Consider the following 72,089-nt stretch of genomic DNA (forward strand, 5'->3'; position numbering starts at 1 on the left):
TACATAAATCCACTATGAGAATGGTACTCATATCCATCGGCTATGAGAATCGATGGAAACATGTCCATGACATAGGGAATGGTGAAAGAAGTAGTAAATACTAGCAGTGCGGAGTGTGGGAAATGTTTGTGGCAATTAGATTAATGTATTTAAAATACTAAAATGCTATGGAATAATATGAAAACAGGTCCACGAAGTAGGAAGTGGTGTAGAAAGTAGTAAAGTTTAGCATCGCTGAGTGTGGGAACCATTGTGTTAGTTAGATTAATGTATCATTCTGTAATACATAAATGCTATGAGAAGGGAAGGAAACAGGCCCATGACGTAGGAAATGGTAAAGGAAGTAGTAAGGCTAGCAGTGCAGAGTGTGGGAACTATGTGGCATTTGCAATAATGTATCTGAAATCCTAAAATGCTATGGGAAAGAAGTAGTAAGAGCGAGCATTGTGGAGTTTGAGATGGATTAATGTATCTGCAATACTAAGACTGGTTTCAGAGTAAACTAACGATTTTCCCCGAGCAAAGCTCGGTCCCCAGGTACTATGAAATAAATCTTACAATTGTAAGGGAATATTTTAGTAAAAATCCAGCTAGGTAAATGGAAATTCGCTTAGTTTGCAGGTTTGCTACAGCATTGGGATTTGAAAATGGTACAGCTCCTGGTGATAGATTGTGAAACCTATATTACTATTACTCAGCATATTAGAACAATTGCTGTTTTTGTAACACATTGAAATATTCTTTGATTATACATTGGAGAAACTGGGAATATTTACCTGTTCCCTTTGTGGATTTGATCAATATCAAACCTGCCTTATGACCTTGGACCAAGGTTGGCTTTGTCATAAACCATCCTGCTTAATCAGCTGATCATAATATGGTTATTGTTGGCAAATTGTTTGTATGTATGATATGGTCTTCGTTCATTCTCATACGTGACTTCGGAGCGTACTCCTAGTGTACCATGGATTCTACATTATTGGGTATTTTATATTGTATGGTACCAGTCATACAACAATCATAATTATTATTTGCTTAGCTTTGTGTATTATTTAAACTTTTTAAAAATGTATTAGAGAACGTATTTTTGTCCTTATCTTACCCTTATTTTTATTTTACGGCAATGCAAAAACTAATAACCATTTCTAAACTAGGTTTATATTATTAAGCGCTTTGGCGAGATTGATAATTTCCTGTCTGACGGTTTACTTCCGGCAGTCAGCTGATTTAGAAACAGCTGATTTATGTTGCATTAGATCATTTGCTCTAATTACCTCATAGTCATTAGTGAAGTAAACATTAGCCGTAGTACCTGGCGAAAATGGAATTAAGTAGCTTTTTTTTGTTAGACCTTGTATATTATGAAAATCATAAATTCATAAAAAAATATTATAAATATATTTTAATGAAAATATTTTTTTAAATAATTTGTTTTTCATATAAGTATTCTACTCTTGGAGGTAAAATGATTTAAAAAAAAATCTAACCTAACACAACAGTAGTAACACTGACGTCAGTTGTTAAACTTAAGTAATAAAAACTAGGTTCGTGACACAACTACTTAACTCCTTCTCAGTCATACTTCATGTTTACTCAGTCCTTATCTTTATTGGACTAACCTGATTTTTTCACTGCCCATAAGGAACATTTCTTTCATGCACATTTTAATGTTTTGTCATTTTTTCTTGACAAATTGTAATCTCTCTAATCTCCTTTCTATACATTACACATGTTTTAATTGTTTAAATAGAAATCGATTGTTTTTTTATCTCTTGGTTGAGAAAATAATCACTTCGATGACGTCTTAAGACTTAACAATATTGTTGAAAATTGTGTTATTGTATTCAATGTTTTTAGATGGGTTAAAAAATATAACATTAAAATCATATACAGTTAGGTGTTATTTTCCAGGCATAAGGTGTCTCCAAAAGTCGTTCGCATTTCAAACCTTAACATTTGTTCCGGGGTAACCTTAGAAAAGAACAAATTTTAACCATAAAATATAAACACCAGCAAGGAAAATGTGTTGGATATTCAAACAATAATTTTAAGCTGTGTTATCGTTATTTATCAGGATTTATTGTTTAAATCCGCATAATTAAACCTTTAACAAGTTTGTAGAGTAAGTTTATAACTCATAATATGCCAAACAAATACATAATACATAAAATAAACGTTATTTCATGACAATTTAAAATGCAGGGCCTAAATCATACATTCTGAATTCGTTTGGTATATTATGAGTTTCATTGGCCTTATGACTTGACTTGTCAATGAGTTAATTGATGATTCACGAGTTTCAATTAACTTAGGTCCTGCATTTTGAATATTTCCATGAATGAACGATTTATTATATTCATTCTGAATTTGTTTGGCATATTGTGAGCTTCAAACTTACACTACCAACTTGTTAAAAATTTCATTATACTTATTCAAACAATAATGCCTGACCAAATTAAATATATTAATGATAACACAGCTTAACAATATCGGGCCAATTTCATCCAACTAATTTTATCTTGGTAGTGTTTATCTTTTAACATCAACTTATTAACATAGATCTTTATCTAAGCCTCATTGATTGTTAAACCCTGCTGTTTCACTATCTATTTTGTGTTCAGACTATTTTGAATTCGAAAAATTGCAACAATACGTGATTTATTACAGAGTAGAAGTTTGCAGGATCTGGAAAATAAACAAGGACATCCTAAACGCAAACACACTTCAAAGTTGCGATTTAGAGCCAAAGCGCTTTAGAAACGGATCATCCTTCCTTTAGGTACAAATCCTTTAAGTCTTTTGTTTATTTCAAGCTGAGTGCACTACGTTTACCATCAATAATATTAAGTCTTTCGCGGCTTACAGAAATAAACTTGCAATATATGGTCTCGTTCAAAACCTCATAAAAACGATTTTGTAGCATTTTGACACATTTTGTAGACACTTTGGTGATAAAATACTATTTCAACCCGTTTTTATATTTTTACATTTGTAAACATTAGACCGTAAATACCTTGAAGCAAGGTGGCCATATGATACACAGTCTCCGATTGCATTACATTTAAAACCTTTTATTACAAAATATCAACTTTTTATTATTTGCAACAGTGTGTTTTATTGACAAGTTTGTTTTTAAATTAAAATAAAATGTCATAGGCACAAAGAGTTTAATTAAAAATGTTTAAATGATGCATGAATATGAACAAAAACACAAAACAAAGTGTTATGCCTTAGTAACACCAATATGTTTAAAGTATGACAATAAATAACATCAGGTAGAATAATTCCTCTAGAATAAAACCTAGTTAAGCTGTCTGTCATGTTGAATCGGTCCAGTGTTTGCATTTAGAATGGAAAATTAATGTTATTGGTTAAATTAAAAAGTCTATTTACCACTAAGATTAAAAGAGGCTCTGGGATTAAAAACAAATAAAATAAATATTTTAACTTCATCATATTAGCATATTATCTAATTTAATGATTTGTAACAACGATAAATTTAATTTGGTAGCTAACTATATAAATACTAAGTTTATGTTGTTTTTTTTAAATTTTTACCACTATTTTCAATTTAGTTCGTTGAAAAGAGATTTTGTAGATTGAGCAGCTTTTGAAAACAAAGCTGGGACTGTTAGAAATAATCCTCTTAAACAATGCCAGAACCGATTGGCAATTTTAGTGATCTTTTAAAATCTACACAATCTCCGGTGTTTGAAAAAAAACTATGACTTCACTAATAAAAGCAAAGTAGTGTATGAGCTTGATATATAATATTCAAAATCTAGCTGGGCCAAAAGGTATATGACGAAATATTATGTTAAGCTTCCAATATAAAAAAAGTGCCCTAAAATCTTTCTAACAGCAAACTTTTGTTTGCATCGTTGTAAAGAACCGACAACAAACGCTTGGTATATTTTGTTTTTTTGTTATAAAAAGGTTGTAGCCTGTGAATAGAAAGGCAGTGTATGTATTTTTTGTTCTAAAAAATGTATAGGTATTTAAAACTGTCACTTTTCGTGTTTAAATAAAATCAAAATACATTTTATGTTTATTATACGTTAAAAACAACGTTAATGATGTTCTGTCGTATTATATAAATTATTTATTTATATACCCAACCCTTGGTAAACAACTTGTATGATCAAAATATGTAAAACCTTGATTTCATGAATTAGATTAATCACGTTTTGTATTCAAATATTCAAATGTATTTTAACAATTTAGTGAAATAATTACGATTCATTCACCAAAAGAATTTAACTTTTAACAAATCTCTATTTTAAGTTGGCAAGAGTGTTTAATCACTAGGTTGGCAACACTACTAATAATCCACAAGCCGAAGCAAATGATCTGTGAATGATTAACATTTAACATGTTATTGCACTATACACGCACATTATCAATGATTATGGGCTTAGGCTTTGGATGCATGTCACATATAAGTACATTATAATTGGTAGTGAAACTTAGTAGCATTTAATAATAATAATCTTATAAAAACAATTATAAAGAAACGTTTTCATTTACATTCCGTTTATTAAATTAAAACATTAATTTTGAATATCTAAACGATTTCAAGTAAAAGATATTATCATAACAAAAACCCCCGTCCCAGCAAACCTGCGGGCTTGCAAATTTTCATTTACCTGTCTGGATTTCTACAAGAGTATTCCCGTTAGAATTGTCAGATTTATTACTTATATAAATAACATAAATGTTAATGAGTACTTAGGTTTGCTGCCACATGGAAGGTAATGTGTTTTATTATTGAAACTTTGATAGATTTGTATGAAATAAACAAATTCACTCAATTCAATCAAAACGTATATATGTATAACCAAACTATAACACTTGCATTGATCTCCATCAATTTAACGTGGGAATTTTGAATTTAAAGTTTTTTCTGTAACCGTTTTGCATACAACAATGCTTCAATAAATTTAATTATTTGTTTTTAAGCTCTACAAAATTGTTAGGAAAGAATTCGCTGAACTTTATATTTTGAATGTAAAAAAGGGAAACAACCAATTTTGTTACCCCATAAAAGCCCCCCAAAACCCCCTTTCCCATAGTCTGCTCAGGCTAATTCACGATTTTTTTCACTTAATAGTTTTACGTATCAGTACAAAAGCTTTCACATTATCATTTCGTAGTTCAACATTTTATGTACGCAGTATTGGCGAATAAAAACAGACCAACTGAATTATGCCTAAATAATGTTTAATATTAAAAAATAAATAAAGTAAGCAGTATATAGAATGGCTATTACATTATTAAAAAGTTACTTAATTGCGTTTACACGACCTTAGCCTTAGTTTAACTTACAAATGCTGTATAACAAGCTTAACGATGTCATCAACAAGTTTTACTCATTTACCACCATTTTGTTGTACTTGTGTAAAATGTGTTTGTTCGGTATTCATATTTTTAGAGTATTTAGAAATTAATCATTATGTTAATTAAGTCACTGGTTAATTAATCATGCTAATGTGTATATAAATCACCACATTTATTGTAATATTATTTAGTCTCAGTAACAATTTATTGTAAATAGACTCCCGCTTTCAATATTCAAATGAGATTGCTAAGCCTGCTCGAATTTCCCGCCACAGTAAGGCCTATTTTCCTGTACTACATACCCATGAATCACCTGACGCCGTGTTTGCTTCAATCGCATTTCCTATTGGCCATCGAATTCCTAGACCCCTCTAAACCGCAATTGCATTTTTCAAAGTGTAAAGCCGGCGATCGGGGTCTGTCTGTCCACGGTCGGCGTCCATAACTCACGGTGTATTCCGTTTCTCGTATCTCGGGACATTAATTGCCCATTTTACCTCTCTTAAACGTATTTTTAGGCTATAGATTAATTATATCTGGCCTCCCTCTCCTCTATAGTACATTTAACTATATATACATTTTAATTTCCCCCTTTTGTTTGTGATTAAATTACTTAAATTGTGATCTAGTGCTTTCAGACTCTTCAAACCTCAAGACAGTGTGTGCGCGTCCGTGTATTACTTCTAGACTTTCCGTACGTTTTCACCGCGACTTCCGCGTATTAGTGAGCTCTTTGTGATTATGAACTTGGGTGCGTTGCGTTCTCCAAAATTCTACAAAACAGAAGCACTCGGTCTAAGGACTCCGCCATCCGCCATCGCTCCACCATAGACGACGCCGCTGCCATACTCTCCACCTTTGGATAATTGGACTCAAGGTACAACCTTAAAGTTTTGTGTGTTTTAATTAGACTCTAAAACTAATCTCATTTGCCCCTCACAAGACATTTTATTCCATCTCGGGACCTCAGTGCCCTTCAAATTGCAGATTCGCCATTTTCTCTAATGTAATTATTTTTCTCTTGAACTATTAATTAGTTCTGGTCCTTCGAGTTATTAATTATTTTCATTTTTACCCATTACGCCCCCAACATTTGGTCCTTCGAGCCGGATTCATTGTCTAAAGTCCTGTGGTAATTAATTTCAGCCAATTTTCATCATCAACCATATTTTTAGCGATCTGCAATTTTCAATTTTCGCCATATTGGTAAAATATCGGCTCGCGTTCGTTCCGTTCGTGGGCGTGGTTTAGCAATCTCTCTCCACTCGCGCGTCTGCGCAGGTCACAATCATGTACAATTTGCTGTTCTCTCTAGTAGTAGACAATTTTTCCCTACTTGGCTTTTTTATCCCGAAAACGGGATTTAGTTTTAGTTGCAGGATTTAGTCGCGTGCAGACGGCCGACACTAGTAGCAGACGCATATCTCAGCTGTCACTCACTGTACAGCGTTTGTTGTTGTTTACATGTTCTCATTTAAGGTGTATTGTGTAATAAGGTTAATTGATATTATTAATAACCAACTATTAGGTTATTATTAGGTATTTACTATTATTCTTTGAATCAATATTGCTCTTTTGAATATCATACTAAATAAACAATAATTTGTCATTGTTATTTAACATTGTTTATGCTTTCTGAATTTTGATTTTAAATGAAGTAAAGTTAAATTAGTTCATCTCTGTAATTTTGGTTGACAAACGTGCGATATTATATTTAAGGTAATTTTATCTTGTCAATTAACATTTTAATAAATAGTTCAAAATAACCGTTTTTACTGGTTCTTATTACTAGTGTTGTACATATAAACAAAACTGTTAGCTAGCGTATTTGTATTGTGATTCATATGTCATTGATGGTTATAATTTTATGTTCCTTTCTCATTTATTAGGGTAATAACTTACTCTTTATGTTGCAATTCTTGTTTACTAAGGATTATTCTACACTGTTTCATTAATGAGGCCTACTCTCATTAAACTTATTTAGATCCATTTATTATTTTTGTAAATAACGGTGAACTTTCATGTGACTCATTCATTTGTTCTATCATATCTCTTGTTTATTGTGCATTATTATTACCGTACTTGAATACTTTCAACTAAGCTCAATTGTTGATTTATGGTTTGAAAATCGAATTAAACCTGCCACACTCATTTAAAAATATTTTATTGCTATTTAACGTGTTGATAACTTAGTGTTTTTCACTATTTGCCTTAATTAAGCTACAAAGTAGGTGGATATATGTTTTAGATATTTATAATATTTTATCTCTATATTATTCAGCGGACAATTAATTACTACATTGTTAAGCTAATACCATTCATAGGCCTAGCTACAAGCCTTTTGTGTACCCACAACTTCCATTTTCGTGTGAATACTTTCAAGTGAACACTTCACAATGCCTCATAAAGCATCTGATTTTAAGTCCGCAATCTACACCCGTTCTACGGCGCTGATTAAATCACGTTTTGAAAAACTTAAGGCTACAGTAGATGAATTATCAACTCAAATCGACCCTCTAACACCATTACAACTTAAGAAATTATCCGCTTACGCGTTGGAAATAAAAAAGAAACGCAGTGAATTTGAAAATAACCTTCAACGTGCCTTCGTTCTGGAAGATGAAGGGATCGATGATAAGACTCTTTCCAATGATCAAGATGCTATTGAAGACATGTTCTCTCACATTCAAGCTACGATTGAAACCCTGGTTCCCTCAGAACCACCAAAAACCCCTTCCGCGTTCAGTGAATCGTTTTCTGTTTCAGAAACTCATCCAAGCTCACAAGTACGATTACCTAAACTGGACTTACAAAAATTCTCTGGCGATCCATTAACGTGGACAAGTTTTATCAATCTTTTTGACACTGCAATCCACCGTAATGCTTCATTATCCTCTGTTATGAAATTCCAGTACTTACTCTCTGTCTTAAATGGAGAGCCTCTCAATTTAATAAGGAGTTTAAATCTCACCGCTCCTAATTATCTAGTCGCCTATGAATTGTTACGTGACAGATATCACAACAATCGAAGATTGCAATCATTGCATCTTAACCAATTGTTGGACCTGCCAAACATTACGGCAACTTCACTCAAAGGTTTGCGCCAATTTGTAAACCTGTTTACGGAACACACACAAGCTCTTAAGGCATTAAATTGTGACGTTAGTGACAACAACCCCCTATTGTCCGCACTCCTTTTGCGTAAAATGGACCAGGAACTACGTAAAAAACTTGAATCGTTCCGTTCCAGTCAAACCGAAGATCCAGTTACTCATTCATTACCAGAAATTGGTGAAATAATAAAATTTCTTAACCAAGAATGTTCGCAGACAGAAGATGCTAACATACATAACATGTCATCGGCCCACAGAAGCGTTCAACCTTCACCTCACAAAACCATACCAAAAAAGGTGCATTTCCGGTCTGACGTAGGCCTAGCCATGGTAGCTACTTCGAGATCTAATGCTCCCCCCTCTCATAGCTCTCAGACTAAAAATAGTCCTGTCTATAACAAATGTTTTGTTTGTAACAAAAATGATCACAAAGTTTACACTTGTGACGTATTTCAAAATAAATCTCCTCGAGAGCGACACGCCATTGTTAAAAAACATAATCGTTGTTTTTCTTGCTTGGGTGAACATAGCTCCAAAGAATGCCGCTCTCAGTTCACTTGTCGCACATGTAAACAGCGACACCACTCTCTCTTACACCTTGGTGATAATAATCAAACATCTCAGATGTCTTTTCGACCTCAAGGTCAAAGAACTTCCCCGACCACTTCAGGTCCATCTCACACTCAGACTGGTGATGTTAATTCACAAGCCTCTATCTCCGCCACTGTCGCGGATGTAAGCAATTATTCTGCCCAAAATAACTCATGTACGACTTCGGGTAATTATACTGTATTACTCGGCACCGCCTTGGTCAAGTTGACTTCCCCTCAGGGTATCTCTCATGTGTTTCGTGCTCTACTAGATACTGGCAGTATGTGTGATCTGCTCTCAGAACGCGCTGCGAATCTCCTGAATATAAAACGCCAGTCTTCTCAACTCAAAATATCTGGTCTTTCTCAAATGGCTTCCTGTACTAAAGGGTCAACTTACTTGAATCTTGAAACTCTCTCAGGTCGAGTAATAGCCACTGACCATCAATTCCATATTCTTGATAAGATTTCCGTCGACTTACCTCGCTCCCCTATATCACCGGAAGTGCTAACAAAAATCAAGCCCTATGTTCTAGCTGATCCTACTTTTCACTTGCCTGGTGGCATTGACGTGCTTATAGGTAGTTCTCTGCTACCCCTCCTCTGGACTCATGAAAGTTACTCCCTCGGCACGCACATGCCTCATGTGATAGGTACTCATCTTGGCTTTATTCTGATGGGTAAAGCTCCCTGTGCAACTAACTCGGAACCCGTGTCAGGTTTTGCGATCTCTCTTCTCTCTGTTAGTGATAATTCACTACACTCTTCCCTGCAACGTTTTTGGCAACAGGAGGAACCCCCTCACTTCCAGGTTAAGTCACAGGAAGAGCTTCTTTGTGATGAATACTATAAAAAATCACACTCTCGTGATCAATCAGGTCGTTATGTTGTGCGACTTCCGTTCAAGACGGACCCCTCCATTCTAGGCCAATCTAGGCCCATTGCTGAAAAGCGCTTGTTGTCTATTGAGCAGAAATTTAAAGCTCAACCCCATTTTTCACACTTGTATAAGACGTTCATGTCTGAATATCAAACTCTCGGCCATATGACAAAACTAGATTTTGTTGAAGACATACACCCACACTACTTCCTACCTCATCATGGGGTACTGAAGGACTCTAGCACGACCAATTTAAGGACAGTGTTTGACGCCAGTAGCAAAACCAGTTCCGGTCACTCCTTAAACGATATTCTTTTGACAGGACGTAAATTACAAACTGACATTTGTGACGTAATTTTGAACTTCCGCTCTCATAAAATTGTGTTTTCATGTGACATTCGGCAAATGTACCGCCAAATACAAGTGCACCCTGACGATCAAAAGTTTCAACTGATTCTGTGGCGTGACGACCCTTCAAAGGAAATCTCTACGTTTCAACTTACTACCGTCACCTACGGCATGAACAGCTCCCCCTACCTTGCTATTAAAACTTTAATGCAGTTAGCGGAAGACGAAGGTGATGCCTTCCCTCAGGCTTCTCACTCTCTACGTCATCACACCTACGTGGACGACATTATCACGGGTGCTGACTCCGTTGAGGCTGCTCTTGAACTACAGGACCAACTTATCCAACTTCTACATCGTGGTGGCTTTGAACTTCGCAAGTGGGCCTCCAACTCCTCTGCTCTTCTAGAAAAATTTCCTTCGGAACATCTAGAGACTCCAAGTTTCCTGCAAGACGCTCAGCTTCCCCAGTACTCCATCCTAGGTCTCCATTGGTCTCCTGAAGAAGACTGTTTCTGTTACGCTTTCAACCCCCCGTCTGAAAAGCTGACTAAGCGCTCCGTGCTCAGCTTTATTGCCAAACTATATGACCCCTGTGGATTTTTGTCCCCATTAATCATGGTAGCAAAATGCTTCATGCAATTACTATGGACTCAAGGTCTTGATTGGGACGACCCTCTCCCTTCTGATCTCGCACATAAGTGGCATGTGTTCACTAGTAACACTAAAGACCACCTCGGTCAAATTAAGATCCCCCGAGCGTTTCCGCTCGCTCACTCCTCTGATATCGAGCTTCACGGTTTCTGTGATGCATCGGAATGCGGTTATGCCGCGGTAGTGTATTTCCGGTGTGAATCTAGTGACAAAACAGTCATTGTGAAACAAATATTGTCTAAGACTCGTGTTGCCCCGTTAAAAAAGGTAACTTTACCCCGCTTGGAATTGTGTGCAGCTCACCTCTTATCAAAACTAGTGCATTATTGTGAAAAACAATTTAACTCTCTTACTACGAATACCACTGTATTGTGGAGTGACTCATCTGTAGTTCTTACTTGGCTACAAACCCCTCCATATAGACTAAAGACCTTTGTGGCTAATCGTGTAGCCCAAGTGCAAGAAATCATTCCCAGTTATCAGTGGCGGCACATAAAAGGGACGGAAAACCCCGCTGATTGTGCCTCACGAGGAATTCTAGCCTCATCTCTCATTGACCATCCCTTATGGTGGACTGGCCCACCATGGTTACAGCTCCCTGCGGCCAACTGGCCCCCCTCATGTTTTTCGCCGTCTGAACTCACTCCCACGGACGAAATTAAAGAAACTCCTCTTAGTGTACTTAGTGCAACAGTCGCCCCTTCGGAATGGGACTTATTGTCTAAATATTCATCTTGGTTGAAACTAACCCGTGTGCTAGCTTATGTACTACGATTCATAAACTCTTCCAGGTCTAAAAACAAACTCTCTGGACACTTAAAACTCAGTGAATTAAATCTAGCGGAAGTGACAATTTTTAAACTAGTGCAAAAACTCCATTTCAGTGCGGATATTAAATTATTGAACAAAGGCTCAATATGTTCTGCACAATTACAGAAACTCACCCCCTTCCTCGACCCTAATGGTCTCATACGCGTCGGTGGCCGATTGTCACATTGTTCGCTTGCTCATGACATACGTCACCCTATTGTTCTACCCAAGTCTCATACTGTAGTGAATTTGCTTATAGACTTTTACCACCAGGTACACTTGCACTCAGGTCCGCAACTAACTCAATCACTACTCGCCCGAAAAGTGTGGATTCTATCGGCCAGGAGCGTTATCCGCTCGCGCATATTTAAGTGTCTTGTGTGCTTTAAAAATAAACCACGAAACAAAATCCCTCTAATGGGTGATTTACCTGCTCATCGGGTCAATCCTACTCGTCCATTCTCATCTACAGGCGTAGATTACGCCGGACCATTTAGTGTTCGCGTTTGCAGTCTCAAAGCTCTTAGACAGATTAAGGTCTATTTGTGTATTTTTATCTGCATGGCTACCAAAGCTATTCATATAGAGGTAGTCACCGATCTTACCACCTCAGGCTTCATTGCCGCTCTCACACGTTTTGTGTCGAGACGCGGACTCTGTTCCGATCTGTATTCTGACTGCGGAACCAACTTTGTTGGTGCAAACTCGGAATTACGCAAGGTAATTCGTGAAACCATCCTTACACCTGATTCGCAGGACAAAATTGTTCATTTCACCACCCCCAAAGGAATTAACTTCCATTTCAACCCCCCCTCTGCACCTCATCAAGGTGGCTTATGGGAAAGTGCCGTTAAAAGTGCAAAATACCATCTGAAACGGGTAATTGGTGAAACCATTTTAACTTTAACCCAATTTCAAACTTTGTCCATTCAAGTAGAGGCAATGCTAAACTCGCGCCCTCTTACAGCTCTTAGTTCAGACCCTTCCGAAATTTCTGTGCTGACCCCTGGACATTTCCTCATCGGAGCTCCATTAGTTGCCCTGCCGGAACCTCACCTGTCTGAAGTGCCCTTCAATCGTCTTCGTCAGTGGCAGCTTGTCCAGGCTTTTCACCAGCGTATCTGGAGGCGTTGGCAGCTTGAATATCTCCACTCCCTCCAGCAGCGATCCAAGTGGACCACCCCTCATGAGAATTTGAAGACCGGAGACTTGGTGCTCATTCACTCCAATTCACCTCCACTCACCTGGCCTCTTGGACGCATCGTCTCCACTCACCCTGGCGCTGATGGAACAGTTCGAGTCGTCACAGTGAAGACAGCTTCTGGGACTTTCACACGGCCTGTTCACAAGGTCTTCCCTCTGCCATGCAATGAAGACTAAGTCCAAGAAACCTACTCTATGTACATATTAGATTTAAGTGTGGTTTACGTTTGCTCTTGTGTTTTTTAATTAATTGTCTGTTGAAGCTGTAATGCTTCAAGGGGGCCGGAATGTTCGGTATTCATATTTTTAGAGTATTTAGAAATTAATCATTATGTTAATTAAGTCACTGGTTAATTAATCATGCTAATGTGTATATAAATCACCACATTTATTGTAATATTATTTAGTCTCAGTAACAATTTATTGTAAATAGACTCCCGCTTTCAATATTCAAATGAGATTGCTAAGCCTGCTCGAATTTCCCGCCACAGTAAGGCCTATTTTCCTGTACTACATACCCATGAATCACCTGACGCCGTGTTTGCTTCAATCGCATTTCCTATTGGCCATCGAATTCCTAGACCCCTCTAAACCGCAATTGCATTTTTCAAAGTGTAAAGCCGGCGATCGGGGTCTGTCTGTCCACGGTCGGCGTCCATAACTCACGGTGTATTCCGTTTCTCGTATCTCGGGACATTAATTGCCCATTTTACCTCTCTTAAACGTATTTTTAGGCTATAGATTAATTATATCTGGCCTCCCTCTCCTCTATAGTACATTTAACTATATATACATTTTAATTTCCCCCTTTTGTTTGTGATTAAATTACTTAAATTGTGATCTAGTGCTTTCAGACTCTTCAAACCTCAAGACAGTGTGTGCGCGTCCGTGTATTACTTCTAGACTTTCCGTACGTTTTCACCGCGACTTCCGCGTATTAGTGAGCTCTTTGTGATTATGAACTTGGGTGCGTTGCGTTCTCCAAAATTCTACAAAACAGAAGCACTCGGTCTAAGGACTCCGCCATCCGCCATCGCTCCACCATAGACGACGCCGCTGCCATACTCTCCACCTTTGGATAATTGGACTCAAGGTACAACCTTAAAGTTTTGTGTGTTTTAATTAGACTCTAAAACTAATCTCATTTGCCCCTCACAAGACATTTTATTCCATCTCGGGACCTCAGTGCCCTTCAAATTGCAGATTCGCCATTTTCTCTAATGTAATTATTTTTCTCTTGAACTATTAATTAGTTCTGGTCCTTCGAGTTATTAATTATTTTCATTTTTACCCATTACGCCCCCAACAGTGTTGCTAAAGAAAATATGGGGTAATAATAAGATGTAATACTTAATTTACAATCAGACTATTCTTCCATCATCAAACGACGAAGAAGCTACCTTAAAACTTCCACGAATTTGAAAGAGCCAAGTTTTAATGGAGCGTTTGCTAAAAACCTTCTACTACATTTATTTCAACGCACTGAACCACTTTCACTAAAGTAAAATCTTTCTTTAAGTTATTTTTAAACTATTTTCGTCCAGTATTTGCTTTAACTGTGCGCAGTTGGTATTTTCGTGATTGAAACATTTTAATAGGACGTAAAAAAGAAAATATCGTGCAGTTGCCTTATTTTAATTGTTTACTAAGTTTTTGTCAATACAGGTTACATTCACATTAATTTTGCCTCAATTTGTTATAAATTAAAATCAATTTTTTCATGAGAACTAGTTTTATATCATACTCAAAATTCGATTTAAAATATAAGATTAGTCTGTTGACACAAATCAATCCTCGTGTTTTTAATTACACAATTCCTATTATATAAATAATTATCATAAATTTGGTGAGTAGGTGGCTCAGTTGGTAGCGTCACGGATTTCGAGCCCAAGGCAGCGATGTCGTGGGTTCGGATCCTGGTCACTGCCGCAAACATTTTATCAGAACAGTTACTTGCTCTGCTTAATACGTTCCACGCACATATCTGTAGTCTATAAGTACGGGCAAATGCAAGGTTAAAAGAGGTCGCCAACCTCTTAAAAAAAATAAAAAAGAATAGTTTGCAAAAACAATTTCAAAATCAACCGTTTAAAGAAATATACAACTGTTTAATAAAGAATTCTGTTACATGTGGGTAGCAGAGAACATTTAATGTAGGAAAGCTGAAACGCAAAAGGTGGGAAGACAACTAAACGACTTTGAAGATTTATTTCAAATGGGAGGATTTCCATTATTTCCAATAACCCGATTTCATGCTAAATCACAGCTTTGCATGTCAGTTTATTGCCATATTGTTTGTATTGGAATTTAGAAACACTTTTCATGTACGTTTCTTTGAATCTGAATGCTTGGAACTATGGATTGATAAACCTACGTTTAACGTATTTACTTTTTAAAATTAACCCGAAAAAAGTATGTTTACACATTATGTTTAGTCATATAATGTAATTTATTAGATTGAATATGAAACATGCGTTACTTTGGAAAAAAATTCACTACAACATGGTATAAGCACATGGATAATTGATCAATTAAGAGTAAAGCCCTGAAATACTGTGATGTCCGCTAAATTGTAATTAACCATGTTTTAATTACGACCCGATGATTATTGTGGTCAGGGTAACTACTTATAATGGAACATTTTCCTACACGTTTTCCCTCCACGCCCATATAAACTCCTTTTTTGGATCGGAATCCTTCCAGATAACATATCTATACAAAAATCTCTTTACTAAATATAAATCTACCGTTAATGTAATATGTTTATTTATTCGTCCAACCAAGTGGACGATATGTATTGATTCGTGTCTCTCAAATACCAATTAATTAATAATTAATTCCTTTACACAAAATCAACCCTTTTGTATAAGATATTTGGTGGGACGTACATGTATTAAAAGTTTGTTGAGACATATCTTTATAAATTTTATTTCTCTAATTACAGAAGGTTAATATTTAACACTTTTTATTTGTGTTCTTACTGCAAATTCTCCTGTTAAATTTCAGTTTACATTATTGAAAGGTTTACTTGCAATAAACAACATTATAAAAGGTGATAATCATTCAGCGATAAAGTGCGACAACACAAATCAATTACCAAATGGCTTTAAGTAAGGACAAATACTTCTACTTTGCAAGAAAATTTGATTTATAAATTGTCACTTATATTGGGATTCTTTAATTTAAACATACTTATTTCTGTTGATTTGAAATATTTATTTTATAATTCCCCAAATAAAAGCTGTCTTAGTTAACATAAGTAGAACAAACTTCAGTATTTACATCACTTGTTTGTTGTTTCGGGCAAGTTAAATCAAAAGCAAATGCCCTTTGTGAATATATTTAGTCTGAAAGATTATTCATTCATGCATTTATATGGTGCACTACACTTATAATTTATTAGCATATTAAAATAGCTTTTAGTGTCATTTCATCAAGTATACATCACACTATATGCTATAAGATGATAAGTACGTATGAAAAACATATAAAAATATGCTGTCTAGAATCAAGTCCAGTATATATTTTAAACGTAAGAAGTAAGTAATGAGAGAGCAATTTATTTATAAAATATTACAGTTTTCTCGGAATATAAATACTGCATGGTTGAATACGTTTTTGCCCATAAGCTAGTATGGGTCATATGGCTTATAAGTTCTACTATTCCCTTATAAGATCTTAGACTTTGAAAATGTAAACCGTCTATATGTCTATTCAAAACTCTGTCTTTTCATCCTAAAATGAATTAAAATACAATAAAACTAAACTAATTAAAATAAGATAAAATGATTTTTCTTCAAACCTTAAGGCTTATAATAATTGATGGTAGTCACCATGCTTCGTTAAATGTTAAGCTTAATCGTATTTCTAAGTCCCCATGAAAGGAAGGCTAAAGGTTATAACACAGAAACAAACTGGGGTTAAAAGAAATTACCATTAGGCCCAGGTGTTACAGGAGTTCCAATTACTTTCTGGTGATATTGAGGTGCTGCCAACCTTAGGAAGTAAAAAAGCCCTACTTTTAAGCGCCAAAAAGAATAAAAAGTGCAAGTTATAGTCAATTAACAAGATGAAAAAGATGGCTAACAAATCATAAAAATGATAAAATGTATATGTTTTGTGTATACTATTTGCTTTATTTTTTTATTTATTGCATTTATTGTTTATTACGCAATTCCTACTATAAAACAACAAAGTACAAGTGAAGTAAGCAGTGAGTGTACATTGTAAGCAGATTTTGAGACATTTAATATAGAAATAACGTTGCATTTTGAATTAAAACAGACTAATTGTTGGTACCTATGCATTATTTTAACTCTCAGTTATGTCAGGGCACAAATAAAATAGAAGTGTGTATCTAGTACTAAAATAAACAACAAAATTGAAAGGCCCGAAGCATAATTTAGTTGCCCGTTTGTCTACTTAATAAACGTATGTAGGCCTTCATACCAGCTAAATTATATAATTTTGTATTTAGGAAAATCAATAATCCTTTTAGTCTTATTAAAAGTATCAGAGATGCTTCTGCAGCCACTACGAACCACTTTCGAAATCAATACGTCCGTAAGTCTAATTTGAAACGGGATTACATTTTAGCGAATTTCCGTAGTACTCATGGTAAAACCTGGACCCAGGACTGATTTACTTTTTCGTTTTGAGGTCCCTAGAGGCCAGAAACACCATCCTTTCAAATTCCAATATATGTGTGTGTCCGTAAGCACAATAACTCGAGCAAAAATGATCCGATTTTGATTAAATGTGGTATAAACTTGTAAACGAGTTCTACTTACTTATGAGAACGAGTTCGTGAACCAGCATGATCAAACTATGGGGACGGGGGCTTATGGGGGGATTTAAGGGGGTAAAAATTGGTTTTCCCATTTTTGACCCCAAAAAACATTAAATTTAAGCAATTTCTTTCCAAATCATTTTGTTGAGCTTAAAAAAAGTATATTGAAGCGTTACTATGCGCCTAAATTGGATACAGAAAATATTCCTAAAAATTGTAAATTTAAAATTCCCATGTTATTTTGTTGGAGAATAAATAAACTGTTGTAGTTTGCTTGTTTATGAACATATTTTGATAAAATTTGGGAAATGTATTTATTTTTACTAAACTATTAACATTTTACATTTAAAAAAATACTGTACTTGTTTACCCCCCTGTTGCAACAAACCTAAGTACTCGTTAAAATAATTATATTTAAATAGGGAATAAATATGATATTTTTAAGTGAGACATTTTAGTGTAAACTCAATCAGGCAAATGGAAATTCGCTTAGTCCGCAGGTTTGCTGCGGCGGGGATATTTTACAATACTTACTTATACTGTAATTAAAATGCCACTAGTTATTTATACTTGATCTTTTGCTTGGTAAAAAATGTTTAACTTAAATTATAAGTCACAGATCTTGAACCAAGTAATCATATGTTTGGCAGAAGTAATCAAAGTCTGTGTAAATACACGGTGGCATAGGGCGAGTTTCGCTGATTAATATTCACAGCTCGTTTCAAGCCGTGAATAACACGACCCGCAGTCTGAATACCGAACAGTATAAATAGAACTTTAATATAATGTTTTGATAATATTTATACTGCTATAAAATGCTATACAATGCTATGCAGTGCTATACAGTGCTGTACAATGCTATACAATACTATACAATGTTGTACAATGCTATTTAATGCTGTACAATGCTTTACAATGCTATACAATACTATACAATGTTGTACAATGTCATACAATGCTGTACAACGCAATACAAAGTTATACAATGCTGTACAATGTTATACAATGCTGTACATTGCTATACAATTCTATGCAATGCTATACAATGCTATACAATTTTATAAAATGCTGTACAATGCTATCCAATCCTATACAATACTGTACAATGCTATAAAATACTGTACAATGCTATACAATGCTATACGATGCTATGCAGTGCTATACAATGCTGTACAATGCTATACAATGCTGTAAAATGCTATACAATTGCCATCACTTTATGTTACCATCTACGATTTTCAAATGGGTTACACATAAGAGCTAAATATATTATCCATAAATAACAATAACAATATAATCATATAAATTAATATTTCTTATTTTTTCAACTTTTAAGCTTTCAAAAAGATTCTTAAAATACTTACTTACATACAAATATTAGCACTGTATTTACGATAGTAATTTTTAAACCATATGTACTATCAATAAAATACATAGGTTTACCAGTTTATATTTTTCTAAATAATATTGTACTAAACAAGGGGAAAAATTGTGTAAAACATTTTAAATACTGTACTTTCAAATAGCATTAAGAACATTTTTACGGTTTGAAAACTAAAGGTTAGTGGCAGCACTGACATATTTCTCTCTGAAAACGTTGCAACACTGCACACCTGTGGCTTCAGGCAGTTCTACCAACATAACAGCTTTTCCAGTTTATTGTTTAACATTTAGTGTCTGTTTATACAATTCTTGTATTGTATTTGGCATTAATGTTCTGTCTCAAGGAAATGTGCTGACAAAATAAAATGTATATATCCATCAAGAGCAGATCCGAATACAATAAAACTGTGAAGTAACTTTCTAATATATATATACCCTTTTTCTTACCATAATTTACAATAGAGTTATTATCATTTAGAATATTTTTTTAAGTTTCCGTTAAGTTGCTTCAATAGTCAGAGGTTGCACACACTCATACCCTCCTTATACTTAGTAATACCATTAGGATGTTACAAACGTCGCCATTTTGGATAGAGTCAACCTTTTGAGTTCAGGTTTTCGTCATAATTTTGAGCTAAGTAAGACCTTTAATTCGATTCTGTATCAACAGCACAAAATAAAACTACACTAATTTTCTTTATTTAAAATTTTCCGCTTACTCCCCATGGGCCCCCTTATGAGATAAAAAATAATTAATTGAAAATTTGATTTGTATGAGTATTAGAGGTATGCCAATGTAAACTGTTCTTTGAATAACGGTTCCATTAAACAGTTCCGGGACTTTTGAACGCTCTGTATAACATTTTGTTTTACTAAAGTAACATCTCATGTCATTTGAGTGTACTCATCAATTTACATAAAACTGATTATTTTAAAACTAAAGCATTTGTAGCATTTGTGCCACTACTTCCGTTGGGATAAAATTATAGTAAATGGAGTAACTCATTTTACGAAACGAAGAAACAAGTCAAGCAAAATAATGCTTCACACGAAATATTCCCCACACAGGAGTTATGTGGTCGATTTAACACAGCTCCTGGCCATTAGAGGGATTTTATACATTACACGGCAGGCTGACTGTATGAATATTTACTTTTTAGATACTTTACTGTTTCACAAAAGTCATGTTTATATTTACTAAGGTCAAGAATGTATCTTGTAATCAATAAAATATATTTATTCAGGACTTATTTAGGCCCAATAACACAAAATATGCTTAAGTCAATACAGTGATACGACAGACACACTATCCATTTAGGGTTCTCGATTAGGAGCACTTTTTTTATCAATTTTTTTATTTGTGCTATCCCATAAAGCTAACAAACTGTTTAGTTAGAAGAGTTCATGACTTGGTTTGAATGTTGAACCTATTTTGCAATGCTCATCTTAATACTTTCATAATATTACCATAATAACATCAAGGTCAAGTTTCGATAAATTATGTAATGTACGGACTAAATTAAGTCAGACAGTACTACTTGGTAATATAATGTTATAATTACAAACTTGAGATAAAGTATGAATTTAATTTGTATAGAAAAGATATTATAATTATTAAACTCTTAAAAAGTAAAGACTGTATTTGAACAGTATTAATTCAAATTAAATGTTTATGTAAATAGTATTTACAAGCTAAGTTTGTTCCAATAAAGACCAGAAAGGGCTTACAGAGTTTTATTTCATTTACTGAAACGTGTGATTTTTAGCAAAAACCTAAAAGTACAAAGCATTGTGGGTAGCCACCTCAGGCCACATGGGAGCAGTGTTGCCAATTTTCTAGAATAACAATACAAGAATACCAACCTTGCAACAATGGAAACTTAATATTCCTTTCTCTATCTCTCTTTGGAGGGACATGTATATTAGAAATACTGTGTAATTTCAAACCATTGAAGCGTTATTTAATTTCAATAGGGAACTACTAGTATGGATAGGAAAATGAATTGTACAGTTTTTAGGTTAATGAAAGTACAAATACGATGACAGTACAGTACTGTTAAATTGTAGTGGCCACACCGGGATGCAAAAGCACGACACCATGCCATTGATTTATAGTTTTTCGCGTTTCCTACCAAGCCACAAAATCAAAATATTTTACAATCCATAATCAGTTAGCGGTGCACTTTTATAGGATTTAGATCTTTTCTGATTATTACAGACAAAAATATTAGAAAAACTAACACAAGCACAAGACTATATCTATTCCTTTTTATGATTGTTTTTAAAACAGTTTTATTATGTATATACCAAGAGAAATATCAACTTAAAAGTATATTAATCCTAACCTTTTGGTTATGTATAACCAATATGTTACACTTTGATTAGCCAACACACTACAGCTTTACACACAATAGCTGACCACTTGTGCTTGCAGTTGAAACTTTACACAATAACTTGAGCAAGTTAGGCAGTAGTAATGGGCTGATCCAACTCAACTTGAAGTTATGTCAAGTTAGGGCTATCTGGTCTACCGATCAAATCCCACAATAAGTTTCATTTACTGAATATATTGGGCGTGTTGAGAGTAGTGGAAAGTTATAGAATAGAAACAGTTAGGCACCCACTATGTATTTATAACATTAAATTTGCTATGATAAATTATTTTTCCTACAGTTACCTGACAAAGCAGGATTCCTTGCACTGATTATACTACGCAAAGTAGCTAATTGCTGCATTTACTTACTTTTGTCGCACTTATTAGCGAATTTCCCTATAGGGAAGTAGCTATTACCGTAGGTCTCATGGTAAGACTTAGGCCCGGGACCGATTTACTTTTTCATTTTGATGTCCCCAGAGGCCAAAAACACCATTCGTTCAAATTTTTATAAATGTATATATATATAGATATATATATATATATATATATAGATTTATATATATATGTGTCCGTGAACACGATAACTTGAGTAATTTTTATCCGATTTTGATGAAATTTGGTTTGAAAGTGTAAGGCGGGATAAACTTGAATGAGTTCGCGATCCAGCATGATCGGACCATGGGAACAGGATTTTATGGGGTAAAAATTGGGTTTTCTCACTTTTGACCCTCAAAACACAAAATTTTCCAATTTTTCTCTAAACCTTCTTAAAGAGCTTAAAAAAACAAACAACAAAGTGTTTTTGTACGGTTATTGGTTACGGAGAAAACAAAAAAAAATTTAAATTTAAAATTCCCATGTTATTCTTATGGAGAATATTGTAAAATGTTGTAGTTTGCTTGTTTATGGATATTTTTTGATCAAACTTGGCAAATATATTCATTTTATACTAAGCAATAATTTTTTTACTTAAAACACACTATTTATTAGTTTCCTTGTAGCAGCAAACCTAGGTACTCGTTAAACCTAATGTTATTTAAATAGACCAATTGAAAATCAATTCAGCCAAATGGAAATTCGCTTAGACGGCAGGTTTGCTGCGGCGGGGGTATTTTACATTGCCGCACTCCAGTATTCCAAACACAAAACAGTGTGATTTTATTAGCCAATATGGCTGCACTTTACTTTAGGTCCTACACTCATTCGAATGAAAATATCGATTATTCGATTGTTTCATTCGATATATTGTTTGGTTAGTTAGGTTAGGTTAACCTTACCTAACTAACCAAACGATATATCTTATTTTCATTCGAATGAGTGTAGGACCGTAAAGCTGGGTTTTCCTAGGCGCGGAGTCGGGCCGGCAATATGACTATTTGCATAGATAAAACATAAGGGATTATGTTTTATCTATGCTATTAGATACTACGACTAAGATCAAGTGGTACAGCGTATCTTAGCATTTGGCTATTGATACTACGACTTAACCTGTTAAGATTCTATTTTCGTTCAACGCTTGGATTTAGCCTAAACGTGTTGTTTGAAAGACTAATTATTTATAGGCTTTATAGTAGTTGTAGTAAAAATATAATGTAATGTATAATACAAATAACTATTGTAGCATTCATATTGCTGCACAAGTTATACCGATTTTAAGAACTTTCTATAATGTGATTCAACTTGGATTCACATGATGGCTGGGTCATGAAGAATACCCGCATCACAGATTTTTATACGCCGAAGGTCTAAATTTCCAATAAAGGTTATGTTCCTTATCTCGGCAGTAAGCTTCACAGTTTGAAACCTCCATGGTCTATTTATCCCTTCTTTTCAGTGAATTCCAGTTTACCAAAGGTAAAAATAAACGAGCTTTACTATTATGGTGTATATTCATGGAAAATATGGGTTATTTCATTATCACTGACGTGCTTATAAAAAATCCATAGTGTAGTGCAATTGTTCATTTATTGTTTTGCATTAAAAAAAATGCCATATCCTTGTAAAGCTATACTAGCCTATTACATTACGTAGAATAGTTGGCATTTTTAAACACCAACTACAGTATGTGGTGTGGTTGGGAAATTCGCTGATAACTTTTATTTCAGTTTTGAATGGGAGATGTGTAATACAACTCTGAGTGTGCGAATAATGTCCGGGTTAAAAGAGTTTTTCCGTTTTTAAAAACTATGACTAGGGTAAAAAGGTTAAGATACCTGTAACTGCCTCGTGATTCCCTTGCTCCTATACTGGACTACGCGCGTTTCAATGCATTAATTAGCATCATCTTCAGGTCACAAAACTTGAAGAAATTTAATCATTCTTGAATTGGTCGCGTCAAAGCTCATAAAAATCACACAAAATATTTTAAAAGGGACGACGACCTTCAAATTAAGTGACAACTTTATCCATGTACGCCTGAAAATGACTCCACGGAGTTGAAACTTGTTGCAACACAAAGCAACGGATTAGATTACTTTAATGTAGCTATTAACCAAGACAAAGCAGCCACTTTTTTCCTATGCCACTTTAAGGAATAAGACTTTAATGAAACTTGTAATACTTTTATTTTAATGGGCAAAAATACAAATCAAAATCAAGTCTTGACAATGTACCTAGAACCAAGAATGTAAAATAATACTGCACCCATAATTATCTACATAATTATATTTGACGTCTTGTAAAGTTTTAATTTAGAATGATGTGTTCATCTAAACTATTATCAAAGAGTTTATCATTTAGATGCAATCCACCAATAGTTCACATTTTTTGAATGGATTTCAACATCTTAACAAATCTTTAAAACTTCATTTTGACGTTTCAAAAGCAAGTGATTGTACGTTCAGTTGAAAAAATACCAAACACGAATCCGAGCTCAACACGTATCGTAGATAGTAATAATGGTAGTGGAGGATTTCTATATTTTGTTAAGATTGTAAATACAGACGTTCATTAATGTACTGGTTCGGCTAAAGTAGTAGAGCTCAGGACAAGGATACAAGCATTTACCGTGGAACTCTGGGCTTGGGTTCTTCTTTAAATGTAATTGCTAGTTAAGCTTTTCCAAATAAATGAGCTCGATTTTTTTTATAATGTATAATTAACACTTAAAAGTGTAGCATTATATGTAAAATTTTGTAGGATGTAATTGCAACAGGGCTATTGAAATATTTAAATAAATAAACTGAATTAAAAATATGTAGTATTCAACACATATATTGAATAAACTCTTTTGACTTATATAGTCTCTATATAGCCATGGTCCTTAAAATTCACAAACACAACTGCACCCTTAAAGAACAGACAGGCTTAAGGAACCAGTCGTTTTGTTTGGTAAATTACCAAGCAGTCTGACGCGGTAATGGCTTCTATTGTAGACTCGTCAAACTGTCAATTGTTGAAGCATTCAATTTGACTTGTTTTTAAATATTTAAACTGATTGATGAGTAACCCCAATACTTTGAAAGGTCTTTGAAATGGACTTGCAATACGTTTTCGAAGTCAAATGTATTTGAATTTGGCTACTGCTTATAGATGTACAAACAATTTTGGACTAATAAGAGTAATTTTACTATAACAAAATTTAAGCGAACAAGTGGGAATAATATTTCAGGAAGGTATGAACAATCATTAAAAAAGCTTCCCTTATTGAACAAACTATGATTGGACAAATACAACGACACAAGGAAAAAAATAAAAAAAGTGTTATGGCATATTTTTCAGGGTCGTTGTTTTCTTATTAGCGTCAGTAGAACAGCCGTTGGATAATGGTTTGTGAAAGGGAAAAAGCTACAAATGTATTTTTTTATTGTAACTGTGAGATTATAAATGTCATGTTTACATTCAAATGAATAATGTATGTCAAACCGTACGTTTCCTAATCGCTGAATGCTTAGTGGTAATGTAAACGAATCTATGGTAAATAAATGAGTTATTTACAAATCTCCTATTTTACAGTAGAATATTTTATTCAACTGTATTTAATCCTTTTTATTATCTGCATTGACGAACAGTTGAAGTTATCGCCTTTGTCTACGTAATGCTGGTTCATTCTTAAGTATTGGTTATGCATCCAGATGCGATTTCCAGTTGGGCTGTCAACCAATTATAATTTAACAAAGAATATACGTTAGATAGTAACACGAACTTGGCTCGGACCATTCACCTACAAACACGGTAAAATGTGCCTATGACGTAAAAACACACGATTTTTCATTAACATTCCGAAATAACTGATTTTTTTACTATTTTTGGTTATTGAAAATTGCTACATTAATGCATTTGATACTCGTACATTAAAGCAAACAAGCTGACAGCCAAGTCTACTGATTGTTTGGAGTCCCACAAGGAAGCAAACTAGGGCTGTTGCTGTTTCAGGGAGAGTCCAACTCAAACAATAGTATAATGGGTTTTCTACCCACCCTTGGAAACTAAACATTGGAACGTTTGTCAAATTTATGATGTTTCACTTTTTCGTGTCAGTATTAGTTTCTTTGATATTTAAATTTGTTATTTAAATTATAATTAGACGAAGTGTGTTTTTTTCCACTTACCCAAGCGGGAAAAAGATGAGTTTTCAGGGAAAACCAACCAAACCTATTATTTATTTAGGGGTTATATTTGTTGATTTCCACTAAACATTGTAATAAGATTTGCACCAGGCTTACTATAATTCCCCTGGAACATGTATTACTCATTTAGTCAGGTAATTTACTCATTTTCCAAAACCAAGAGTAATTAAAAAACAAGAGCAGTAAAAATAACATGAAAATGTCTTATAACACATAAGATTACGTATTTTGGTTTGTTTTAAATATGATCATTTAGAAATTAAATGATTTACTCGACTTTATTTATACAGTATTAAATTCCTTTACGGTTACCGCTTACAACGAAAATAGATTCAATGCAAGTGATACGGTTGAGCTAAAATTCCTAATAATTACAAAATCTTCTCATTTCCCAATACTCTGGCTTCAGTCAGTCAATACAAAACGTACTCTGGGATGGTATTAAACTATTTCATTTTTTTATTACATAATTTAACTTGAAGGGAATTGATAATTACCTTCAACCGTACATTTTTGTCAATCTGTCAATATCTTTAGAGCTTATTTTATTTTATGATGTTCATTAAATTATTTAGCTCCAAAAGCTAGTCTGTGTCAGAACACCAACCTTGATAGGTCATGCGAAACTCAAAATATATATTAATTGATTCAGTTTATTTGATAAATGCACGTCACTTGATAAATGAACCTACAAAAATATAACTGAAGCATTTTAATTTTTCGAACAGCTTTAAGAATACCAAAAAGAAAAGAGAAAACATTTCACCAGACCCAGGTGTTGAGAGCTGACGACCCATCATCTTATCGAAACTGTCTTGCCAACATTGACTAATAACATCGTTATCTATGAAGCAATATGTAACAATAAGCAACATTTTTTTTAATAATTTTAATTGAAATGGCGACCAAGCGAAGGTTATTATTTTAATGTTAAGCAATTTTTAAGGGTGAGCGATGTAAGATATATAGATACTTGTATTTAAAAAAAAAACATATATTAAGGATTTGTAATCAAAGACAAGTGCATTAAAGATAGGCTACACTTATTAAAAAATTATTTTTCTAAATATCATAATTTTTTTGTTACTGAAGAAATTTTTGTAATCAAGCACCGACTTAGTACTAAGTTAAATAGTTAGCGGACACATTGATTTTATTGGAGTAATTCATCCAATGCAGAAAATCTTGTTTTGTTTTTCAAACAACAGAACCCACAAGTAAATGATAGGTTAGTTATCGTGTTATGTATATCAATGTTGGCAATATCAGGAATCACTATCACACATGAAAGACTTTTGCTCTTAGTAGCTTGGTGTTCTTAGTTCTAAGCTATTATGACTCTGATATCAATAAAGTATCAAGAAGCCTTTGTATCGTATATTACGTTTTATAGTTTTAAAAAATGTTCTATTATTTTTTTTTTATATACGTATTAAATAGATGGCACAATTTCAAAACAATTTAGATGTATTTTTTAAAAATTTAAACATAAGGGTCTTCTACTATCATCACTATTATAGTGCAGCAAACGTCTTAAATTTGATTCCCAAAACAATACATCAAAAGCTTAAATGTTAAAAATGTATTACCTGAACAATGAACTGAACCAAATTAAAGAATAAATCCTCATATTTGAAATATTACCAAAATTTATGCCATAAGTATAAATATAGTGATGAACTTGACAATGGTAGAGCTAGGAACTAACCACTTGCAATATTTACAGCAAAAGTTTAGACACTTCCATAGTCTGTCACCTGTAAGAAGGAAGTTCAAAGTTTCACAGAACTTTCCTCCATCTATCAACGCTATTCAACATTAGTCTTCTTGCTGTTGTATGATTTATAATGATTGCATACATCTTTAAATTAGTTTATAAAGTAATTAGTAAGAGTAAATGAATAAATATCACAACGACTTAAAAGTTCTCGGTTCCTTTCCTTCAAAAAATTACTTTTCATTTCTTCGCATCAAATATCCTTCTTTTTTTGCTTAATTGAATCTGCTTTGACAAGTGATTTCCCGTAGTAATTGTAATAATAAAGTGATTTATGATTTTTTGTGAGTTTATTATCTTAAACATGATGAAAGTATTACTATGCGTATTAAATAATAACTTTATTATAAATCACTCATTAGACATTTTAGCTCCGGTCCATGATAATTTGATTTCGTTTTTTCAAATGAATAAAATTTTTCAAAACTATATTTGCTGCTGTCTGCGCTTTGCCAAGATTGATAATTTCCGGTCCGACGGTTCACTTCCGCCAGTCAGCTGAATCTCTCAACAGATGATTCAGAAACAGCTGATTGCTGTAGCTGCATGCATTTGAATGATTTGCGGCAAGTTGTTAAAGATACAGTTATTTCAATTTACATGAGGAAATATGGGTATCTGATGCTATCTAACAACAGGTTGGTTCGATGGTCACAAGCCAAAGGATTTGGACCGTTCACTTACAACAATAGTTGTTAATAATTGCCACTGATGTAGATAAACACATAAAAGTTACATATTTTTTACTAAAACCTTGTCTCACTAAAACCTTATTTTGACCTTTGAATTTCTAGTCCTGAATTTGGTTGGTAAATCCCATGGTTCACATTTATTTCGCGTTATTTAACTGTTGATAACCTGTTCTAAACATCATATTTGATCTAACCATTGTTGTAATTTATTTAGAAATACAAATAAAAGTAACCCTAGGTATATACATAGGAGAACAACTCAAATAAGTTTATAAAAATTTCTGAAACAGTCTTAAAACATGATGTGGAGTCTGCGATTCTAAAAAAAAATATTTTAACAAGCATCCTAACTAAGTTGGCAACTGTGTTTGTACCGTTGGGTTGGTATCACTGCTAATTATCCTCAAGCCAGTGATCTGCGAATGATTAACATTGAACGCGTTATTGCACTATACATATTATCAGAGAACATGTAGCTTAGGCTTTGTGTTCATGTAGGATATACGTACAGAATAATACAATCGGCGTCTACTGAACATACAATGTTTACAATATCAAGAAGTTAAGTCACTTATCAGCAAGTTTTCATAACATGGACTATATGCGTTGTGCATTTTGAGTTAAGCATTTTCTGTGAAAGACGTTAATCTTCAAAAACAAAGCTACTTGACTCTTAAGATAACATAGGAATTAAATAAAAGCTTTGAAATACTCACCACGATAAAAAGGGAATATCGTTCTCACATGAAAAAATAAAATACGGGTTTCATGTTAATAATTTATTTCATTAGGAGTACGTAGATCGAAAAAATTAAATATTTAAAAACAATGTAATCGTAGCCTTACATAGACTATTACTTTGAAAATTGACTAGTTAAGGGTGAGAATTTAAAAGGGTATTCAATATAAAAAACCCCGTTCATAACTATTATTAATTCAAAACCACATACAGTCGTGTATGTATGTTTTAATGGAACTTAGGATATTGTAAGTTTCCTTTGGTCTTTTTGTATTGGAAGCTACAGGACTGCCTACTCATGTAACTGCTGTCGACAATTATAGCAGCTAGAGGTGATTTACGTGCTGTTCAACACCGAACGTTTGAAAACATTTTTTCTGAGGTTTTGAGAGTAGTATGTCTATTGAGATATTTGAATTTTAAATATTCAACCACATTCACTATTTCGCAAATTGCATACACTTTTACACGTTTATTAATAAGTATGACCTAAATGAAATTTATAGAGGCAACGATAACGACAATTTTAGATACCAATGCTTGATCTTTACCTACTAAGCTGCAGCAAACAACCCTTTTGAGAATTTGAAACAGCCGAGTTTGAAAGGGGCGCTTTGCCAAAACCTTCTATTGCTTTTATTTAAACGTCCTGAACCACTTTCATTGAAGTGAATTCTTTCTTTAGCTTCTTCCGTTTAACCTACTTTCGTCTAGAATAGTTTGCTATGTTGAACAGTCGTTGTCTTTATTAAGAAAATGTTACTTTATTAAGTAAACTGAACTATTAAGATTTGCTTTGAAACTTTTACTCTCCGTTCTCGAATAATGGTCCGCATCTTTTATCAATGGTGTTTGATGTTATTCATTAAATTGACTAAGTGTCTACATAACGAACGGAAAGGAGGAGTTGTTTGAATAAAATATGATTAAATAATCAATGTAGTAACAATAAGATAATCATCATTGGGGTAGTTATGCTCTTTAATGTTTTTCTTTAAAAGGGGAAACAAACAACAAACGATTTTTATGCCGAACGACATGCCAACTCAAAGGTTGGTATTTATTTTCATATTTTACTAGATAAATACATGACTGTATGACTGGATATGCATATTTATTTGAAATATGGAAATACAAAACTACAGTTAAACCTAAACTACTCATTAACCACAACAGCAAAATTCAAATAAATGATATAATACATTTCCTGTTGTGGTTTAATGGAAAAAATATCGAGATATTTCACTTTGATCATAGTAATTTGTCTTGTCCAGATAATATTAACTAGCTGTGTGCCCGTTCTACGCACGGGGATCTTATAGTAGTCAGTTGAAACCTTCTTATATTAAGATTAAGAACAGCAATTAGTTTGCATATTTGCAGATATGCTGGCAAAACTATTATATATAAACCTTCGCAAATACAGTATCTGACAGTTCAAGCCAAAATAAATGCTTCGCAATTAAATGTCACCCGGATCGTGTTGGTCCATATGTCCAATGATTAAACTTAAAAATGTTTTATAGATCCATGAAGCGTAGCCCTAAAGTAGGCCTATAATTGAAAGTTACTTTCCACATCGGTTAACTTAAACGTATTTAAAGTACTACCTCAACCTCACCATTTAACACTTTATTCCGGTTGACATTTTCAGTATCAAAGGTGCTCTTGTCCATTCCGTGAAACACTGAGAAATAAGGACATTAATGCGTTACCAACATACAACAAAACAACACAATACAACAATCCAACAAAGGCCACGAACTATTGATACATAAATAATATAAAGGCGTAAACAATTCATGATGGTTTGCCCAACAAATGTTTTACTCAAATAGGTTATCATTTTCTTAGCATACCGGGTAAGCTAAGATTTGGAATCCAGGTAGAAAAAGCAAAACTTATACAGAGTTAAGACATCACTTAAATTGAATACGGACGGCTCTAATAAATAAGGTGCAACACCAACGATATCTAATTTGTAAACTACCGGTTCTAAGGAAAAGAACCAGTACCTACGTAAGAACCTACCTAAGAATTACAGTAAATCGGACCAATTAAATACATTAATATCTAGTCCCGAGGTTATTGATCTCTTGCTTTTGGATTTTCTCGTAAAAAGTTATAGCGTAAACTTATCGGTGTCAGTTTGAAAAAGAAGCAACCTTACCCAAACAACTTTTTGTTATTTAATAGATTACGCATTCTCTAAACAATGATTAGTATATCTTATAACATTAGAAGGAAATGTGACGAAAATCACACAATGTTGGGGGTTTGGTCATTTGTAATTTTATTTTTTAAGTAGGTAGGCCATGTATTCTATGGAAAAGTACCGGTATCAAGGATCGTCGTCAAAAAGGTTGTTATGAATAAATATGTAGGCTTACGTACCCAAGATATGAGCTATGGGCCTATTGGCTGTATGGTCCAGCGATTGCATCACACGGTGAGTAGAAACAGAAAGTGACACATTGGAAAAGCGAGTTTAGCACTTCCTCTGTTAAACCTCTGTTACAATCACCCACTGCAGTTGTGATTTTTTACTTTACACTTTACACAATCGCCATTGAAGCGCCGTCAATGAGTGGAAACCTTTTTTGTAAGCTATTGGCGACGATCATTTCAGTGTCACAGCCCTATACAACACTGATTCAAGGTATTCTTCTTTCTGGTTGTCAAAACTCAAGAAACATTTTATACTCAAAGAATTTCTGGTTCCGATTTGGACGATGTCTAGTTATTTAATTTCATTTACGGTTACACTATTAGACTATATTATTGCACTTGCGATTAATTAAATCCGTTATGTAAGAAAAACGTTTTTAATCTCACTTGGTTGGGATTTGCTTTCAAAACGTGATTCGAAATAGTTGCGGTATTTGTAAACAACATTTGTAAACATGTCATTGACAGCTAGAAAAAATAATCTTGATCCGAACAGCTGTTCGTTATTTCATAGACGATTATGTGATAAAAATTGAACGAAAATTTGACAAAAATCGCACAAAACTGCATTTTTGAACGTCCGTAATTTTATTTACAAAGTAGTGAGGCTATATTTAAATCACTAAAGACACTCTCGCCAATCCAGTGAATACATTAAAATAACTTGGATCTTGATATGTACTCTGGTTTTCACGGAGAAGATTGCGTAAAATGCCATCTTGAGTGTTACAGACAAAGGGACAGACAGACAGACAGACAGACAGACAGACAGACAGAAATTGAGATAAGACTCGTTTCTGCTTCTTTAATGTATAAAACGTAAAAATAACCTAAAAGTATATAATTCTGAGCAATGTACAGACAAAACTCTAATTTTATTTATACAGTATAGATTTCTTAGCATTTTCTTTGCTGTGATTATTTTTCCTTTAGCATTTAAGCTGGTCTCTTTTCCAAATGTTTTTTTTTTCTTTTGAAATATTAAGTTAAGTTAAAGTTATTCAATAATTATGTATGAAGATAGATCAAACACATCCAAACCAAGCTGTTATTTAAGTATACAAAGTTGAAACGGTGCATATTTTGTTATAACATATTTGTTTAGTTATTTTTCACCACAAATGCAATCGTTAAAGATTTACAAAATGCATAAAAGTATATTAAATATTTATTAACATCAAATCAATGGTATTAAATTCAAACAGTTCATGCGAAGTTCTCAATCATCCACGCTCCGAAACAGTTGGGTGCGAACATAAACAATCGACTTAAGGGATTTATATAACACTGCAGGATTCAATGTTTTCGATAAGCCTGCTTCTTGATAAATCAAAGCTTTGCCTTACTTCACTTTATTGTTAGATTTGTTATTATGATTCAAAACATGTTTCACCTACAGTATATTCCTTGTGACTTTGGTAGGTTTGTGTCCTAAAATGTCGATGAATAGAAGAATAGAAGAATATAAAATTTATTATAATAATAACCATTCAACTGAACCCAAAATCTACAGTGTCTGGTATATGTTTAGACTTCTAAAACAAGTAATTCGTCCGTAAATGCTTATAGATTAGTAATGAGCAGACCATCGATAATACAATATTCGTTAAACTAATCAACAGTGTAGCCCCATTACCGAGGCATCATGTCCAGTGTTATCAAGAGGGAAAGACTTGATTTAATTAATAAAACAACTGATTTTAGAAATACAGTTTGAAAAATTCTATACTGTTCACTGCCATGCAATCAAGAACCATTCTGCATTATCATCTTGGCAAAAAAGGATATCTTTGTGAGCATAGGACATTTTAGTACAAAATCCTAAAAATATCAAAATATATTTAATTTTACGAAATATTCATCTATACTCGTAAAGAGTCTAATCTTATCTTACTAATATTATAAATGTGAAAGTTTGTGTGTTTGTTTGTTTGTTTGTTTGTTTGTTTGAAGTTCAATCACGCATAAACCACTGGACGGATTGGGCTGAAATTTGGCATGATGATAGTTTACATTCCCGATTAACATATAGGCGTATTCTTATCTCAAAAATCCTTTCGGGCTTCACCCCAGTGGCTCTGTAATTTCCCATGTTAACCTTATTAGTATTCATATTTAGGAATTAAAGAATTTAGTCAGCTGTTTCAACTAAAAAAGTTGGTTCTATGATATGGAAAAGCATTAAAAAGTTATAAGATTTATCAACAGGATGCAGCACTATATTTTTTATGCATTTATGAAAACAGCTAATTTGAACTAAGCAGCAACAAAAAACTGTGATTCGCAATGAGAACTGTCAAAGTAGGATTGTTTACAGTTATGTTTATGTTTTTCATTTCATGAATAATTTTTAATATTTTGCGAATTGTTGATAATTTATTTTTCTCTATTGTTTAGGTGAAGTGGTAGAACATTATGGCTATAGTAGATGTGTAATACTATAGAATACTGTAAATTTAAAAAAGCAAATTTTATTAAACTGTGTCCTCCCTTATTGCAAATGCATAGCTTGAGTATAACTGCAATAAGTATTTTATACTTATATTCCAACCCCGTACGAAGGACGGGTACTCTGCTAGTTTACTTATAAAACCAATTCACAACAGTGTTAAATAACACCGCACGAAAAATTTCTTGAAAACGTTATTTGTCCGTCCGTAAAACTATCATTGGATGTTAGATAAATATCCAGGTTGGCACGATGGTAATAATTCTTCGTCGGTTGTGAAGAACATGTTTATTATATTTCTAAGTTAAATGCTTTTAGGCGATGTATTGTTCATTTGTGAAAATTGTGTGGGCTTCACAGACCTTTATAATAAAGGTAATAAAAACGCGAAATGACGGAATTGATACCCATAACGACTGTCTGATGTGTGTGTATTTAACTGTATATAATGAGTCCTGGATATAACCAACAACAATAGATGTGAGTGGAGCCCACAACATGTTTACTAATAGCGTGTTGCCATTACAGTATATGTTGAAATTGAAGTGGATCTTGGATCTGGCACGACATGACACTTTTAATATATATTTACAAATCTCGAAAGTGATATTGAGATGTTCTTAAACAACATCCCCTGCCTAACGACTGGCAGGTGCGGGACAATCTACTATCTTGGGACCTCCTATTGCAATGTCACCAAGGGGGTCATTATTGGTCAATTCATAGCGAACCGTGAAATCACCACATCATTTACTCTTGATAAATAGCTGGAAATCTATAATTAACTTAGATGTTTTGCCATAGATTACCTAATTGTAAGATTTGTACAGGATTCCTAAACATTACTCACTGAATTTGAACGAAGTTTTAATCGTATACTTTCTTTTCAAAATTTTTGATTTGTGATTAATATTGTGAGGAGTCCCACAATGGGACCTTCCTTTGTTGTTTATAAACAACCCCTTCATGAAAAGAAATGAATGAGACTAGAGCACCCCTAGGCAACGGACGTCCCAACCGTAGAGGTACTAGATACATCCCTTCTGAAAATTTGACTGATACAATGTGTAATAATATATTATATTTATATATTACAGATCAATAATTTCTTAAGCTCAATCAAATTCAGCGGGAAAATAGATAATTGATTGATGCAATTATGCAGTATAAAAATTTCCAAAATTTCAAATAGTACATAATGAATGCATTTAGTTTGTTAATTGTACAGAATGATTTGCACTTTGACGCGTTTAGCTGTAGGCGTTTAGATTGAACAATAATGTAATCTGACATTTAGCGCTTTTCTTTAATAAAAAACCTTTTATGGTTTAAAGTAATGAAAACGTGTTCCTAAAATTTTCACTGTGAGCTACACTAAATCATTATTTTAAAGATAAAATGGTAATTATTACAATACATGGGGCTACAAAAGAGTTTACTACAAATGTAGATACGAGTTAATCATTATTTATTTTATATTTATAAAAAATGTTAACGAGTTTAAGATTTTCAGCAGTCCAAAAGAGCTATGTTAAGTCGTGTAGTACAAATAAAAATTAAATATTTAGCACTTTTTTACTTATAATGGTATGATAGTGTAATTTTAAAAATGTATAATATTAGTATAACATTTTAAGGATTTGCAGACCTAGAGGTTGGCAGAACTAAAAATTTCTCTTTGTAAATGTGGCAACATTGCATACCTGTGGCTTCAAACAGTTCCGCCTACATTTCAACCTTTCTCGGTTTCCAAGTTTATATTTAGCGTCTGTTTCATTAACCCTATTGTATTTTGATTACTGTTCTTCACGGGATTGTTTTAGGAATAAAATTCATTCATAAAAAACATAATCTTTTAGAAAGAAATGTAGTTGAAAAAAAATGTTCTGTCAATTAGTAAACATACGTATTTTTAAAAAAAGATTGTTTTATTTTAGCTTAACCATGTGATACTTCAATAGATATTTTCATAAAAAGGCTGTAACGAAGCTAGAGTTACCTCAAAATACTATAACTTCTGAATACATCAAAATACAGTGAAACCAAGTTAAAAGAATGGATGAAAAGTAAATAAAAATAAATGAGGAATAAATCTCATTGTAATGTGATTCAACTAATTGTTTTTACATTTACATATAAATATTTAAATGGTTTTGGAACAATTTCCAAATGACAAGAGTTATTCGTTACAGTGTTCCACGGATCTACATCAATGTAATAATAAATCACGTCAAATAAAACACGTTGGAAATGTACTCTCTCTTGAATGTGTTCTCACCAAACATATCGAGGTCCGAGAGCAGGTCTATAATTACAGCAACAGACTATCCGCAGCTGTTCTGTGTTGCTGGGTTTAGTTTAGATTATTTACCTAGGAAAGGCAAATGTTTATTCAAATATTCGGTTGCAGTGATGATAAAACTTAAATACATTTTGGCCATTGTGTGTGTAAAAAGGATTATATTCAATGCACATTCTAAAATTGATGAATTGGTCAGTAGGCTACCTAGTTTTGGGAGGGAGCGGGCCATGACCTAATTCGTAGAATTGTTGTGATGTAGTATACCTATTATTTTTTATATTCGTGTTATATAAGATAAAACATTTCTGAAAACACAACTATCAAAATTTGTTTTAATACGATACGTCTGTTTCCATAGTTTATTTTATCGTTTTGTTGGGTGATTCATCTTAAAGAAAGGCTTGTGAGTCAACAGTATAAGTGTAAATATATTATTACATGTGTTATTATACGTATAATTTTCTAACTACTCCTAGAGCCACCTTCAATATGCATTGGTGGTTCTTAGGAGGGAGCCTACAGGGCTAAAGCCCCCCATCGGACCCTGGAGAAATTAATTCAAACAAATATTTTGTCTTAATACGTGACGGGGGATTATGGATACAGTTCTAGACGTTGAAAATAGCTTTATAAATCCACCAAACAGCTCTAGAAATGCAAAATCTTTCGATGAGGGAGCCCTAACTCTCTCTTTTTGTTCCACAGTTCCAAGCCCCCTGGTAGCCCGTCTCCTTAGCAACGTCCTAGAACTCAATATGCATAACAAGTCAATAATAATCCTAATGGTTATTGTTTGGTTCTGTATCAATTTGGAAATTAATTATGAATAGAAGCTGATGAGAAATTGTAATTAAAATCACATTCCATTGTTCACTATGTGGGTAGTAAAGACGATTCTCTGTTAAATATACTGTATGAATTTATTCATCTTCCTGGAAGTAAAAGACAACTTTTTGACATGAACAAGTAAAAGTAAAATATTTATGTAAATAGTATTCAAAGGCCATTGCTCAGTTTACTCCATTAAAGACCAGAAAGGCTTTCCACACTTCAAATCCTCTACTGGAACGTGTAATTTCAACACAAAGCGAAAAGTACAAAGCATTGTGGGTAGCCGCCTCAGGCCACATGGGAGCAGTGTTGCCAATTTTGCAGAATAACAATACAATACCAACCTTGCAACAATAGAAACTTATTATTTTTCTGATGAAGGCCTTAATGGAATTTTGTTGGTAATAATATTTATAATCTGATTTACATTATCTTTTGGAATGAATTTGTTACACACACAACCTGGGATTTCATTCGGACTCAAATATTCAACTAATTTTAACAAACAATACTAAGTTTGACATAAAATACCGACATAACTCAACTAAAGATATACTCCATATTTCTCACTGATATAGTAATTTCAGTGTTGCCAATTTGCGAACCGAAACAACCACAGTGTAGCCACACTGGTGTATCTATAAACTTTACAGTATTTGCTTGTCGTCCTGAGAAGGTTTATGGCCTTCCGATTTCCAAAGTGGTTTATAAATACTACCAGTCACATTATTGCTTTACTTGTTAAGTATTTGATTTATTTACATTTTACTATGGCTGCATATAATGATTATCCTCCGTATGTATAATTTGAACAAATTAAAACTTCTTTCAAATAAACGCTTGCGAAAGCACGACTTAATAGGTTAATTGAGTATAGTTCACAAAGTAAAAGGTAAAGATTTTTAAGAGAGAAAAAAACTTAGATTAAACGGTGATGTTGCATTAATCTCTAACTTAATGTCAATGTACTTTCCCCCCTGCGGTTTCGGGGTTAGAATAGAACCGCAGCCTTCCCGGGCTTGTCGTAAGAGGCGACTAAAAGGGTGACCGACGCTCTCACTGGGAGTCCTTGGGAGTGCCCCTGTTGTGTTTGCAGGGGTTGATGTGTGCTCTGCACTGCCGATGGGTATTCTCAGTGAGTCGTGAGAAACCAGCCACTTCGGTCCTTGGTCAGGGAGTGCGGCATGGATGTAGAGGTCGGGCTCTACATTGTGACGGGTGACCCCCGGCACGTCAGGAATCCGGTGCTGGGAAAATGGAGGTTGGGCCTCGGGGAACTGGGGTAGGGGCGCTGTCCCCGAGGGTATACCCGTTCCTGACTATTCCGGGCCGCCCCTTGCCGCACGATGCGCTGGTAAACACAAGATGGCTTTTATAACAAATACCCTGAACACATCTTTAATAAGTAGCTCGAATGAGCAAGAAAAGAAGTCGGAAGTAGAGCGAGACCCTTTTGGGCGAAGCTCCAAGGTCCAGAGATCGCCAACATTGAAAGGCGTGAAGACGTCCCCTCCACCTGCATCTTTCAGGTGTACAAAAGACTTGACTTTGGGATCTCCCTTGACAAGTGGAGAAGGAAACGGTGGACCACCCTCTAAGTCTGGTGAAGGGATGCCGGAGGAATCCCTAACAACAGCGTTAGATTTGGAAGTGTCGGGAATGGTACTTCTGCGTCAGCAATATCTCGACGCAGAAAATGACATTGAAAACCGGCTTCGAAACATGGAGCAGACCATAAAGGCAAAGCTTGAAACCTTTAAGACGCAGAGAGGAGTTAACCAAGTGGTTAAAAATGGTATGGCTAAGCTCGAGGACGACCTTGGGTTTGTCTTCGCCTGCCGGCTGGTGAGCAAGGTGGCCATGGAAAGGATCGCCGAGAAGGTGGTGTCCCTACCTGACGACAATGCGCGACCTTCCAAGAAACGCAGGAGGCCTACATCAGAAAGCCCTCCAAAAAGAGAAGAGGTTGTTCAGACAGCAAAGCCTAAAGTTAAGGTCAAGGCGACTCAAACTTCTAGGTCCTTCTCTGACGTAGTTGCCGCTCCAGCGAAACCTCAACAGCCACAGCAACCTGCGACACCCATTGAGGGTAGCTCCCGAAAGGGGTCAGTCGTAGAAACACCATCTGGGACTGTGTGGGAAAAGCGCCTTACGAAAAAGGAGAAAAGGAAATTGAGGCACGCGGAAGTCGGCTCCAAGACATATGTGGCAGTGAGGGCGCAGTCGACCGGCGTGGCCCAAGCTGTGCCTGGCTCGGCACTCGCTAAAAAGTCGCGGCCCAAAAAGCCCAGGACTGAGGCAATTTTGGTCAAGCCTTTGGAGGGAAGATCATTCGCCGAAGTCTTGGGTGTTATCAAGGCCAAGGCTAAGCCAGAGCAAACCGACACGGTTGTACGGTCGATTAGACCAACCCGGGACGGGGACGTCCTCCTCGAACTGGGTAAGTCTAAAGATAAAGCCGCCTTTGCTGCCGAACTAAAGGCAGCTGTGGAAGGTCAGGGCACCGTTCGTGCTCTCGAACCCAAGACGTCCGTCGAGGTTCGGGATATGGATTGTGTGTCAACGGAGGATGACGTCATTGATGCCCTAAAAAAAGCTGTCCCCGAGCTTGCCGGACAAACGGCTAGTCTGAGGGTGTGGCTCACGAAACCAAACCGGAGTCAACAGCGGATGGCGGTCGCCGAAATGGCAGACGCAAACGCCAGTAAGGTTTTGGCACTCCAGCATTTGAGGGTTGGATGGGTTAATTGCAGGTTGAGACGGAGGGTGGAAGTAACGAGGTGTTTTAAATGCCTTGATTTCGGCCATTCCTCCCGAAACTGCGAAGGGCCCGACCGAGGCAAGAACTGCCTTCGATGCGGGGAGGTGGGTCACACTCGTAGGGACTGTAAAGTTGAGACCTGTTTCCTCTGTAAGGAGAAAGGCCTCAATGATAAAAACGCTAAACATATAGCTGGGTCTGGGCAGTGCAGTGCATTTAAAGGCGCACTACAACAAGCGAAAGCCCAACCACGAAGATAAGGATCCTCCAGTGCAATGTAGATCGATCCAGGACGGCTGACGCGCTTCTCAGTCAGCTTGCCCTCGAACACGGTGTTGTCGCGCTCTTGGTCAGCGAACAGTACCAGTACCGGGACAGGGACCCATCTCTTTGGTTTCCCGATACACTTGGTACTGCTGCGTTCTGGGTTCGTAATACAGCTAAAGTGCAGGTAAGGAGTCACGCGAAGGGCCGAGGATTCGTTTGGGTCCGGTGCGGGGATGTCACTTACTTTAGTGTATACCTCACCCCCAACGAGGCTATCCGTGACTTTCGTGGAAAGATAGACCGCCTGGAAGAGAGCGTGCGCGATACCGCCGGGCACGTTGTCGTAGCGGGGGATTTCAATGCTAGGGCTGTCGAGTGGGGAATGACTCTCACTAATTCCCGGGGGAAGTACATCCTGGACTTTGCTGCCAGGGCTGGACTTGTTGTCATAAACGAGGGCAACACGCCAACTTTCCAGCGTCCCGGAATGAGGGGAACGATCCCAGACATCACGCTTGCATCTGAGTCCCTCTTGCCGAGGATACGAGCCTGGAGAGTCCTAGAGGATTATACGGCCAGTGACCACCAGTACATCATTTTTGATGTCATGGATAGTCATCAGAGACAAGCTACCGTGTCTCGGCAGGTGCCCGTTCGGTGGAACACCAAAAAGCTGGACGTGGCCAAATTCACCTAAGTCATACTACGGGGATAGCCAGTGGTACCTGCTGCATCTGGCGTGGCTCACGCAGAGACATCAGTTACATCATTGATGAGGCTAATAGTCTCGGCCTGCGAAGAGTCAATGCCTCGCAGGAGATCCCGGTGCGATAAGCGACCTGTGTACTGGTGGACAACCGAGATCGCAGAACTACGACGGGCAGCATTGAGAGCCAGACGTCTTGCTACCAGGGCCAGAGAACCTGAAGATAGACGTCTTAAGTCTGACGCTTACAAGGTGGCTAGGAAGTCTCTTCGCCGGGCCATTAACCGGAGCAAACGCAGTTGCTGGGAGAAATTAAGGGACGATGTCGATTCCGATCCGTGGGGCCTTGGTTACAAGATAGTAACCAAGAAGCTTGGCACCCGCTCTCCACCTTCCGTTATGGACGGGGCCTCTATGGAGAGGATCGTAAAGTCCCTTTTCCCGACTCACACACTGCGCCCATTGCGGGAGTTCGGAAGGGTGGACGACGTTCCGCTTTTCAGTCTGGAGGAGTTGGAGGCGGCCGTTCTGTCCGTGAAGAACAACAAGGCTCCTGGACCGGATGGGGTACCTGGTGAGGCCCTGAAGAAAGTCTTTTCAATAAACCCACAAATCCTTTTGAGCACGTACAATGCTTGTCTGGCCGGGGGGAAGTTTCCCTTCTGCTGGAAAACAGCTAGGCTTGTGCTCGTGGGGAAGGGAAAAGGAAACCCAGACCTATCCTCCTCTTACAGACCTCTCTGTATGTTGGACACTGCTGGGAAAGTCTTGGAAAAGTTTATCCGTTCCCGACTGAATTCAGCCGTGGTTGCTGCAGGGAATCTATCCCCTCGTCAGTACGGTTTCAGGAAGGGACGGTCAACGGTTGACGCTATTGAGGAGGTAACGCGAGCCGTAATGAGAGCTGAGGAGTTTAACAACTATTCTCGTCGGGTTGTGCTGCTTGTAACACTTGATGTGCGAAACGCATTTAATTCCGCGAGGTGGTGCGATATGCTCGACGCACTGGAGAACACTTTCCACGTCCCGGCATACCTCATGCGCATGATAGAGGACTACCTCCGGTACCGCCTTATCATTTACGACACTACAGAAGGCTCCAGGACGATGGATGTAACTTCTGGTGCTGCTCAAGGATCCATACTGGGCCCGGACCTCTGGAACGTCGCCTACGACAGCCTCTTGAGATCCGAGATGCCTGAGGAAACTGTCCTAGTTGGGTATGCAGATGACGTTGCGGCTTTAATAGCTGCACGTAGCATTGAGCTTGCCCAGCTGAAACTAAATCGAGTCATGCGAACCATTAACGCATGGATGGCAGAACATGGTCTCTCGCTCGCTCTGAGCAAAACTGAGATTGTCATTCTGACTAAAAAGAGGATTGACACCATCGTGCCTTTGATGGTGGGGAACGTTGAAGTCCAAACCACTCGTGCCGCAAAGTACCTTGGGGTCATGGTGGACAGCAAGCTCAGCTGGCGAGACCAGATCACCCGTACGGTGGACAAGGCCGCTAAAATGGTTTTTTCCCTTAGTCGGTTAATGGCCAATGTCGGAGGTCCACGGTCCAGCCGCAGAAGGCTGTTGATGTCTGCGGTCCAGTCAGTGCTCCTGCACGGTGCGGAGGTCTGGGCAGACGCTCTCAATAAGGAGGTATATAGGATGCGGCTCGCCCGAGTGCTGCGTCAGGCAGCACTAAGGGTAGCATCTGCCTATCGAACAGTGTCCGAACCCGCCGTCCTGGTGGTTGCTGGAGTCATCCCCGTCAAACTTTTGGCGGCGGAGAGGAAGGCAATTTATCAGCGCCGTGGGGAGGACCAGGCAAGTATTGAGGAACGCACCCGGACCTTCCAGCTGTGGCAGGAGAGCTGGGAAAAGGAGACAAGGGGGCTCTGGACCAGGCGACTGATACAACAGGTCCAACCTTGGGTTAATCGGCGGTGCGGAGAGGTGAACTTCTACCTCACCCAATTTCTGACGGGTCACGGCTTTTTCCGGTCGTACTTGTTCAGGATGGGCAAAGCCGTGTCACCCGATTGCATATACTGCCCAGGCATTCCCGATGACGTGGAACACACTTTCTTCCACTGCCAGCATTGGGAAAGGCCCCGCCTAGAGGCTCAACAGTTCGTAGGACTGCTGTCGGTGGACACGGTCATACCGATGATGATGGAGGGTGAGGACAATTGGACCTGTGTGTCACTTTACATCCAGGGTGTTCTCCGCGCCAAGAAGCTTGACCTCGACCGGGATGCGGTGTAGGTAAAAAAATAAATAATGCCAGAAACGGTGCGAGCCCTGTGGGCTTAGGTCACATGTTGGCCTGACTTGAAGTAATGTGACAAACAATTCCAGGTCTGTGTCCAACAGAGTAGAGGGGGTTTTTTAGTGAGTAGTCTGTGATCTCAGGAGTCTCACACTACAGGCTGGCTACCTGTGTGCGTAAAAGCATTTTCCCTCATCACCCTTAAAAAAAAAAAAAAAAAAAAAAAAATGTCAATGTACTTTAGGTATTCACAGCAAACGTGTTGGTAAACACTATAATCAAACAGCTTTATAACAAATTTATGGAAAATGTTAGAAATTACTTTTGTAATCTATAAGAAAAGATATGTTAAAGGTACGTAAAGCGCAATTTCAATCCGAAAGTATTCTTGTTTTATTGATTTTTGTTTGATTTGTATAGCATATCTGTGACTTTTACGTTTTCTGTAGGATAGTACCATTATATAATAACCCAATAATAAATAGCATTTGCGTTCCCACTTGCACTAAACAGCAACCTTCCGATTAAAGGGAAGGCCATAACCACACGGCTACTCTTATATCCAAAGTATTTTTTGTTCTTCGTCATGAGTTAAGCTCAATTCCTGATTGATTTTGTAAAAAAGCTTTAATTTTATTTAACACGTAGAAAAGAGCACCAGGCAGACGAAGAGGGTAGTTATCTCTAATCTGCAGGAAATGAACCTCCTTCGTCTTCTTATCTGGAATTAAACTTGTCAAGAATTCGGGGACGGTGAACACTTAAGTCTTCTAACCTTAAATAAACTTCACAACTACCATAAACAAGTCAGTAACCATCGAAGCATCAATATACAAAGATCAAGTTTTGTTTAAGCAGAGTTAATTCCTCTTATCGACATTTAGTCTATAACTGTTCAAATTTTAGTCAATATCATAAAAATGGTTTTCCAAATCCTACTAGCACAACAGGTTACTTTTAGCTGTAACTTTATTTTTACATTTTTTGTACCCATTTTCCTCTTAAATAACAAAAACTAAAAACCGCAAATAAATCCCTTGGTGAGAATGCCTATCTCAATTTTTTGGCAAAATTGAGTTAATCAACCAGCCATATGCACAAATAACACTTAAAAAGCAAAAAATCACATTATTAAAGGATAATCAATATGTTCGATACAATGCCCATTACCACAAATCGATAGCATGGATGATTTTTTTTCGTCATCGAATATATATATTAACCAAGGTTATTTGCAAACTAAGGCCCGGTTTCCCCAACTCATTTAAACTTAGTTTTAAGTTAAACGACGATTTAAACTCAGTTTAACTTTAATTTGTGTTTCCCCAAATTTAAACTAGGTATTAATCTAAGTTCAAACTAAACCACCTCTCGACTTGGTTTAACTACTGGGGTTAAAATAAACTGAGTTCAAATTAGTAACTTAACCCTTAACTCAAACGGAAGAATTAATAGACATTTTCGAAGAAGTAGAAGGTGAAGATTATGACACTTTAGTACCTAGAACAAGAGGGCCTACTAAAATAAGGGACAGAATTGACCATTTCAATAAATGGAATGAATCTGAATTTGACAACAACTTATAATAACTTGATAACATAACCTTAAACAGTGATGTTATTCTAGCTGCATTCGCACTTTGCTGTCTGCTCTACTGAGTTGTAGCGTAACGTTGTGGTGGTTGTACGAAACACTAGCCCAAAGCCCACCGAAGATTCCTTACAAATACACATTCAGAATTGCCAACCGCTCGAATTGCCGTTTATCTTAAACGAAGCCAGTAAAATGTTGGAGAAACCGAACACACATTTTAAACGGAGTTTAAAAATAAACTAGTTTATTATAAACGTAGTTTACACCGTTTTGGGGAAACCGGGCCTAAATATATTAAGCTTTTTTGCAAAATGTCTAAATACACTTTATTTGAAAATATTTTATCATACGACTTATTTTAAGCTCAAGATAGACATAAATGAGGTTTAATGTACATCCTATTTTCTTAATTTAAATTTTATTGTTGTCAAAATGCTACTTATTTAATTGTTAATTTGTCTCAAACAAATAAACGAACAGTTAAAATATCTAAAAAATGCTAAAGATGACATCTGATTTAAAAATCTTAAAACTGTTGGCAGAAGCTATAACATTTAAATCATGATGGTAAAGACGATATTCTAATTCATTTAGAAGGATAATACTTGAAATTATTTTCACACATAAGAACTTTACAAGACATCAGGGACACTTTAAAAAATGGATGACCTTGTATTTATAATTCATAAACGTAGCTCCTTTGCCAAGTTCGTGAGCTGCATTTTAAAACTGTCTTTTACATTTCTGCTCGGAGAAACTACCTCATACATTTATAATTGAAAAGCGTCATCATGAGTGTAATATATTTCAATATGTGTAAATATTGATTTAAAAACAAATTGCAACTGACTTTTTCTCTTTACATGTCATAGTCGGCATACGTACATTTGATTCACTAACCAGTTTACGGTTACATAGTAATGCATCGTGTCAATCTAATACGAGGGAATATTTAATAAATACAATAGAAAACTAATTTTAAAACTACACTTTAATAACAACGCCACAATTTGAGAAGTAAAGTAGTTAATTTCCTTTTAATATATTCAATTTTTCTGTATAAGTAACTTATCTGATAATTGTATCAATCAAAATTAGATCAGGTACTAAATAATATTTCCTCAGGTAAAACTCTTTATGGTAAAATATTGACAACGATTATGACAACCTGGCCTAATACAAAAACACAATACATAAAAGCATAACCAGTTTGGGTCGGTAGTATATTTATGTTTGCAAAAGCAATGAAAATGGCTTTCTTTTTATAGTTGTATAACCAAAACATGACTAAATTCTTTCAAAATCACTCAATATCATTAGTTTTCATAGTTAATTTATAGTTTTTTTCAGATGCTACATAAAGTTACGTAAGAAACCTAATTTTTGTTAACCTTGAGCGTTATTAATAACTTTAATGAGTAGGTCTGTATTCTTTTGTGGGTTTTCTTTAAAAATGGTCTTAATGATAAGGTCATAGTGGAAGAAAACTTTTATTTTATTCATTCCCAATACAAAATAAAAATATGAATCAGTAATTATATTTCAAAATTTAATGAAGTTTTCTATAAAGGTACAAGAATTTTGCTCTTGGTGAAAATGTGAAATAGGTTGTCACCTCTGAGTCTTCAAACTGAGAAGGTTTACTACTGAGATAAGGAACACAACCTTTATATTGGAAATGTCAATCTTCAGGGTATAAAACCTTCTTTCAGCTGTAAACGATACGTTTACGGCCTACATTTCAGAAAGTTTCTCTAAAATTGTATTTATGTAAGGCTTTAATTTTTTCGGCGGATTTGAATTTTTCCATTGTAAAAATTAAATAATAGTGAAATAATGCAGATATTTTTATCGTTCCCTGTTTAAGTGTTCATTCACAGTGCAGTCTTAAGTAATACTGTAATACCAGCTGCATGACTAAACTACTTAGCTCTCCCTACGTCATGTTTATTCACTTCTTATCTTTATTAGCTTAACCAGATTTCGTGATTGTTTACAAGATATACTCTTTACACGCATACATTAAAGTTTATTCTGTTCTTACAATTTAATCAATTTAATGTTTCATATGGAATCTCCATTTTATCTCTAAAATAATACAATTTGTAAGTACATAAAATCTCTGGTTGTGTGCCTCCACATTGTAAATTATCAAGTTTTTAAACAAGCAAAGGAAGAACGAGTTATCTCACTCTACTCTTTTACATCTCACGTTAATTCGACCCTTTTATTCATTAGCCTAACCTAATACTGTGATTGCCCACATTCTTAACATGCATACGTGCAAGCTTAATGTAAACATGCCCGTCCCCATAGTTTTATTTCCTAATTCATGTTTTTTAATCTCAATTATTTTGAGTGCTTTTCCTGATGAGTAATTGTTACTACCACAGCGTGGAGAGGCTTAGCCCTGGGACCTTTTGTTTAAGAGTCTGCAGAAAAACACTGTTTTATTTTTTTTATTCGTGGTGTGGTATGTTAAGAAATTCAATCAAAGCTGCATTACGCACAGAAACAAGAAAACAACGAATATTATAGGCTACTCATCATAAACAATAGTTAACCTTCTCACCTGAAAAAAGGAAATACTTATTAGTGTATTCCATCAATTACCAAATGAAACTAAAGAGGCAAAAACAGTTCACTTAATTTCATCGATATACTTAATTTAGATGTGAATACAAAAATAACTTGTGGTTATGATCGCATGCTAAATTAGCTTAAAGACTTTTAATTAAATCGTCTCTACAAGATACATTCTATATCCCTAGCCTACATTTAGTGCTATAATTCTGATATTTATTAAACTTAAGCTACTTAGTACTTTATCTACTTAAATGTATTATTAATGGTATAATGTATCCTTTTTTGTTATAATCACTCAAAAAATTATATCAAAATAACCATTTAATAATTTTCAACAAATAAGAAATGGTTCTTGATTTTTCAAATACTAAAGAAGCTTTGAAGGATTTGAAAGAACTACGTTTTAAAGAGGCGCTTTGCCAAAACATTTTATTAATTCAGTTTGAGCGTCCATTACTTAAGTGCAGTCTTTCCTTGACTTTTACGTTCTTGTCCAGACCTTTTAGTAATTTTCTCTTAAAACATGTAATTATGTATCGATAAACGAAAAAATCTATTTATTAGGGTGCAAAGATAAATTTGAATACGATCTACTCTACTAAGGACACGAACCTTAATTAAAGATCCGTCAGCTGCAGCATTTTTTTGTTAAATGTTTCCCGTGTACCACAAATAAATTAGAGATTATAAAATACGCAATATTTGCAACTGAGCTTTGCTTCTATTATCCATATTGGATGTTAAACTTTTGTTTGTAGTATACTTAAAGAACTACATTATTCATTTTTTTTTTATTCTTACCCCGTTATGAAGCTAAGACAAAGCAAAAAGTTCAATTAACTTTTATTTGTTCATTGATTTTTTTGTAAGAATTTAATTTAAATAGTAAAATGTTACAAGCGAAGAAGAATTAATAATGCCCACCACAGGTGTTTCAGGAGTGCCAATTACTTTGTGGTAATATTGAGATGCCTGCCAAAATTACGGTAGCAAAATAACCTACTCTGTAGAAGTAAACAGAAATACTTTGTTAAGCTTATGATGTTTAAATAGTAAATAAAAGTGGCATGCTAAAGAAATATAATTGTATAGGCAAACTAGAAATGGCTTAGTCTGCAGTTTTGCTGTGGCAGAGTATAAATGTTCTTCAAAGTAGAACACCGGCTACTATATCCTGCATAGCCATATCATGGGATTTTATATCGCAGTTTTACATGTAAAACACATAACATTCCGTTCTTGAAACACTTTGCTTGGACTGCCTTGTTTGAATATGTTTTTTTTTATCATAGGAGTAACCTATATTACCTTTTTTAATTTAAATTTATATTTAATTCCACTGAGAAGACGAATCCCACCCTTTTTCAAGAGAACGCACACAAAGGAATGAATGAATGAAGCTTCCCTCAGGCTGCAATGCTGCCAACTCAATGAGATGGGAAATACTGAATTCCCTGCTTTAAAGCATATTGTTTTTGCCATTTGAACTTTCTAAAAAAAATCTAATAAAAGAGCGTTTTCCTTACTTTTCAATCTTAAAGGTTGGTTTTAATTTTAGGTCCGTGTTTAAAACCAGTGATGAGATGAGTACTTAATTAAAAAAAAATACATTATCAGTTTAATATGACCGTTCAGTATGTTTTTATTTTTATTGATGATACACGTATTTGGATATCATAAACGCACTTCAAGTTTCGTGTTATAAAAACAACTTTTTTTTGTAATACATAGGTTAACGCATATAGTTGGCAGAAATGAGAGCTTTTTCTTTGTTATGTTGCTACACTGCACACCTAAAGCTTCAGGCAGTGCTACCAACATTACAACATTATTTAGGTTATTGTTTTATATTTAGTGAATATTTTTGTAATATGATTACGGTTCTGCCTTAAAAAAAAAACTATTCTGAATAATTGTATACACCTCTGATAACTGAACCATAAAGAAGAGAATGCTGTCAAATAATATTTTGTTTTTTAAATATCTATATAACATGCTCCCAGTAAATGATTGGCATACTAGAAAACTTCTTTATTTTCATACCACTTAAAATGGGAAGTATTAGAAAGAAAGGAATTTATTTTAAAATGAATTTGTTAAAACATAAGTACGCGAAGTAAATGTTGACTATAATTGAATGGTTAGAGCCGTCTTCCAAAACCGATGATCAATAGTGTTTTAATATAGATATCGTGCATTGTTCCAATTCCTTTATTAAGACTTATGCTGATTGGAGTGTTAAATCGAAATCTAAATCGAACACCGATAAACGTATAACGTATGCATTTCACGTTTGGTACACTAGATCAGTACTATTTCAGGCTAAGTATACTATTTTTATTATCAGATGCCTTTATTAAATTGTTTTGTTAAACGCTTTCATTATTGTATTGAATTATAACTATAATTTTTAATTTCAAACCTTTTCGTCCATTTGTTGGTTTTAAATTGTTCATGCTAATTCACTTAAACTAGTCGTACATTTTAATAAGCCATAACAAATATAAATGTGGTCAGAAATTTGTTTTTGTTATTTTGTTACCAGTATTGTGATGACAACGAATTTATAAACGTACCATCAGAAGAAGTCAAGCAAGATCATGTTTCACACGAAATATTCCCCACACAGGAGGAGTGTGGTCGATTTAACACAGTTCCTGGCCATTAGATTTTATACATTACACGGATGGCTGGCTGTATGAATATTACATGTAAGGTTCCCTCAAAGATTAATGTTTTTGTCTTAGTTGTTATCAATATCTAGTAAAAACAGCCAGTATGAATTATGGTTATAACTTCGTAAAATATGTAGTAATTATTATGATTATCAAATGGAAAAATTTCCCTTAAACACTTAAAACTGACATAGGCCTACTTTAACGGACATTAAATAATACCTTGTCAATTTTTTTTGCAAATTCGTTTAAGTATGCGGATCATGACGGAATGTGTTTTGAGATGGAGAACCCGAAACATGTGGTCTGTAGTATTATGTTATCGACAACCTACTGTAGAGTACTGAGCCTGGACTAAATCAGCTAAGCAGGTTATCAGTTTGTTCAACGGTTCAGTTACACTCTGATTGTAGTAAATACTGTTACTACATGTTTGCTGAATACCTACTACTTTCCGTGTCCGGAAATCAGTCTTCGCTTTTCCAAAAATTAGCTACCGATATGGCTTTGTCATTCGCATGAAAAAGATCATCTAATGTGCAAGACTGGTCTATGCGTGGGCAGATCAGCAGATGGCCAGGATCCTGAACAGCACCACACGCGCACAAGATGTTTTCTTCGTCTGGTAAGAGACCCCATTTCTACATGTTTGTCTTGCATTTTGGTACCTCGACCCTAATTTGATTTAGGGCCTTCCAAACCAGTGTAATGAAGGCCTCCACCAGTTCCTTCCCTGGCTGGTATGGGAGGGTTAGTCAATGTGGCCTCCCACCTTGCCGTCCTTGCCAACCGATTGTTTGAGAGTGATCCATCCAGAACTCGTGTCCGTGTTAAAAAGCTCTTTCTGGACCGAAGCCGTCGCTCTGCAGGTTGGTGGCCGTTTAATTGGTGACGAGGGTCTGTCTCTTGCTCAGTCCTTTCTGCGTCAGCAGCGACATCCCTATGATAGGATAGAGTTTGTGTACTGGGGTCGGTTTCAAACACCCAGTTACAATCCGAGCCATGTCATTGACTGCACTGTCAACCTTTTTTGCATGTGACGATGCATTCCATACTGGTGCAGCGTACTCCTGATTACCTGCTGAATACCTGATTACATACTATTGTCTAAAATGCAGGTAAGCCATCTCAAAAGTTGTATTACTTAGGCCTAATCCCATTCAAATGCAGTTACATTCATCGAGTTCATGAGACCTTTTTTAAGTCATCATTATTAACCAACTTAAAATCCGAGTAATACTATCTCTCACTAATCTTATCTTCGCACTTTCTTGGTTGTTAAAAAAACAAAACATGACTCTACTTACATTCCAAAAACATTTGAACACTTTGCTTCAGATAAGTCGTAAGTTATATTAAAAAAGAAATTTGTAGTGATCCTGAATGTGCATGAGCACATTATTGAACGTTTCAAATTCCTTCGGACAGTCCCATGTTTAAACAATAATATAATGTTTAACTTATATTACATGCATTAAATATATGCACACAAATGATAATATGTGACATATCAATACAGTTAATAGTTGTTTACGTAACGATCACGTAAAGATAGTTTTAACGACACGAATAGAAATTTAAGGTACGAGCCTTGGCGAGTAGACTACGCGAGTTGCGTACACTACTTTACTTACGTCAGTGTTTTGATTACTAACAACTCATAACTTCTCAGAGAGGTTATGTTTTCGTGTATAACCTCTCATTGCAACTGACAGTGGTGCAACGAATCATTGTACCAAACACTAATTAATTGCACCACTCATTAACGATTAAATTGGCTGGAACAGCTGATTAGTTGAAGTTCAACACCTTATGACTTCTTTTCTCTCAATCCTTTAACCTCATTACCCGTGTTGTTAAGTAAAAAAAACAGTGATGTTAAGTAAGTAAACAATGTTGTTTAATTAACCTTTTCAATTCCAAGAACCAAAAACTGAACGGCTAGTTTAAAAAACGGTCGTAGGTAATCATTTAACACTTATGAATTATAATTAACAACTTGTGAAGACTTACATATTGTGTCCATGTTACCACCATTCTCTTAAATCTTCTCAAAGTGAAAATAAAAACTCTTTGAGCGAAATAAAAACATAAGCATTTTTTTAAGGTGCCAGTGTTTGAAATAAATAATGAACAATTAAAAATTTTTCCATCAAATCTCTAGATGAAAAAGAAAATATTTCAACGCGATCAATTCCCATTCGAATGGTTATGTAAACAGTATTCCAGCCAAATACTCGGTGTAGTCCAATAGATATCTGAAAAGGTTTTCGCACCTCAATTTTCCCTTCTGTAACGTGTAATTTCCAGCACAAAGCGAAAGGCACAGAGCATTGTGGGTAACCACCTCGGGCCACATGGGAGCAGTGTTGCCAATTTCTCAGAATAACAATACAAGAATACCAACCTTGTAACAATAGAAATAAAAGTTTTCCCTGGGAAAGTTCAAATGTACTTTCAGTATATGGGAAATAACAAACTTTATTTAATATGAATTTAACTCGATTGAAATAAACTTGTATGAAAAAATGCTTTGTTCATTAGTTTGTTTTATTCTAACTAAGTTAATTGAACAAAATTAATCAATATGTTTGTTTATTTCTATTATTTTTTTTAATTCATTATTTAGGAAAATACAGATTCACAAGAGTAGAAACCAAACCCGTTACTACTTCATGTCTTGAAACAACGTGTAATGCAAATATGTCTGATGATGTTTAAATAAACAAAATAATACTTGTTTAAGTTTTAAAAAAGTGTCCCTACTAACAACAAAAAATTTATTTATTAAATCATTGTGAGGTAATAAATAAAAATGATTGCAAATAAGTTACTTTGGATGTTAAAAATGTGTTCATGTTTCATTTATATGTTTATGGAAGTGATATTTTTAGGGTACCTAAATAGCACATTAGAATCCTCTCTTGACCAGGAGATTGTTACAGATGGACATGAGAAGTCAAACGAAACGTAAAATTTTTCAAACTCTATCACAGAAGGGTAGTTTAGCAAGAATCGCCGAAAATGGTCAAATCTGTCCAACAATCACAACTAGTTATTTTTAGTTTGTAGAGCAGAAACAATTTAACTACAAAAGTTATGCAGTAGAAGAAAATTACAAAAAAAATTACAAAATAAAATTAGAAAAATTAGAAAATTACAATTAAATTAGAAGAATTACATGTAAAAATAGCGAAGGCAAGCCCTAAAATATTTTATTACACCTTTTTTTTAGTAAAATGAAATACTACTAAGTAATATAATTAAATTTAAATTTCAGATGATAAAGATAACTTTCAGAGAGGAAAAGGGGTAAGCCCATTCGATTCCTCATTATGATAATCTAATAAAACGTAAACAAAATATCAAACCCAGTATTCCAGTAATAATAGACCTAATAATTGTTAAACCATTCCGGAGGATTACAATGGGATATTTATTCAATAAATGTTTGACAAATATAGTTTCACACCTTACAATAATAATGGCAAATAGGCGTATATTCAATAACATGACCGAGTTAAGGTGTACTAGGTTGATTTAACTGTACTAGACGTTAGGCCAAGCATACAAGTCCAATGATAGTTATCTGGTCTACTGAGCGAAGCCATTTCCTGATCAAGAAAAAGTTTTAAGCATCAAACTACCCACATGAGATTGGTAGCACAAATATGAATGTGTTAAAAGTAATAGAATATTAATATACAACCAATGAATTTGTAGAGTCCTGTTTTAAAAAATGCGAAATTGGTGGAATACCCCTTATCTTATTTCCCAAACATTTTTATTTGAATCTTTTGCATATGTACGCAATACATGTTCTATTTAAGAGACAAACATTTTTTACTGGAAGGTTTTAAAATGTATACAGAGGACATTTTTCAGATTTTGTTATGTTTTATTAAAACAAAAGAGACCTATAATTTTGTTCAGCATATTAATAAATGAATGATAATTTCTAATCAAAGAACCAAACCCCAATTTAATCGTTAAACCTATTTTGAATTAAATTGGAGGTATATTAACATTGCGATTACTACTTATCAACGAATATTAATATTTCAAAACCAGTCAAATCGAACGCGTCAATTAACTAAAAGCTTGAGGCATCAACAATAGACCTATTTATGTCTTAACTGATTGGAATTATAAATTTAGCTAAATAAACAACTGGCTTCTTTGACCCGTCTTATCCGATTCAATTAAATTATTATTTTGATATTACAGGGAAAAGCTCTTATTGGATGAAATTTGTTTTCTCATAAACAGCAATGAAAATACCTTATAAGTAATTTTTTTAGGAAAAATAAATAAACGTGTACTTAATTTGGTTTTCGGAATCTTTTTGTCATTAGCATGAAGTGTTAATAGATTAACCACACTTTTTTTAGTTTCGTAAAGTTTGTAGTAATTTATTTACTCTAATTCCATGTTTCATGTAATTTAATTTGTAATATGTGGTTATGATTATATTTTTTCCAAATTGTGTGCCTTCAAGTAAAGATAAACAACTCCTAAGGATATACACGTTTAAACCAATACAGTACTTTAATCACCAAATTAATAAACGTGAAAAATACGTAACTTATTTGTTAATGATAGATTGTAAGATTGATAAGAGTTTACTCAATAAAAGAATAAAAGAGATGAAAAACAATAGTTTTGTTCTCAACTATGTCAATGAACCATCTATTTTTTTCATCTCTTTTATTGATTAAAGTCTTATCAATCTTACAATCTATCATTAACAATATTATAATACAATACATAAGATAATACAAACCATACATTAGTAAAAAAAATTCTATTTAAATTGTGAAAAATTCATTTACGATCTGACACAAGAAAGATTATCAGAGTCAGCATTATTTTCACATATGATAAGTCTAAATTAACAGAGTAAGAAAGAGGGAATCTCTACTGAAAACCGCTTTTAAATATAACTGCAAATATATTCATATGGGTATATAATTTCTCTACAAGAATTGAAATATTCGTGCCGTTTTCCTAAGTAATCATCACTTATGTCTGAATAGATATACTGACATGAAACGCATCTTAGATTATATAAATATCTACGTGATGTGATTCATTATAGGGTTCTCTCGACAAAATATTCTCAGATAAGTACATCAGGTAGCCTAAGTCTTTTTGTAAAAAAAAAACAAAAAAAACTAATTGACATTAAAACTTGGTATTACTTGGTGGTTTACGTAATACCGAACGTAGCTTACACAAAGTTACGACCAATATTTTCTCACAGATGTAGTAATTTCAGTGGTGCCAATTAACAAACCGAAACAACCACAGTTTTGCCAAACTAACGACTCTATAAACTTTACAGTGTAGCCTTGTCATTCTGAGAAACTTTATGTTCTCCCTATGTCTAAATTGGTTTATGAATGTGGCGTCATTGCTATGCTTGTTAAGTTATACCTGTAAAATTAATATTTTACCGTGGTTGCATATATATTTATGAATGGTCTACCGAATGGATATTTTTGTAACTAAAACTTCTATGGAATAAAAGTTGGAGATAATTTTAGTTCACAATGTAAAATTGATAACATTTTGAGGAGTTAAGACACGCTGAAATAAAAAAGGTTTTGTTGTACTATTTACATTTTGGACACTCAGACATGTTTTACGATGTAAACAAATAGTTATAGTAGAAAGGTACAAACGTAAATGGAAATTACTTTCGTAACACATCCACTACCATACCACTATACCACTATAAAGTGGTAAAGATATTTTAAAGGGACGTAAAAGGATTTTTTCGCAGTGTGGTTGTCTTCTTAGCTTATTGTTTAGTAAGTGTCTTAATAAACACAATGGTCAGTTTTACGTTTTCTGCCGATGATAAATCACATTGGCCTCCCTACTTGGATAGACCAGGATTCTCCTATTAAAAGGGAGATACTACTAAGTAAGTTTGTTAAGTTTCATCGTGATTTTAGTTGAATTCAGAATTAATTTTGTATTGTTTATCTTAAATATTCTCTTACGCATGGAGAAGAGCACCAAGCAGACGAAGAGGGTAGTTATCTCTAATCAGTAGGAAATGAACCTCCTTCGTCTTCTTATGTGGAATTAAACTTCGCACGAATCCGGGGACAGTGAAAACATTAAGGGGCAGTGCTTTGAAATTAAATATCAAAGAGTTGGTTGAATATTTTTGTATAGTCTGAATTGTGTGTTTAAAAAAACCTGCCAATTGGTTATGAAACCTAATACTGTAGTGTTGGAAAAAACAACACGATTGCAAACCAAAAAGAGCAACTTTTGCTCCTAGCGATGAAAAATACTTTTTCTCTATTTAAGTTGTTAATACGTTGATTCTTGACGAGGCTTAAGTAATGGTTACAGTTCACCTAAACCGTATTTTTAGTCTCGTTTGGTTAACAAGTTGGTGAATACAATGGTAATCAGGAATAAACAAGGTTACAATCTGTGGTGGTTTGGTTCATCTACGGACTTTCAAAAACTAATTACAAATTTAGCATGGAAATGGAATTCAATGTGTGTTTCTGTCGTCAATTTAAATCAAATTGCTTGGCCAAAACTGTATAAAACAAACTTTGCACAGAAGTCCATTTATATTAAATAATATGTTTTAGTCCATTAAATCCGAGCTTTTAACACTAATGTATGTTAGAAAAACAAACCAACATTCAAAACCAGTATGACTGTTAAACCGATTACAAGGTAAACGAATAAAACTATTTATGTTTTAATTGCCATAGTAAGGTAGCTTTATACCATGGCTGCTCAGAGAACGCACAGCACTCTAACAGTAATGGATTCTCTTTTCCCCCACTAGAAAAAAACAGCTCTACGTTTTCAAACTTTAGGATGACTTTTTATCCATTATTCCCATTTCTCAATTGCCCACTATTCAATGTTTTCATTGGTATTAAGTGTTCTAATCAGCTGGTCAATCTATCTATCTATTTTTACGTTATTAGAACAACACTAAGCATTTTAAGTGCGCTTTATGTCTAAGAAAAGTCCAAAAATTAAAAACTTCGTCGTATATTATTTGAAAAATATTAATATCCTCATCTTTGGGTCAACCTACAATCCAACCACTTGCGTTATTTACAGCTAGAGTTTGAAACTTCCGTAGTCTATCTCATGCAAAAGAGAAGTCCAAAGTTTGCACAAAACTTAAGCATCATCTATCAAGCCAATCCCTATTATTCTTCTACGTACCGGTACTTTCACTGTAACGTTGGCAAAAAGTAGTATTTTTCATACAATTTGCTCCTGAAACTGCTTAAGACAAACAGGTTGTCATTTTACAAAGATTACAATAAACAATTTTACTTTAATCAGCAAACTAATACGAGTTTTTCCTAAACTAAACAAACATTTGTTAGTCGTTTTCTGATGAGATGGAGCATTTGAAGCTTCCACATCAGTTGATTCGGAAAGAGCCGATGTTGCTGTAGTTTCCTAAGCAAACTTTAGCATTTTCCTACTAATTGCTCCAATTAATTAAAGGTAAATACGATTCGTAGCCTACTACAGAAATTTTGTATAAAATATCATCATACAAATATATTGTAAAATTAACAGTTTTCGTAGAATTTGGCATAAGATATTTTTAAAAGCCACCTTTTTTGAACGGTTCAAGAGTTTTTATTGATATTTTGCACAAATATTGTGGTCTTGAAACACAATTTCTTCAAGTTACGTTTTTCAAAAGTTAGTTTCAAAATGTGCAGACTGTTTACACCTGTTAAAATCTTATAGTTTTGGCTGTACGATATAGACACTCTAAAATTTTATTTCAAAGTATTTGTATCCTGAGACACACATTCATTTGAAATTTAGTAATAGTAAACTTTTACCCACCGTTTCGAATAATCAGCACAAAACTTCCTAATTAAATGGGGAGAAAATTAACATTTAATAATTTATCATGCTTATGATTTATTTTGTGTAATCCAAGCACACTCAAATAATTACCAAGTAATTACCAATAGTTAAATAGGTCTGTTCATATGTAATTTCGATGCGTATGCTATGTTCATGATCAACCCAAAAGAACAAGTTTGTTTTTCTTTCTTCAATTCAAATAAGACTTGTCTTGAACACCCAAAATTCTTTTTTATATTGTACTTTGATAAGGAGATCTCTTTAACAAGTGGTTCTTGATAATAAGTGTCATTTTCTATTTGATTTTACATTACCCTTGATTACATGTGACTGTAAACCTCTGTAAGGAGTCAATTATGATATCACGTCAATTGATCATCCCGATGAGACTTGTTATACTGGTATTGTATAACCATTAGAAATTGTTTGGTAAGTCAAGCATGAATTAGAGCGGAAATACATTCGATATCTATAACAAGCAAGAAAACTAAACGCAAACACACTTCAAAGTCGTGAATCAGAGGAAAAGCCGCTCTTAAGGATCATCCTTCCTTTAGGTACAAATCCTTTAAGTCATTTGATTATTTTCTACTGAGTTCACTACGTCAATACTTTTGAGTTAATACTACAGCTGAAATTTATTTAAGTGTATTTCTTTATTCTTTAATCCATCACCACAAACAAACATTTAACAACCTAAAAACAGAAATTCAATAAAGAGATGGTCTGTCTATAACTTATAGTTGTAGGGCAATAGTATGTCTGGTTATTTAAAATATTTAAGTTTATATATTTCAAATGCGCAATGATTCAAAATAAAGTATGTATTTTAACGTTATGTATACAGGGTGAACAACTTTTTTACAATTTTTTAATGCCTACTTTGCTTTGTTCCAAAGGTTAACTTTAGCATTTCTTATAGAATACCCAGAAAATTATGGTGTTAAACGGAATCATAATGCGATTTTAAGACTTTTTAACTTTGACCTTTTTCTTCATGCATTCTTATTTAGGAACTGACACATATTAAACTTGGAATTAGGTGACTCATAATGTATGTTAAATGAGTCGGTGGGCCACTTTTTCCACCGTATAATAATTTTCAGGATTTATATTTGTAATTACATTTTCTCTGTAATTTTTTTATCCCAAATGTTTTATAACATTTAATTCTTATTGTTGTCTCTCTCTGGTTATGTTTTAATTAGTTCTTTGACTTTTTGATTTCAATAACTAAAATATCTTTAAGTATCCTATATAAGAATAAAATTTTAAGTTTACAGGAATAAGAATACAACAAAAATGCTCTACTCACTATAAATTCACAGTACAACTCCTCACCTGAAAAAATTTAAGACGTATTAGTATATAAAAAAAAATTAAAAGCCTTAATTTTATCTGCATAATATGATATACAATATTATACTTTACAGTATAAGTATGTTACAACAACATAGAACCTCGTCTACAGGACGTTACTACTCTAGCCTAAGCCTAAACTATAGTAACTGTTTAAAGCAAAATGTCTACAATCGGTAAAACTTTGTTTACTTATTGCTTCTTTTTGTGTATCAAAATAGTTGTCTGTAGTACTTAACAATAAATATAATTCTTCCAAATTGATTAAATACGAAGGATCTGGCGCAACTTAAGCTTTGGAGCATTTAAAAGAACCACGTTTCCAAGAGGAGCGTTGCCAAAACCTTTATTGATTTGGTTTTGACGTCCATTACTTAAGTACATTCTTTTCTTGACTTTTACGTTCTGTTATACACTTTCGGTAGATTGTGTAGTATTTTTCGTCTTATCAACTATTATCAATTATCAATTATTTAATTATTTAAGATGGGGAATCCACTGTGTGCGTATTTTAACCCAAATATGAGTGAAGGATGAGTGTAGAATGAGTGGCGCGATCTTGTAGTCTTGTTAGTGACTAAGGCCGACATGTTCCTTAGACACAGCTGTTAATTAATAGCCCATACAGCTAATGGCAACTAAGGGACCTACAGTTTATTGTGGAATCCGAACCACATTTTGTCCTCGTAATTAACGAATTGGTCTAATTATTAGGATAGTACTTAAAAAATATATTATGAATCGATAAACCAAGAATTCGATTTACTACCGTATACAAATTAAGTTAAATCTTAATTCACCATTAGAGTACAGTCGAGGATATAGGAGCTATGATTTCATATTTATTATTTATCAATAGGCCTTATTATAAAAGTATCCTTTTTACCATCGATTTTACTATCTCAAAATATTTCAATCCTTCCTCACAAAGGAAGATACTCTAGTTCATTGTGAGCCATAAGCTGTGCTTTTCCTGATTGATTGTGTATATCCATGCCAGTGGCATTTATTAGTTTTTTTTTCAACAATTTAAACCCTTGTAGTTACGATTCAACGTCGACCTTATGCTAGAACACATCATTAATTGATAACAAAATTACTAATCATGGCATCTGGTAAGGGTCTCGCTTTGAATCGAACCAGCGACCTTCGTATTTTTATGGGAACACTATAACCTCTTGTCTATCCAGACAACACTGCATGTTTGAATGAACAAGTGAATGAATCAATGAAACATGCTTTTTAACAGCAAAGTAGTCGATACAAGGTAACAAATACAAAGTTGGAAAATATTCCCTAAATGGACTAGTGCATGTGGGACTAAGTCCACCATCCGCACAGTAAAAACAATGATTTGCATTAAAAACTTAATAAATCTAATTACAAAATGTAACAAATGGCGAACGTTTATTTTCCTTGAGAACAAAGAGGAAAAATAAAAGCAAAATATCATTAATATATGAACAAATATAAAAAATTGTATTCCGCACGAATTCTGTCCATCCGCGCAGTTTACATGTAAAAACAATAAAAAATAATGAAAACAAAACATAATTTTGTATGATCTCAGACCTGCCCTACACACTGTAAACACACTACCCTAATATATTCTCATAACCTCATAATTGCCTACACATACACAAATCAAGTCTTAATTTTCCCATAACCACAATACACTCAGATAAAACATACGTTCTCTCTATCTACACAACTACTCTTCGCGGTGCTCGCCCTGAACCTTGGGCGACTCGTAGCCCTTAAAACCTTTAAAAGCACATTCCCTAAGGTCCTACCCAGTGAAAATACCCGTATTCATACTGATTAATATTCTCAGCTCGTTTCAAGCCGTGAATAACACGACTCGCTAAATACTGAAACATTCTTGGCGTAATATTGTAATATGTTGACATCCGTGACTACATCTCTGCTAGCCATATGCCAAATGTCGGAATGGTGTATTGTTATATAGCAAATGTATTCAATGATTAATAGCGAAAAGCGAACTTATAATTTATTTTGCGTACAATAAAAGCTATAAAAAGCAGAGCATTTATTTCCATTTTGTTTTACTCATAATGTATTATTCTAGTATTTGTTAGTAGTTGTGTTTGTTGTGTGAGTACGTTTATTTATTGGAAAAATCTATAAATATAAGTTTGTGCAGCTTAAATTTATTATGACGGCATGTACTAAGACAAAATATAACCAAAGGATCGCATTTCATCAGAAAGTATCACATTGTATCAATGAACTGTATAGGAAACTACATCAAAAACCAATTTAACCCTAGCACACTTTTCTACTTAAAAGGTTTTAATTTATAAAATTCCACTAACAAGACGAATCAAGCCTCAGTGTCAAGAGAACGAACACAAAGGAGTGAATGAATGAAGCTTTCCTCAGGCTGCAATGCTGCCAACTCAATGGGATGGGATATAGTGAATAATCTAAATTAAAGCATATTCTTTTAACCTTTCGAAATTCTTGCAAATATATTAATAAAAGAATATCCTTACTTTATATTATTTAAGGCTAGTTTATGATGGATAAAACATACTTTCCTAGTAGAGTTGTCATCCCTGAAGACAATTTTATTAAAGTATTATATTGTCTGTGATTTTAGTGTTAGTTTCATCCGGTACCACTAAGAGCGTGTTTTTTTGTTTACATTTTGTTATTTATTATTTCATGTATTTCAAGACTAGTTTAGCAAAAGAAAATCATTTAAGTAAAAACAACAGTTCTTCAACTCAATTTATAACCAAAAAGCACAAATCATAAAATTAACCCTGATAAAAGGGAAACAAATATTTTTCGACAACGCACTCGGTGTCACCAACAAGAGCCCCAGACTTAAAAACAAGCTTCATACTCTCCAATGCGATGAAAGGTCTACTCTTGTGTTAATTAGCCAATGGTTTTATTTTACGTACGTGTTAAGAGCTCGTAGATCACATGTATGCTATATAACGACAGACACGAAATTTACGATTAAATTGAATAAGTATTATTCATACTAACGATTATAAACGTATTTTATACAATACACGTTTTTAAAAGCTTAATATTTTAAATTTAACTAACACCCCAATAGTTTAATACAGACGTAAAAAAGAAGGTTGGCAGAACTAAGAGGTATTCTTTTGTTATGTTGCAGCACTGCACACCTGTAGCTTCAGGCAGTGCTGCCAACATTGCGACATTTCCCACGTTGTTGTTTTACATTTAGTGACTGTTTTTGTGACCCAATAATTGTATTGTGTTTACTGTTCTGCCCCGCAGAACTATTCTTACGAATTGAATACGTCCATGATAACTAAAGCAGATTTTAAATACCATTAGGGTATTGGGTCTGATTTAATTAAAGCTCGATAGAAATGTGAAACCATTAACACATTTATAAAAAATTACGTACTATTTTCTCAGTATAGTTCAAAGCCATTTTTTTTATTGTATGTCTTTAGGTACGTTATGGGAATTGATTATTTCTATTACAATAGTTTAAGATGCAATGTATGCTAATTTGTTTTATTCCCATTTTGTACGTGTAAAGATGAGTTTTTTTCATGTGCACGAATAAAATTACTTGGTACGTCGTTGGTAGTAACATTATTTTCTTAATAAATTGTATATCCATTTTCAAATCTTTATTTCGGAACTACGACAACCAATCACATATTTTAATAATTCGTCACGAATAAACTTTAAGTAAAAAGCTATATTTTCTGACAAAGACATAAAATTATTCTAGTAGACGAAAAGAGAAGTCAAGCAAGATAATGCTTCGCAAGAAATATTCCCCACACACGAGGAGAGTGTGGTCGATTTAACACAGCTCTCGACCATTAGAGGGATTTTATACATTACACGGCTGACTGAGTGAGTATTAAGTTATATGTAAGGTTCCCTCAAACGATTCATATTCTGTCTTGGTAGTTATCAATATCTAGGGAAAACAGTCTTCGTAGTTATGGCTATAATTTTGTAAGTGTTGTGTTAATTATTTAGTTGTAAAGCAAGAACATACATTTAAAACTATAAATTCTTTTGCTGGTTATTTTAAAAAGGGTTCCTAGCTTCAAAGAAGAACGTCCAATGCACGGAATGCACTGGTTCAATGGTGGTCCGATTTTAGCTAAATACAACCAGAACCTTTCTGAACGTGCAACTAACCGAGAATGACTGAAACTTGTGGATAGAAATGCATTATACATTCGTCAGATTGCACAAGCTGTGACGATTAGGGCAGATTTAGCTAAGCATAAAATCTGCCTATGTAGTAAATCAGCATCAGTTGCTGCACCCAATCTTCTGTTGCTAAATTCTGATTATGATTCTGTTACTAATAAAGAAAAAAAAATCATGTCAAAAATCTGTGCAACGGCATCATTTGAGCCTGTCCCATTCCTCCCAGGACTACAAACATAGACTACAAAGTACTGCATCTGTTGACTACATGTATGTTTGTAGTCCTGCATTCCTCCAGCACATCCACACTACTCACAGCGTTATCTTAAAAGTAGGCATAAATCCCTCTACCACCCTGTAAAATCATGAGCTGATTTACACATTTTTTGGCCACGTAAATATGTGTTTGTTAATAGCTGGCAGTGATTCTAATATCACATTAGCAATTATTGAGGGTTTGGTGACTTCCTAACTTAGCTTTAATTAGGGTTTCTTTACCCACAAATGATGAAAGATATCACAGTCCAGTTTAAAATTTATTTTGCAATTATCAATGAAATAATAGAAAACCTAGTTTTTATTTTTTTCGCCCTATACTTAAGTTTAGGGAGAAAGTATTGTTTTCGTCAAAATTTTATAATATGAGTTTTTGATAGCAATACCTGTTTGGATCCCTGAATATATATCTGAATATAAGTGTGTGTGTGTTTGTGCTTATGTGTGTATGGATATTCAGAGTAACATACTACACATTTGGTCCAATTTTGATGAAAGTTTGTAATGGATACTATTCCATAATGACTTCAGGATTCTATTTTATTTTAATTGAAATTTCCCTATAAACCACATAAAATAGCAAAAAAATCCAATAATCAGAAAAGACTCAAACTATTTTGACTAAAATTTATAATTTTGTAGACCCTTTAGCTTGAAACAAAATAGTACAACGCTAAAAGCTGTACAAATTACGTTTTAAAAGTTAATGCAACTTTTTAGAGTTCCCCAAAAAAGTCATAGTTACCTCCACCGCAGACCCATTATCATCTTCGTTTACAAGATATGGGGAAAAAGTATATGTCAATTTGCTGATACCGTTTATTTAAATCTTGCTTGTTAAATTATGGACATGAATCAGTGTTTTGGATCTCGTGTAAACAAAAACCTCGCTCGTAATATAATTTACAATGTATAGGAAAGTGAAAAGGTACAGTAGCACCCACTTAATAAAAATACTATTATACTTCATAAATAATCCAGGCCTATTATTTTTATTGGTTCTAAAAAAAAAAGGAATCGTTTGAACGTGATAAACTCTAACAAAACGGTTTATGCAAATAGTATTGTATAGACCAGCACTCAATATGGTGAAATAGGATATCCGAAAAAGGTTTTCTCACCTCAATTTTCCCTTCTGTAACGTGTAATTTCCAGCACAAAGCGAAAGGTACAGAGCATTCTGGGTAACCGCCTCGGGTCACATGGAAGCAGTGTTGCCAATTCTCTAAAATAACAATACCAGAATACCAACCATGCGACAATAGAAATAAAAGTTTTCTTTCTCAAAAAAGTTCAAATGTAAGTTACTTTCGCTACATTGGAAATAACAAACCCGCCTCTATTAAAATTAAAACTTTTTTTAATATTTATAGATACAAATGTTTTACTGCACGATTCGTTGATTGAATTGTTTAATTAGACAGAATCAATTAACATGTTTGTTTATTCAACTTGATATTGTAATTGTTTTAAAATTCATGAAAATTCTGATTCTTGTTAATTGTAATGAAAACATTGAACAACTTAAAGCTTTGAATTAAATCAAACCCTTGTATGTCTAATAATATTATAGTGTAGGCCTATTATTAGATGAGAATTGTGGTAAATAAGATACTTAGGCTGTTAATAACCACAAGATTACTTTCGTTTGTTATGTGTTTACAATGTTATAATTTTTATTTTTATGTTGATAATAATTTTATCTTCAAGATAAAGCCAAATTTAAATCCTCTCTTTATAAGGACGTCATTATAAAGGGATGGACATGACAGGTGATATTGAACGAAATTGTGCATACTCTAACACAGCAGGGTTGACCAGCATGAAATTCCAAAAAAATGTCACATTTGTCCAACAAACAACATAGACTACTTTAATTTCGTACGGCTGTAAGGTATATGTTACAGAAATTGTAATGGCAAATTTAAGATTGTTTATTTAGGCCTATAAGATTTTATTTTGTGAATTGTAATAAAAGAGTCTAAATAGGTAGGATTAGAATTCAAACGGTTGAAACAGCTACCAGAGCACGTTAAGTATAACCCTTTTAATTTCCTCTAGCTTAACCCAATGCCATTTATACGAAATTTAAGTTTGCTCACATTTAGAGGTATATTTGACAACTTATACGAGTTAGGATTTACCAACGAGGGAGATCTGACTAGAAGTTTGGTCAAGGATAGTTATATGGTCCACTGATCAAAGAACATTTCCTGGTCAAGAAGGACTTTAGAATTTATAGACCCTTGAATACCCAGCTTGAAAATGATAGCACAAGCATGACGCAATTTAAATAGTTGAACAATAGATTGATTATTATGTTGTGTGTTCTTATATTAGAGCCCAAATAGTTGATTCCCAACAAATTCATACACAATCGGTTTCATGCACACAATACGTGGAATTTGCTTTTAAATTACCAAAGAAGTCTAATGAACCATTATACAACGTGGTTGAAGTAGACTTCTATAATTTGAATTTAATACAACAGGGCTATTTTTAGTTTTAGTTTATAAAAAATAATATATAATGTAACCGTTTAGAGTTTCAGATCAAAAATTATTTGTTTAGCAATCTGCAACTACATTATGTTTAAAGAAGTTAAAGCTATATTAGACAAATGTTCTTATGGGCCCAACCCCTACAACAATATGCTCAGGATCCATTATTAGGAATCTACTCTAATCTAAAATATACCACTATTATAAAATCTATATAATTAATACGCTACATGAAACTTTGTCGGTTGAACTTCTCTGACGATTTTATCCATTGATGACTCATTGGAAAGAGCGTGTCGCGTAGATTTGCAAACTGGCCTTACATTTTTGAACAAGTCCCTTGGGCTTTGCCCCAGTGGCTTTGAAAGTTCCCATGTTATCCTTATGAAGAACATAATTGTTTACATTTTGATCAGCTGTATAATTTAATTGTTGTTATTTATTTTTCGATTCAAAGTCTTTTAAACTCATCGGAAATAATGATGACTTTTATTTGTTTTTAAATAACTACTTTCCTCCGATTTCGAGCAACGTGTTTACTAGTAGAAAATACTTCATTAATGTGTTGACTACTAAACTTTTCTTCCCAAGTTAGTAAATAATGTTTTCATTACACTATGATGTTTATAGCCGTTTTAAAAACGATAATTAGAGGCTGAAAGCTACGTATTGCTGTCCATGCCAGCCGTCATCGTCATTTGGGGACCGAGCATTTGTTTACATCCCTAGAGCTGAAAATCAGCTGTTCGCTTATTTACTTTGTATATTTCATCACTAGGGCCTAAAGTGACTCTTTTTGACCAGAGGTCAAGTTTTATGATCGAGCCGAAGCCGAGCGAGGATTAAAAAGACACTTTTTGCCCATGTGGTGAACTATATTCTTCGTCATATTGCATAATTAATTAATTAACAAACAAGGCTAGAAAACTAAATATTTTTTATGTAAATATAACCTCTCAAAACGAGTACAGTACCAGCTTGTTTTCAGTTCTGCTAATGCAAATAAGCAGCTGTTTAGTAAGTGAATCCATCATTTCGTCTATTACGATTGTGTTACAGTACATAACACCATCGATATGTCGAACAATTTACAATAATATCCTAAGACCTTACCTAATAAATCAATCGATAGATAATTTCTATTGATACGATCGCCACAATCGAAATTTACAACTGTTAACAACAGCTAATTTTTACTCCCTTGAGACTTAAAATGATTTGTTCTCCCTAGAGAGTAAAAATAGTACTTTAGACCCGCAATGCATGCATTAAAAACGGCTGTTAGTATGTTAGTATGTTAGTATGTATGGTATGTGTTTTAGTATGCAATTTATACAAACTACTCGTCTGTTTAGGTAAACCAAATTTTTTCTTCATGATAAATAAATTGGGAATATGATGGTCTGGGGGGCAAAGCCCAAGGAGCTTTATTACATAAATCGATAAAAGGGGGCGTCTACACAAAAAATACTTAATTTTGACACATCGTTTGTAAAAATCCGTTCATTATTAACGGAGTAGTAGTGTTTCATATAAATCGCCTTCACGTATTATATATAAGGGTTTTTATTGATTTCTCTAAAATGTTTACACAACCTTAAGTTGCTGATATGTTGACAGTTAGTTTGCATATTATATCTCAATTTTGTATAGTGTGGTAAAAAATAGCGAGCGTACAACGGGCCGAAAGGGTTTTGCAGCTCTCGATCGTCATAAGTTCTCGACTTCGTTTCGAACTTAAAAAGTGATCTCGAGCCAGCAAACCCTCATTTTCAACCCTAGGTACGAAATATACTATTTAGATTAAAGGTCAGATGATAAAAAATATTTTGTAAACATATCTTAAAACTTAAAATATAAAAAACCTGCGTTGAACTTTGAAACATGACGTCTCACCAATGCAACTGTTTATTAATTAACACTGCAAATATACAATTAAACCCTGTTTTACGTGGAGTTTTTGATGACCTAAAGGTCGAAACATGTTATTCAATTGTAAATATTATTGAAAAACGTAGTACTTGAATAAAAGTGTTGATCATTTGCTTCGAATAATACTATCAAATGCGTTATACAATTTTGTGTATATATAAATACCAGTTAGACATATGTATAATGTTGTCTTCGTCAAAGCCATGTTTATAATACAACAATAATTTATCCACCATCAATTTCAACATTAACCATTAGACTTACAAATAAATAATAAAAACTACACCAACCACCTCCTTGTAATTTTGCTCTGGATACCCACAACTCCATGAGGATTTCAAATAGTTTTAAAAGTCAAATTTAAGTGAGAATTAAAAACATTTGATCTATTTAGAAGTGAAAATTAAAGCACATTTAGTCCAAGGTTCTTATTTAGAGTAAGTTTATTTTTAACCTTAACTTAATGTTTAAACCGATTTTTAAAATGCAATTAAGAAACATTAGTATTGGGCTTAATCAATGAGTTTAAATATTTCAAAAGCTGTTAAATCAAACGTGTCAATTAACTAAAAGTCCTTTACCATCCACAATTAGACTCCATTAATATCTTAACTGATAGGAAATTGGAAATTTAGCCAACAAAACGACAGACTCCTTTGACTTGTCTTATCTAATTTAATCAAATCAATCCTCAATTTTATTACAAAGATTAGGAGTTGTTTATTGGGTAAATACTTATCAATATGAATGAAAATATATTGATACTTTTTATTTTAAAAGTTTCAAAATGGTATAAACGAGTGATTTATCTAATTTTGGAACTGTTTCCGATTGACGTAATTTTCATTATAAATCTGATGTGATTAACGAAGTTTTTCAATAATTTTAAATGCTCCCTTTAATTCTATGTGCTTTATAACTTAATTGGTGGAATTGTATTAATTTCCAAAAGTAATAATTTGAAGTCTAGACATGAATTGTGCTCTATGAAATTTAATGAAATGAATGTTTAAATCTTTAAATAAATTACAAATCTTTGTTCAACACGAAATACTTGTAGTACGTTACACAAATAGTGCAAACTACACATTAAATTTAAATAAGTAACCTCTATTTGAGTAGAGTAAAGTTAATGTATGAACTGGCACATGGATGTGTTCCAAAGTCAATATTATTTCTACATATGAGAAGTGCAAAGTAAACAGAGTAAGAAGGAGATTGGCTTAGAGAGAATGAGAGTGCACCGGAGTGAATGGGAACCTCTACTGAAAACCACTTTTGAATTTAAATGCAAAACATTCATATGGGTATGTCATTTCTCAACAAGGATTGAAATATTCGTGTCTTTTTGATGGCGAGAAAATTTGTTCCATTTAAACCTCCAACGGTGTATCGGTATTTCTAAACAATATGGACAAAATATGGTTCTACGTGGTTACTTATTTATTAAAACTACATTCAATTGTATTAAACAATGCAATATAGTTTCGCATTGTTTAATACAATTCGATATAGTTTTAATAAATAAGTAACCCCGTAGAACCATATTTTGTCCATTTAGAAAATACTATCTAATGCGTTATATTATTATGTTGCCTTCGTCAAAGTTATGTTTATAATACGACAATAATTATAATTTATAAATTACAAGCTTGTACGAACAAGCCTGTAATTTAATAAAATTATAACTCTACCTAAACTAGTCATTTTGTGGTTTACAGTGTCTTATACAAGTTCATAACCAATATTTCTCACAGATGTGGTAATTTCAGTGTTGCCAATTTACAAACCGAAACAACCACAGTTTTGCCACACTGGCGTCTCCATAAACTTAACAGCATACGCTTTGTCGGTCTGATATGTTTAATGGCCTCCCAATGTATCAGGTGCTTTGTAAATAATACGCGGGTGTATGGTTTAGTTGTTATGTTATTGCATACGTATCTCACTGCGTCTTTAGGTGTGACTTGGTATAAGGTGTTATTTTGAGAAACGAATTGTTTAAAGGTTTAAGTTGATAATTGTAAGTATAGTTATTATTTCCACGATTATTGCCACATGATTACTAAATTACTAATCAGATATAAGTACGCAAACTTTAACTAAAATAATTTGCCTTTGTTACTTAAGGACCTAAAAAAATCCTTGCGAATACTGATGCTAGGTTAAATACTAGCCCCGTTTAAGGAAGTTTAATTCGAGATAAGAAGACTAAAAGGGATTAATTTCCTGTAGAACTCTGATAAGAACATTTTCGTTAGGCTTGAATTCCTAGTTGGTTTCAAGAAACATCCCTCCTTACTGATAGAACATTTCAGCTATTGAATGAAAATAAACTTACCCTGACTCAAATTAATCAATTACTTAGGATTGCTGATATTAGTAAACATTGTTATTGTATAATTTAAAACAAGAGTTTTATCAAGAGTTTATCAGTTATCTAACCATTAGCTAATAAACTACATTGTTAATTTAATTAAAATTTTACTAAACTAAAAATAGGTTCCACATTCGTCTACAGCTCAATCAGTTGTAACTAGCGTTATGGCCGTTTCAGCTACAATGCCATCATCAGACATCCACAGATGAAGCAGCATCGTCACAGTAGAAAAACATAACACGGACTACATGCACGTAACCAAATTACGTTAATAAAATTAAACAGGCCTGTCGCACACACGGTACCGGCATCACCGGTTGACAAGATCTGTACCGGATGCCAACTGAACTTTTTGGAAACTTAATTTTTTACCTTCGTATTGTTCTTAAATATTAATATGTAGTCCATGTTACGACGATGTCTGAGATGGCATTGTAATGCCGAAACGGCTGTAACGCTGGAACTTGCTACTGATTGAGCTGTAGACGTAGTTAAACTATATTTTTAGCTCAGGGGATAAAACATTTATTTTTATAGAGTTTTTGTTGATATTTGTGGTGAAGCTATAGTAATAATAATAAATTAGACCTAATTAGTAAATGGCTGAAGATATCAGTGTGTAGTATGCTCAAGAAGTCAGATAGAAAAGCCAGAAGGTACAAATAAATACTGTTTCGCATTGTTTGGTTTATTCTCTATATCAGTGACATGGAAGACTGTGTGTGGAATGTGTAAATGTCTCGCTGTAGAAAATATTTCACGTTAATTTATAACACTTCGATGTCATGACGTTTGGTGCATGCTATGTACATAAAGCTTAAGAATGAAGTAAGCTGGATCTCTTGTATAACTGATACTTGAATTCTTTCAATCGACCTTGTAACTGATAAATATCCATCTTACATTGGATAAATTGAGCACCTTTTCGTCACAGTAGAAACACATAACACGGACTACATAGGCCTACACGTTACAAAGAGGAATAATAGTTCAGATTTTCACGGCGAATATAAATTAATATTGAGTGATCAATCAATTAATGTAAAGGAGTGCAAAATGTTAAAGAAGTAGCTTTACATGTAATAAAGACATAAAACGGATAAATCATAATAAATGTGTGTAAATAAGCGGTAAAATTTAGTTTTCTTATATACTTTTGGTATCCAAACAACAAAGTAAAAGTAGTCCTATCTACTTCTATTCTTTGTTTAAACACAATATATGATGGCAGTTTCCTTACATGCATCCGATATACTGATGTTGCTAACGTTGTAAGACACTTTGTTTACCTTGATGATTGTTAATTTGGCAGCGGTGGGGCACACGGGAGGGACTAAGGCTAACATATCTTGTAGTGTCAGCGTTCACCGCTAGAACTGCTAAGTTGAAATAATTTAAATTATTATTTTTTTTAGTTATAAAATTAAC

The sequence above is a fragment of the Macrosteles quadrilineatus genome, unplaced genomic scaffold (assembly GCF_028750875.1).
Source record: "Macrosteles quadrilineatus isolate MER2022 unplaced genomic scaffold, UCM_ALF_1.0 Scaffold_8__2_contigs__length_117827958, whole genome shotgun sequence".
Classification (NCBI taxonomy): Eukaryota; Metazoa; Arthropoda; class Insecta; order Hemiptera; family Cicadellidae; genus Macrosteles; species Macrosteles quadrilineatus.